Below are 72,089 nucleotides of genomic sequence, written 5' to 3' on the forward strand. Positions count from 1 at the left end.
GGTGCACTGGTCTGGCGTCTGGAGTGATGCTTATCACTACTTTAGTGCTCTTGAACGGTCTGACACCGGGTTGAAACAGTGACCCGAATTTTTGTAGGACCTGTGAGCATGAACTTCACTCCACAGATGAAATGGCATGCACATCCCCCCCATTCCTAATTCATCTTGGCTAGCCAACTCCTCCCCAAGAGCGCGGGGCCATTTACCGGGATGATCCAGAGTGGCAGCCGGTTCTGTGATCCATTATGTGTGACCACCAAGTTTGCACTGCCTAGCATTGGGATGACCTCTTTGGTGTACGTCCGTAGCTGCATGTCAATGCGTTCCAGTTTGGGCCTGCTAGCTCTGTGTGGCATAGTCTCTCAAATTGTTGGGCGCTCATAAGTGACTGGCTAGCTCCCATATCCAGCTCCATGCACACCGGGATGCCATTCAATAAAACTTTCATGGGTGGCGTTTTAGTGTATGAGCTGTGGACGTCAGCCACGTGAACCCGCTGAACTTCAGCATCCATGGCTTTTCCCCAGGCATCATCCTGCATTGCAGACCCCTCGTCTGGTTCCTCTGCCTCGCAGATTAGCCTCACCACAGCCTTTTTGCACATCCTGGCCAAGTATCCACTGATGTTACAAATCCTACAGGTATATTGCTGGAACCTGCAGCTTTTCGCAGTATGTCTACCCCCGCATCTCCAGCATGAGCTGAGATTGTTGTTAACAAAGGGACTGTTACCAGGCATTCCTCTCTGATTGCCCATTTGGTTGTTTCTAAGCACTCTGATGGTGGGTGTTAATGGTCCCATTTTGGGACAAATTGTTCCTCGTGATGGCGTGAATTGCCGATCCCCTTTCCATTGTCCCTGTTGTGGGCCCACCCTAGAGTCTGTTGTTGCCTGGGTGGTTTCGAAATGCCTTTGCCTGCCTGCGGGGTCCCGAGCTGCATTCACCATGTTAACTCCCTGGTCCATCGCCACATTGGGACCATGGCTGCGTGCGTAAATTAGCTTGGTCTCCTCTTCCCCTGCCATGAACGTCTGAGCTATCAACGCTGCCCCTTCTAAAGTCAAGTTCTTGGCCTCTATGAGCTTCCTGAAAATCCCGGCATTATTAACGCCCTTAACATCTCCCCTCTGCAGGTGTCTGTGAACTTACAGAGACTGGCCAAGCGCCGCAGGTCCGCAACGAAGTCTGAGATGCATTGTCCCTTCCGACGCCGGTGTGTGCAGAACCAGTGCCTGGCCATGTGTACGCTACTCGCCGGCTTGAGATGCTCACTGATCAGCTGGCTGAGCTCTTCAAATGACTTGTCCGCTGGCTTTTGGGGTGCGAGCAGGTCTTTCATCAGCGCATACATCTGTGGTCCGCAGCTGGTCAGTAGATGCGCCATCCGCTTGTCAGCCACTGTCGCTCCCAGCCAGTCCTTCGTGACAAAGCTCTGCTGGAGTCTTTCCACGACGTCGTCCCAGTCCTCACCCACACAGTAATGTTCCTCTGCGCTACCGGTGGCCATCCTCATGGTTCGGTGATTCCCGTTTCTCGTCGCCAAATGTGGTGTCCCTGCACCGTACTACAAACTCACATGAGGCATGTGCTGCAGACACAGTCACTATGTGACCTTAACCTTTATTACCAGGACCAAGGAGACTTGACTCTGGGTGGGACCTCCCCTTTTCTACCTGGAAACCTAGGTGGGGAGTGTCCCCCATGAGTTCACCCCCTGTGGTCAGGGTGTGTATTTCTAGGGTGTAAGTACAGTGTACAGGAGTTGCATGAAGGTTACAGTTACATGAAGATTAACATTGCATGATGGCTACATACATGACAATGACATCCAGGTCTCGTTGCAACTCCCCTTTTCCTAATCTGACACCATTCAGATAATATTCTGCCTTCCTGTTTTTGCCACCAAAGTGGATAACCTCACATTTATCTACATTATACTGCATCTGCCATGCATTTGCCCATTCACCTAACCTGTCCAAGTCACCCTGCAGCCTCTTAGCATCCTCCTCACAGCTCACACTGCCACCCAGCTTAGTGTCATCTGCAAACTTGGAGATATTACATTCAATTCCTTCATCTAAATCATTAATGTATATTGTAAATAGCTGGGGTCCCAGCACTGAACCCTCCGGTACCCCACTAGTCACTGCCTGCCATTCGTAAAATGACCCGCTTATTCCTACTCTTTGCTTCCTGTCTGCCAACCAGTTCTCTATTCACGTCAATACATTACCCCCGATTTCATTCGCTTTAATTTTGAACATTAATCTCTTGTGTGGGACCTTGTCAAAAGCCTTTTGAAAGTCCAAATACACCACATCCACTAGTTCTCCCTTGTTCACTCGACAAGTTACATCCTCAAAAAATTCTAGAAGATTTGTCAAGCATGATTTCCCTTTCATAAATCCATGCTGACTTGGACCGATCCTGTCACTGCTTTCCAAATGCGCTGCTATTACATCTTTTACAATTGATTCCAACATTTTCCCCACTACTAATGTCAGGCTAACCGGTGTATCATTCTCTGTTTTCTCTCTCCCTCCTTTTTAAAAAAGTGGTGTTACATTAGCTACCCTCCAATCCATAGGAACTGATCCAGAGTCTATAGAATATAGGAAAATGACCACCAATGCATCCATTATTTCTAGGGCCACTTTCTTAAATACTCTGGATGTATCAGGTCCTGGGGATTTATCTGCCTTCAGTCTCTTCAATTTCCCTAACACCATTTCCTGACTAATAAGGATTTCCCTCAGTTCCTCCTTCCCACTAGACCCTCGGTCCCCTAGTATTTTCGGGAGGTTATTCGTGTCTTCCTTAGTGAAGACAGAACCAAAGTACTTGTTCAATTGGTCTGCCATTTCCTTGTTCCCCATAATGAATTCACTTGATTCTGACTGCAAGGGGTCTACATTAGTCTTCACTAATCTTTTTCTCTTCACATATCTATAGAAGTTTTTGCAGTCAGTTTTTATGTTCCCTGCAAGCTATTTTCCCCCTCCTAATTAAACCCTTAGTCCTCCTCGGCTGGCTTCTAAATTTCTGCTAGTCCTCAGGTTTGCTGCTTTTTCTGGCCAATTTACGTGGGTTGTATTCATAGAACCACAGTATGAATCAAAATACATCATTTTGACACTGTACAGGCCGCTGGTCTGACTGCATTGAGAATACTGTGCCCAGTTTTTGGTTCCCTCACTTGGTGGGCGATATAGTGGCCTTGCGAAAGGTCCAGAGGAGAGCTACAAGAATGAATCTTAGCTTAAAGAATCTCAGCTACTCATTTAGGCTCATAGATCTTGGTATATTTACTTCAGAGCAGCGTAGATTTAGCGGTGACTTGATTGATGTCTATAAAATTATAAAGGGCTGGATAGATTCCCTATTAATAAATTATTCTAGTTTAACCGATTGAAGATGACCAGAGGACAGGAGTTAAACTATGGAAGAGTAGGAATAGACTGGAAATGAGGTGGTTCTTCTTTAGCCCAAGAAATGTGAACCTCTGGAATACATTGCCAGTCAGTGTGGTGAGTGCTGACTCTCTGTACACCTTCAAGAGGAAGATGGACCAGTTCCTGACTGGGGCAGAGATCGCATCATAGAGAAGCAAGTGTCTTATAATACTTCGTCCATGTGATCTCCTGGACTGGTTTTGATCACCTGAGGGGTAATGTTGGTTGAGGGATAAATATTGCTCAGGATTCAGGATTCCAGGGATAACTCCTCTTCGAAATAGTGCCATGGGATCTTTTACATCCACCCGAGAGGGCAGACGGCCTCAGTTTAACAGTTCATCTGAAAGACGGCACCTCCGGCAGTGCAGCACTCCCTCACTACTACACTGGAGTGTCAGCCTAGATTTTTGCACTCAAGTCTCTGGAGTATACCTTGAACCCACAACCTTCTGATTCGGAGGCGAGAGTGTGCCACCTAATTAGCTATGGCTGACATGAGCAGAGGTGATTCAAGCTATTATGAATTTAAATTAAAGAAAGATTAAGAAAATTGGGCTGGTTTAGAAAAAATATAGTTTTCTTTGAGCTGATCTGAAATGTATGTAATGAAGTTAAACAGTAACTGGAAGAGATGATGGAAGGTAAGAGTAAGAAGGGGGCCAGGTGGAGCTTTCACACCTAAAGGGTAGTAAAGTTGTGGAAGAAGTTACCATAAAATGACACAGAGAAAGACAGTGTATGTGGGTAGGCTTCTAGAGAGAATCAAGGGATATAACGAGAAGCCAAGTAGGTGGAACTAAACTCTGAAAAAGTTGTAGGCTTGTTCGAAAACAACTTTCCCCATTTCCAAGAGTTGTTTGCATGATGATCACAGAACAGCTAGTGTTTCCGGTTTCCTCGCAGGTCGGGGTGGCGTGCTGCTTCCAGGGCCGCTGCTCTTTTTATACCCCTGACCCGCGAGGAAACACCAGCCACAGGTCCGGGGTATAAAAAGAGCATGCTACTATAAGATGCAGCACGAGCCGTTCCAGGAGGGCAATGGCTTTGAGAAGAGCGACTGAGTGACGTTACCAAAATACAGGTTGCTGATTGGAGCATGGGCAGGATCGTCGGCAGGATCTCGGTACAGCAGAGGAGCGGAGAGGTCAGGGCGGAGGAGTGGCGAGAAATCGTGGCGGAGGTGCGGCGAATGACCGAGGAAGCGGAGCGTCGTGATTGGAGCCCAGGAAAAGCGAAGGCTCGGGGCCCAGAAGAGGTGAGGGTCCAAGGGCAGCACGGGCCAGCCACACTGCGATCTATGGGCAGTAGGAGTGTGTGTGCGCACTTGGTCTGTGCAGCAGAGCATGCCACTGGATCAAGACCGAGCTCTGTCAAGCCCGTGTGGTGGCTGGTGTGCAACGGCCACCACACGTTACAAGAATCCACACACAGGCATCTTCCACCCTTCAATATGTAGCTCGGGACCTGGAATATCAGGTCCCTCAATGAAACATCTATGAACTCATCCCTTTTTGGTGTGGAAGCGGGTCATCCTCGATACGAGGGACTGCCTAATACTATACTATACACAGCAGCCCAAAACACCATGGGGTCATTACTCCAAGTTTATTGAGGATACAATCTGCTTTAACAGAAATTTTAACTTTGCAGCATATTTAATCAAAGTCTACAAATTATCTCCAATACCTCTCAATTTTAAACTCTACTGAAAGCCACGACAGCTACCTTTGATGAGCCAGAAGTAACCATTTTCAGTGCAGGCCAATGTTAGGTGGCTTATTTCACTAATCGCTACATCAGGTTCAGAGATTAGCAGTTCTATAAGCTTACTTCTCATCTGATCTTTGAACTAAACACAGTCACAGGAAGCCAGTCTATTTTGTTATAGCACGTCATTGGTAAGGTATGAAATCATGAAAGAAAAATAAAAAGGAGTCAGATAGCAGACTGTGAGGCTTTTCAGACCACTGTTGCTGCATCATATTCGGAATAGTGCTGATGCGAAGTTTCTAAGAGAGGTTGTTTCAGTTCACTTGCCGCCTGCTTTCTTCTTCTGCTGCGTAAGGCTAATGAGGCGACCGTGAAAACAATAGCAACCAACACTAGCGCAGCCACAATTCCCACTGTTATCATTTCCAACAATGAAAGTGTCTGATCTGCAAAGGTAAAGTCAAAAATGTTTGATGCAGTCCAAACCAAACAGATATTCAGTAAGATGTACCTGTGGCCATGATTTATGCCTGTACAAATATACAGTGAAGTATGCACAGATGTTTAGTCATGGGAGCTCAGTGGGCCTGAAAGCAGGTTACCCACTCAAATCAACCAACCTCTTCAGTTGTCTCCCCCCAAAACACATATTATTGCTATTGTAATCTACATTTTTAGCATGTCAAATTACACATTTGATAATTTAACAAGTTCTGCCTGGTATTTCACAAACAGAAAAATAATTCTTGGCCTTGAAGCCAGAATGCTTTTTACTGAGAATATAAACTGCTTAATACAAGTCTGTTCAACATTGCTCATCATTCTTGAAGATAGAAATCCTACAAAATTGACACTGATGGGTATAAAGTAAGTGTTTTTCAAACAAGCACAGAGGAATGTTAAGTACTGAGAATCAAGGTTGAACACTGGCGCAATGCGCTGATATACCACGGTGCGTTGGGTTACAACTTAATTCTTGCAATTCTCTACAGAGTGAACTTCTGATGGATGTACTGCATACAACAATGTTAAGACTAGGTTAATCTACTCCTCTACTTCTGCATGGTTAACTGCAGTGTGTCATTAGTCGAGGGGTGGAATAGGTTGTTTGGTCATTTTCTCAGGTGGGAAATGATACGCAGTGCAGCCAATGTGAATCAAGTCTAATGACTAGCATGAAGCAACTAGACAAGGAAAATGGATTAGAAAATGTTCTGGATCAGTGGATAAAATTTCTCTGTGAATGTGGAGTACCATACCTCATTATCTGGTGCATGGCTTAATCTGGTTCGCTATCTCAGAGCATGTGGTACCAATTACTGAATTCCATTAACCTGTATTAATCATATTGGCTCCTGTACATTTTTCATTTTTACAGCAAACCAATAAAAAGGCATTAAAATGATAAATGTTAGAACTACAAATTGAATAGTAGCTTTTTATTAAACAAATAAATCTTTGAAGTGTATTTATCTAGGCATAAAACTGTTAGGCCTGGATGAAAGCTGTATAAATTATTAAAAATGTTATAGCGCTAGATGCTCAAAATTGCTCCTCCTCCCCACAATAGGAAGCAAGTAGATCTTGATAGTTTCATAATGAACTTACTTGGCCATTCAACTTCATAGGTGTAGCCAAGGTTATCAGCTGCTGTCAAAAACATTTCTACGTTGGTAACAGGAGGCCAAAAGGGAACCATATTGTACTCTCGATTATGTCCGATGGGAGCATTTTCAAATGGAAAGATCGATAAATCTAGGGAAAAAACGGGGGAGGAGAATAAAATGGTTTTATCAGCAGGAAGGAATTAACTAGGTAGAGTGGACAGCACCATTTTAGTGTACTGACAAAAAACTACAGAAACAAAAAATGTTGGAAACACCCAATGAACAAGAAGAGAAAAGACAAAGGCCCAGAATTTGCAGTTGTAATGATGGTGAAATGGTCAGTGCTCACTGTCATTACTGTGGAAAATTGACAGCAACTTCTGGTGTCCTCACTTGAGCAGTTAAACGTGAACATTCTGCTGTCAGTGATACCCTGCTCCTCCCCAGGGTGCGCTGTTGCACTCTTTGCACATGCACGCAACACAAAATCAGTGATTTGATGTGAATTTCAACTGCTTATGCACTATACTCATTGCAAAACCATTGAAAGAATTAAGCCTTGTTGAATGAGGTGTAACGGAGTTTTTAAAACAGCATACCAAGTCATAGTTACTGCTGAACAACCTCTCTAGCCCATAAAATTTAATTTTACAAGTGTGGAGCGTCATTCCCTCAGAATAACCCTTAAAAATTCCATGGTTTCTAAAATAATAAAAAAAAAATTTTTTAAAGTTTATATTTCAGCTTCTACTTTAATCTCATGTATATGTCCCTATCTTTATATCGCTTTCTGTAAAATGATTAAAACTGAATCATAATGCATGCTTTTTACTTCCTGGTTTACTGTCTATGCGAATTCTTCAATCTGATTGGCTGATTAGCTTGCTTGATGACTTCACTGTTGCTGGATGTTATAGATCCCCTATAGGTGGTGCCAGATAGAAAGTCACATGGAATAAAGGGAATAATGCCACAGAGCCCGCTAAATCTTTGTGGGCAGATTTTTTTTAATTTGAAGTCAACGGTGAGCACAAAATCTGGCCCAAGATGTTTTGAATATGGACACTTCCTCAGAACTAGAATATACTATACAGGAACAGCATTTAAAAAGCCACAGGACAAGGAGAAAGAAAACACAATACAATCATAGGAAAATAAATAAAATGAAAGGTAGAGTGTTCGAGTGGCTAAATGGCAGAAGTGTTGTGACCTGGTCAGGGAGGAGGTGAAGAGGAACAAAGGAACAAGTATGCTGACCAGCACACAAGCCATCACAAAATGTAATATTGCAACTACATGGATATCAGATTCAAGGATAAAACATATGCTCATTACTATGTCTAAGCTCCACTTGAAGTCTATGCAAATAGATAATTGAACAAATAGAAAAGGTCTAGTAAACCGCAATTAAAATTAGATTGTGTTAGATTACCTGCATTACTCCTCTTCAACCACTCTTCAAATATTGCATCAGTAAATGTATGCAACAATACAAAGATAGGGTCATTCGGAGACAAGTGGGTTTGTCCACCAGTTCCATTGAGAAATAAATGTGCCAGATTATGTAAACTGCGAACTGTTGGATCGTATTTTCCTGAAGGATCATTATAACCTAGAAGACAGACCACAACCAGTTCAAAATAAAGAAAAGGTTTAGAAAGACTGTATATTTCAGATCATTCTAACCGAGCATAGGAGACCTGGTATGGGAGAAGTTTGACATCAAATATAATAATCTAGCTCTAGTCTTTAGTCTATTCACAGATTCATGTTTAAAGGATGGTATATAATAGAATGTTAAACATGGGCTCCAATAGGCAATGAGGAGAATTGGGTTGCGAACATCCCAAAGTAGACTAAAATTCCTAGAGAACAAGTTCTTAACATTGTTTTAAATTGTTGTAGTGATGGTGGGGAGGGGGGTGGGGTGGGGTGGAGGAGCAAGTAGAATAAAACACAATGATCAAACTATAATTTACCCTCACTTCCCTCTCTCATCTTCCAGGTGAAGTGGATATGAGAATATATGGAATAGACTTCTAGCACAACCAGTTAATGATTTTAGAACCAACTCCCTTAAAAAAAAAACAGAACTGGATAAACTTCTTTAGAAACAGGATCTAAAGATATAATAATGGATGCAGATGATCACATGTCCTGTGATTGCTATGGTACAGGACAACAGATGGGTCATCTGTGGAATACAAATGGTTACAGTTGACTGGTGTGCTGTATAAGACCTTCTTTAAGGGTCAAGAGAGAATTTTCAGAGCTTTGGCATGTTGTTAGTCACCTCCTTCAGAATCACAAGTATGTTCAGTAGGTTTGCAGAGCGTGCATATTCTATATAAAAGAAACACATTGGATGGGCCAAATTGCCTTTTTGCTCAAACTATACTTTAAGGTCTTGACAACACTTTCAGTTCCAAGTAATGTTATAAGAATAACAAAAATAACAGGCCAGATTTTGTTGAGATGCATGGGAATTAACAAAAGTTGGCAGAAATACTGCAGGCATTTTGTTGCTCATTGAATGTATTTCTGGGCTAGAATGGATGCTCCCAGTTGCTCTGTAGTTGCTGACTATAAGCATATGCAGAATAAAATAAAACCTTGGAACACTTTTTACTTCGCGTGTGGGTAGAAAACTGGCAATTGATGATTGGCTGCCTATCATGCACAATGAGCCAATTTTTCTTTCCATACCTTGAAAAACCAATGGCCATTTCTTGTGGTAGAATCACTTACAAAACCCTTATTTAAAAGCCTTTTTATTTTTAAATCAATCATTTATTTCAAGCACCACACAATTTAACTTCATTCCATTCTTTCCCCTGAATAAAGGTGTTTAATCTATACAATTGAACAACTTTCCATGACCTTTTTACACCTCTATTCAGTTTGTACAGAACCAGCTGACTGCTGAAAACCAGGGAGTCCCTTCTCAATATATAAAAACAAAACCACATTGAGGACATTTTTGTAGTTTCATGCTTTGAAAAATCCAGTTCAAGCCAGATCACAAACTTTAAAGCTAACAATCCAATATGAAATTAAGCCTGACAAGAATATATCTGGGAAGTCATAGAATCATACAGCGCAGATGGAGGCCATTCGGCCCATCATGTTTTTGCTAGCTCTTCAAAAAAATGTATTCAATTAGTCCCACTCCCGTGCCTTTTTCCCATAGACCTGCAAAATTTTCCCCTTGAAGTATTTATACAATTCTCTTTTCAAAGTTATCATTGGCTGATCGTAGCAGATTCATTCAGGCAATGCAATCCAAATCATAAAAACGCAGTGTGTGAAAATAATTTTCCTTATCACGCCTCTGATTCTTTTACCAATTACCATAAATCTATGTCCTGTGGTTACCGACTCTTCTGCCACTGCAAACAATTTCTTCTCGTTTACTCTGCACGCTCTCTAAGGCTTTGACATCCTTCCTAAAATATAGTGCCCAGAATTGATTTATAACCAATGATTTATAAAGGTTTAGCATAACTTCCTTGCTTTAGTACTCTATGCTTCTATTCATAAAGCCAAAGACCCCAAGTGTTATTAAAAAAAATAGCCTTCTCAACTTGTCCTGCTACCTTTAAAAAGATTTGTGTACATACACCCCCAGGTCTCTCTGTTCCTGCATCTCCTTTAAAATGATACCATTTAATTTAGATTACCTCTCCTCAATCTGCCTTCCAAAATTCATCAATTCACACTACTCTGCATTAAATTTCATCTGGCATCTGTCTGCCCATTTCACCAGTCTGTCAATGTCTTCCTGAAGTCTGTTACTACCTTCCTCACTTGGTACTATATTTCCAAGTTTTGTGACATCTGCAAACTTTGAAATTATGCCCAGTATACCCATATACAGGTCATTAATATACTGACCCCTGGGGACACCACAGTATACTTCTCTCCAGTCTAAAAAAAACAACCACTCACTACTACTCTCTGCTTTCTGTTCCTTAGCAAATTTTGTATCCAAATTGCCACTGTCCCTTTTAATCCCATGGACTTCAATTTTGCTAACAAGCTTATTATGTGGTTCTTTATCAAATGCATTTTGAAAGTCCATGCACACACCATGCATTACTTTTATCAACCCTCTCAATTACTTCAAAGAATTCAGTCAAGTTAATCAAACAAATGATTTGCCTTTAACAAGTCTGTGCTGGCTGTTACTTATTCACCCATATTTTTTGAGAGTGACAATTACATAGAATCACAGAAAATAGGTGCAGAAGCAGGCCATTCAGCCCTTCGAGCCGACACTACCATTCAATATGATCATGGCTGATCATGCAACCTCAGTACCCCACCCCTGCCTTCTCTCCATATCCCCGATCCCTTTAGCTGTAAGGGCCCTTCGGCTGGGGACGGAGACGGCCAGTGCAGAGTCCCTTCGGCCAGGGACAGAAGCGGCCGGTGGAGAGAATTCCCAGCGGGGACACCGGGAGAGCGGGGGCTCCAGGCCGGCTGAGACACCGAGAGAGCAGGGGCTCCAGACTAGCGGAGACACCGGGAGAGCAGGGGCGCTAGCCCAGTGGAGATGCTGGGAGAGCAGGGGCTCCGGCCCGGCTGGGACACCGAGAGAGCAGGGGCTCAGGCCTAGCGGAGACACCGAGATAGGAGGGACTCCAGCCCAGCGGAGTTCCAGGGACACCAGCCAATCCAAGACCACCGACACTGGCACATTCAGGCCAGCTCGCCTTCGACCTTCAGCGGGATAATGACCTGAGGCGTGGCCCAACCTCAGCAGCTGAGCCGGAGACTGACAAGTTTTAAAACTTACGTTTTAGACTCTCAACTGAAATACTTTTAAACATTTATTATTAACCTACATCTTTGACTTTTACAACTTTTAGAAACTTTTTAAACTGGGGAAACTTTTATAATCTATTATTGATTTATATCTTAGATTTTTAACAACTCTGAGAAACTTTTGAAATAAATTGGGAACCTTTATCAACTTTTAATCTTTTAAAATAACTTTGGAAGTCACCTTCCTAATGCTTGTCTCGCAACCAAGCCTCGGGCCATCGACCATCAGTGGCGCCACTCGGTGCCGAGCTTGCGGCCAACACTTTGCCGTAGGCAATTAGGCTTATCGAGCTGTGCCTGGTCTCCAGTTGTCTTGGACCCCCTTACCACTGGACCAAGACCTTGCTCAGCTAAGCCCGTGTGGTTGCCCGTGTGCAGCGGCCACCCCACATTAAAAGAACTCACGCACAGGCATCTTTCACTCTGTCAGTATGAAGCTCGGGACCTGGAACGTCAGGACCTTCATGGACAATCCTAACAGCAACAGGCCGGAACGCCGCACCGCTATAGTTGCCCGGGAACTCCGACATTTTGACATTGACATCGCCGCCCTAAGCGGGACCCGGCGGGCAGGGGAAGGCCAGTTGAAGGAATATGGTGGAGGTTACACCTTCTTCTGGAAAGGGTAACCAGAGGCAGAATGCTGCCTTCATGGAGTCGGCTTTGCCGTCAAGAATGAGCTGGTCAACCGCCTCAAAGACTCCCCCTGTGGGGTCAACGAATGCCTGACTCTCCATATCAACCTATCTCTGAACCAATGTGCCACAGTTATCAGTGCGTATGCCCCCACACTCAATGCAACGGATGAGGCTAAAGAGGGTTTTTATTCCAACCTCGAGACATCCTTGTCCTGTGTCCCCACGGGCGACAAATTGATCCTCATGGGTGATTTTAATGCCAGGGTTGGCAAAGACACAGCCCTCTGGGGAGGCGTGATTGGCAGAGAGGGGATAGGGAAAGCCAATTCCAGCAGTACCTTACTCCTGACAAAATGTCTAGAACATGAACTCCTCATTACCAACACCCTGTTCCACCAGAGAGACAAATACAAGGCATTGTGGCAACACCCTCGCTCCAAACACTGGCACCTGCTCGACTATGTCATCGTCTAAGCCAGGGATTGCAAGGATGTGCGCATCACCCGCGGTATGACAGGAGCGGACGAATGCTGGATGGACCACTGCCTAATCCGATCCATCATCAACATTAACATTGCCCCAAAGCAGAGGGTACAGCAGAAGCAGTTCCACAAAAAAGTTAATGCCGGGGCACTTGGAGATCCAGCTAAGAGAGCCCTATACATCCAGCGCCTCACAGCCAATCTGGCGTGCTTTGATGACCCCGAGATTCTGAATCCCGATAGCGCTTGGTCTGCCCTCCAGACCTGTATAACCAGTGCCTGTGAAGAGACACTTGGTCACTCAACCAGAAAACATCAGGACTGGTTTGATGAAAATGATCAGGAGATCGAAGAATTAATAGATCGTAAGCGCAAAGCATTTCTGAGCCTCAAGCAACAGCCCAACGCGGGAGCTGCAAAACAACATTACAGACGGCTCAAAGCTCATGTCCAATGAAAAACTGGGATCTAAAGAACAGGTGGTGGATGGAGAAAGCACAGGAGATACAACAACTGGCCGACAGCCATGATATACGAGGATTCTTCACTGCAGTCAAGGCCACCTACGGTCCAAACTCACAAGGCCTCACCCCATTCCTGGCCAAGAATGGGGAAACACTCATCAAGGACACTCCTTCACGATGATATGTAAGCCATCATCTTTACCAACGGATCCATTACAGACCCAATCCACGTCCGGACCGGGGTCAAACAGGGCTGCGTTATCGCTCCAACCTTCTTCTCAATCTTCCTCGCCGCCATGCTCCACCTCACAATCAACAAGCTCCCCGCTGGAGTGGAATTAAACTACAGAACCAGTGGGAAGCCGTTTAACCTACGCCGCCTCCAGGCCAGGTCCAAGATCACCCTAACCTCTGTCACTGAGCTGCAGTATGCGGATGATGCCTGCGTCTGTGCACATTCAGAGGCTGAGCTCTAGGATATAGTCAATGTATTCACTGAGGCATATGAAAGCATGGGCCTTACGCTTAACATCCGTAAGACAAAGGTCCTTCACCAGCCTGTCATCACCACACAGCACTGCCCTCCAATCATCAAGATCCACGGCACGGTCCTGGACAACTTGGACCATTTCCCATATCTCGGGAGCCTCTTATCAACAAAGGCAGACATTGATGCGGAGATTCAGCAGCGCCTCCAATGCGCCAGTGCAGCCTTCGGCCGCCTGCGGAAAAGAGTGTTTGAAGACCAGGCCCTCAAATTTACCACCACACTCATGGTCTACAGGGTAATAATACCCGCCCTCCTGTATGGGTCTGAGGCATGGATGATATACAGAAGGCACCTCAAGTAGCTTGAGCTATATCACCAACGATATCTCCGCAAGATCCTGCAAATCCCCTGGGAGGACAGGCGCACCAACATCGGTGTCCTCGACCAGGCTAACATCCCCAGTATTGAAGCACTGGCCACACTCGATCAGCTTCGCTGGGCAGGACACATAGTACGCATGCCAGATATGAGAACCTCTAAGCAAATGCTTTATGCGGAGCTCCTTCATGGTAAATGAGCCAAAGGAGGACAGCTGAAACATTATAAGGACACCCTCAAAGCATCTCTGGTAACGTGCAACATTACCTCTGACACCTGGGAGACCCTGGCCGCAGACCGCCCGAGGTGGAGAAAGTCCATCTGGGAGGGCGTTGAGCTCTTTGAGTCTCGACGCAAGGAGCACGAAGAGGCCAGGTGCAGGCAGCGGAAGGAGCGCACGGCAAACCAGCCCGACCGACCCCTTCCCCCGACAAATGTCTGTCCCACCTGTAACAGGGTCTGTGGCTCTCGTATCGGATTGTTCAGCATCCAAGAAGTCACTTTGGGAGTGCAAGCAAGTCCTCCTCGATTCCGAGGGACTGCCTATGATGATGATGATGATGATGATGATGAATGGCCACATCTAACTCCCTTTTGAATATGTCCAATGAACTGAACTCCACAACTTTCTGTGTGGAGAATTCCACAGATTCACAACTCTCGGTGAAAAAGTTTCTTCTCATCTCGGTCCTATATGTCTTACCCCTTATGCTTAGACTGTGTCCCCTGGTTCTGGACTTCCCCAACATCGGGAACATTCTTCCTGCATCGAACCTGTCCAGTCGCGTCAAAATTTTACACGTTTCTATGAGATCCCCTTTCATCTAAATTCCAGTAAGTATAAGCCTAGCCGATCCAGTCTTTCCTCATATGTCAGTCCTGCCATCTCGGATGCTAAGGGACTTCTTTATCGAGGGCATCGGTCATGCGGGAATTTTCCGCAAATTAATTGAGACCAAGGATTTGACCTTGGAAGCGGCGGCGTTGATAGCTCAAACTTTCATGGCGGGGGAGGAAGAGACGAAAATAATATACGTGCACAATTCTGCCTCTAACGCGGCGATGGATCAGGGAGTCAACATCATCAATGCGACTCAGAGCCCAGCAGGCAGGCAGGGGCAGTCCGACACTCCCCAGGCAGCAATAAACCCCAGAGTAGGACTTCAACAGAGACAATGGCAGGCTGAACGGACATTCACGCCATCACAGTGGACAATGTGGCCTGGGATGGGGTCAGTGACACCCACTAATAGGGTACTTAAGAGCAGTCAAAGGGACAGTCAGCGCGGAATGCGTGGCCATAGTCCCTTTATTTCCAACAATGGAAACTTTAACTCATGCTGGAGGTGTGGGGAAAACACTCAGCTAGATCTTGCAGATTTCAACAATTTGTCTGCAGGAACTGCAATCTCAGTGGCCACTTAGCTCAAATGTGCAGGAAGTCTGCAACCAGACTAATATATGAGGCGGATGGACCAGAAGAGGGTTCTTTGAGGCAGGATGACTTTTGGGGCAAATCGATGGACGCCAAGGTTCAGCGGGTCCATGTGGTGAATATTCACAGTTCATACACCAAAACGCCACCAATGATGATGAGGGTTTTATTAAACGGTATCCCAGTACCCATGTGCTGGACACTGGGGCCAGCCAGTCACTCATGGGCATTCAGCAATTTGAGAAGCTATGGCTACTTAAAGTCAGTAGACCCAAATTAACACGTATTGAGACATAATTACGGACTTACACTAAAGAAATCATTCCGGTGCTAGGCAGTGCAATGTTGGCTGTCACACCCAATGGGTTAGTGAATCGGCTGCCGCTCTGGATTGTCCCGGGCAATGGTCCCGCACTGTTGGGGAGGAGCTGGTTAGCCGAGATGAACTGGAAATGGGGGGGGATGTTAAGGCAATGTCATCTGTGGAGCAAAGTTCGTGCTCACAAGTCCTACAACAATTTGATTCACTATTCCAACCTGGTGTCGGGACTTTCAAAGGCACTAAAGTAGTGATACACATCACCCCGGACGCCAGGCCAATGCACCACAAAGCCAGAGCGGTGCCGTATGTGATGTGGGAAAAGATCGAGAGCGAATTGGACCATCTGTTGAGAGAGGGCATCATCTCGCCTGTTGAATTCAGCGACTGGCCAAGACCCATCGTTCCCGTCCTAAAAGCGGGTGGCTCTGTCAGGATCTGTGGCGACTACAAGGCCACCATCAATCGGGTGTTCCTACAAGAGCAATACCTGCTCCCGAGAGTGGAGGACCTCTTCGCCACGCTGGCAGGCGGCAAGCTGTTCACCAAGTTGAACCTCACTTCAGCCTATATGACCCAGGAACTGGCCGACGAATCTAAACTACTGACCACCATCACCACGCACAAGGGACTGTTCATTTATAACAGGTGCCCGTTTGAAAAATCGTGGCCACTGATCGAATGCCAAAGAAACATGGAAAGCCTGCTTAAATCCATTCCTGGACTGATCGTATTCCAGGACGACATCCTCATCATGGGTCGAGACACCAAGGAACACCTCCACAACCTGGAGGAGGTGCTACGCCGACTGGACCAGGTAGGCCTGCGACTCAAGAAGTCTAAATGTGTGTTCTTAGCTCCTGAGGTTGAGTTTCTGGGCAGGAGGGTTGCTGCAGATGGGATTCGGCCCACCGAATCCAAAACAGATGCGATTCGACAAGCACCCAGGCCCTGCAACACATCGGAGTTGCGTTCATTCCTGGGATTGTTGAACTATTTCGGGAACTTTCTGCCGAACTTGAGCACGGTGTTGGAGCCGCTACACGTGCTTCTATGTAAGGGTTGCGATTGGTTTTGGGGGGACTGTCAGGAATGGGCTTTTGATCGGGCGCGAAACCTACTTTGCTCATCAAGTTGTTGATCCTGTACGAGCTCTGTAAAAAATTGGTTCTGACATGCGATGCATCGTCCTATGGGTTTGGGTGTGTGTTGCAGCAGGGCATGCTGAGGGTCAACTATAACCTGTGGCTTATGCCTCCAGGTCGCTCTCTCAAGCAGAACAGGGATATAGGATAGTCGAGAAGGAAGCGCTTGCATGTGTCTATGATGTAAAAAAAAATGCATCAGTACCTCTTTGGTAGGAAGTTTGAATTAGAGATGGACCACAAGCCATTAACATCCCTGTTGTCAGACAGCAAGGCTATCAATGCCAACGCATTACCTCATATACAGAGATGGGCTCTCATGCTGGCTGCTTATGACTACTCCATTCGGCACCGGCCCGACACTGAAAATTGCGCTGACGCGCTCAGCAGGCTTCCACTGGCCACCACTGAGGGGGCAGCGGCTGTCGATGCCTTTGACAGCACAGGCTCCTCCATCACAGCCCGCCAGATCAAAATCTGGACAAACAGAGCTCCCCTCCTATCCCTGATTAAGAAATGTGTCCTGACTGGGGATTGGGCGCCCGCACACGGAGCATGCCCTGAGGAGGTCAGACCGTTCCACAGATGGATGGATGAGCTCTCCATCCAAGCCGACTGCCTACTATGGGGCAGCTGGGTAGTTATGCCCCAGAAGGGCAGGGAGGCATTCATCAGGGAACTCCACAGCGAGCACCCAGGCATTGTGCTGATGAAGGCCATTGCCTGGTCACACGTTTGGTGGCCTGGAATTGATTGTGTTCGCAGGTGCATGACGTGTGCCCAGCTGGGTAATGCCCCCAGGGAGGCCCCATTCAGCCAGTGGCCCTGTCCCACCAGGCCATGGTCACGCATTCATGTTGACTACGCGGGCCCGTTCATGGGAAAGATGTTCCTTATTGTGGTAGATGTCTACTCGAAATGGATCGAGTGCATCATCCTGAATTCATGCACATCATCCACCACCGTGGAAAGCCTGCGTGCGATCTTTGCAACCCATGGCTTGCCGGACATCCTGGTTAGTGATAATGGCCCATGTTTCACAAGCTATGAATTCTGAGAGTTTATGTCGGGCAATGGCATCAATGGCCAGGCGGAACGTGCGGTCCAAATCATTAAGCAAGGTATGCTCAGGATTCAAGGACCCTCCCTACAATGCCGCCTATCGCTTCTCCTGCTGGCCTATAGATCACAACCATAGTCGCTCATGGGGGTCCCGCCCACAGAGCTACTAATGAAACGGACACTCAAAACGCGGTTGTCCCTCATTCACCCAATCCTGACCGACATAGTTGAGGGCAAGCGCAAATCACAAAACGAGTACCATGACCGTAATTCGAGGGGGAGATGTATAGAAATAAATGATCCTGTATTCATCCTCAATCACACCATGGGGCCCAAATGGCTTGAGGGCACTGTAATTGACAGAGGGGAATAGGGTCATTGTGGTAAAACCCAACAAGGGTCAGATATGCCGTAAGCATCTGGACCAAGTAAAAAAAAAGGTTCAGCATTGACACGGAGGAACCTGAAGAAGACCATGAGATGGAGCTCACAACACCGCCAGTGAATGAGCAACAAGAGCAATCAGAAGAATGTACAGTCCCTACGGTCAGCCCAGAATCACCACAGGTGACAGACACTCACGTCAGTGTCCAACAACCAGAGCCTCAACTGCAGCGCTCCACGAGGGAACGTAGACCACCTGAAAGACTAAACCTATGATCAAAATAAGACTTCCGGGGGGGGAAGGTGATGTCATGTATGTAACCACAATGTAACACCACTGTATTACTGTATACACTCAACCTAGATGTACACCTTTACCACAACGGGTGAACTTGTGGGAGACACTCCTTACCTGATCACACAGGTATAAAAAGGGAGGTCCCACGCCGGGTCATCGTCTTTGGAGTCCTGTGAATAAAGAGTTAAGGTCACAGAGTGACCTTGTCCCCAGAATGTGCCACGTGTGGTTTCATACTGTAGAGTAAGGACTTTACACCCTCAATAGCAAGCACACCCTTCCTCAGGATTAGGAGACCAAAATTGCACACAATACTCAAGGTGTGGTCTCACCAAGGACCTGTACAACTGCAGCAAGACCTCCTTGCTCTTATACTCAAATCCTCTCACTATGGAGGCCAGCATGCCATTTGCTTTCTTTACTGCCTGCTGTACCTGCATTCCTACCTTCAATGACTGATGGACCATGACACCCAGGGTCTCGTTGCACCTTCCCTTTTACTAATCTGTCACCATTCAGATAATAATCTGTTTTCCTGTTTTTGCCACCAAAGTGAATAACCTCACATTTATCCATACGATACTGCATCTGCTGTGCTTTTGCCCATTCACCTAACCTGTCCAAGTCCTCTGCAGCCTCTTAGCATCCTCCTCGCAGCTCGCCCTGCCACCCAGCTTAGTGTCATCTGCAAACTTGGAGATATTACATCCAATTCCTTCGTCTAAATCATTAATGTATATTGTATAGAAGCTGGGGTCCCAGCGCTGAATCCTGCGGCACCCCACTAGTCACTGCCTGCCATTCTGAAAAGGACCCGTTTATTCCCACTCTTTGCTTCCTGTCTGCCAACCATTTCTCTATCCACGTCAATACATTACCCCCAATACCATGTGCCTCAATTTTGCACACCAATCTCTTGTATGGGACCTTGTCAAAAGCCTTTTGAAAATCCAAATGCACCACGTCCACTGGTTCTCCCTTGTCCACTCTACTAGTTACATCCTCAAAAACTTCTAGAAGATTTGTCAAGCATGATTTCCTTTTCATAAATCCATGCTGACTTGGACCAATCCTGTCACTGCTTTCCAAATGCGCTGTGATTACATCTTTAATAATTGATTCCAATGTTTTCCCCACCACTGATGTCAGGCTAACCAGTCTATAATTCCCCGTTTTCTCTCTCCCTCCTTTTTTTAAAAAAGTGAGGTTACATTAGCTACCCTCCAATCCATAGGAACTGATCCAAAGTCCATGGCATGTTGGAAAATGACCACCAATGCATCAACTATTTCTGGGATCACTTCCATAAGTGCTCTGGGATGCAGACTATCACGCCCTGGGGATTTATCGGCCTTCAGTCCCTTCAATTTCCCCAACACCATTTCCTGACTAATATGGATTTCCCTCAGTTCCCCCTTTTTGCTAGACCCTCGGTCCTCTTTTATTTTCGGGAGGTTATTCGTGTCTTCTTTAGTGAAGACAGAACCAAAGTATTTGTTCAATTGGTCTGCCATTCCCTTGTTCTCCATAATAAATTCACCTGATTCTGTCTTCGATTATTGTTTCTAAAAGTTTCCTCACCATCGACATTAGACTGGACTGTAATTGCCAGGTTTATCCTTCTGCCTTTATTTGAACAGGGGTGCAACGTTTGCAATCCTCCAGTTCTCTGGCATTGCTTCCATATCTAAGGAGGACTGGAGGATTGTGGCTAGAGTCTACATTACTTCCATCCTTACTTCCCTCAGTAACCTAGGATGCATCCCACCCAGACAGGAAGACATTTGTACTTTGAACATTGGCAACCTTTTAACAACCTCCTCTTATTCTATTTTTACTCTATCCATTTACTTTACTACTGCTCCTTTATTGTGACATTGGCAGCATCATCTTCAGTGAGGACAGATGCAAATGACTCATTTAGCAGCTCAACCATGCCCTCTACCTCCACTGCAAGGTATCCTTTTTGGTCCCAAAAATTGGCCCCATTCTTCCTTTGACTACGTATGCGTTTATAAAAATACTTTTGGGTTCCCTTTTATGTTACATACTGATCTATTTCCATGCACATTCATTGCCCTTCTCATTTCCTTTTTCAGTTTTCTTCTATACTTTCTGTATTCAGCTTGGTTTGCTACTTTATTATGAGTCTGACATTTATCATAAGCCTCCTTTGTTATTTCATTTTAATCTCCATGGGGCCGAAATTGCCCTGCGCACCATTTGTGGACAGTAACCTTCCGGGCCCAGAAATTTTAACGCCCAGGCTGAGGTCCCGCCCCCTGGCGTGCAATTTGGCTCTACGCCCCTCTAATGAGGTGGAGCACTGTCTCAGGCACGCTCCCTTGTTGGAGGGGCGCTCCAGAGGTTGCAGCGCCGCTCTGAAGAGGTCAGCGTTACACAGAAGCGCTGACATGCTACAATGACTCTCCTCTTTAGTTAAAGGGGAGGGCCGCTGCGCATTCTTCAGGCCCTTTTTGATGGTTGCCACTGGGCCACTAGGGACGCACTCGACTGGGCCAGCAGCCTGGCACCCAAAAGAGTGTGCCGGGTGCATGAAGGTGGCCAGGTCAAAGCGATGACTGCCATTGTCGGGCCAACTGAAGAGTTGGCCGACAAAATAAAATGGTGTCCCAGGACGCACACGGCCTCCCCTTTAAGGGGTGCTCCGGGTGGATGTCAGCGCCCCACGAAGCTGGTCTCGCAATTTCCCCCATGAGCCGTAAAGGAGTCAGTGCGTACGATGATGATGTCACCACCTGTTGCGCGCCGGCCTGGGGCACCAACCATGGGGCGTGGTGCTACCGGCAAATCTACCCCAAAATCTCTGGGCAATTTTGCCTGAGGCGCTACTGCCAACCGCCCCCGGGCGAAAAGGCCATTGTGCCCCATTTAAAAGGGGCAATTTTGGCCCCTATATCTTTACTCATCCAGGGACCTCTCACTTTGTATGCTCCTCATGGCAGCATGTCCATTCTGTACCTGAACTATCTCCTCTTTGAAGGCCTCCCATTTACTGTTTTATCAATCACTTAAATCAACCCTCCTCCAGTTGAGTATTTTCACTTTCAATGTTCCTTGTCCTTTTCCAAAACTACTCTGAACCTAATGATTGTGATCACTGTCTCCCAAATGCTCCCCCACTAAAACATGGCCCACTTGCCCCACTTCTTTCCCCAAGGACTAGATCCAGCACTGCTTCCTTCCTTGTTAGGCTGGCAACATGCCAATCAAGAAAGTTCTCTTGTACACAATTCAGGAATTCTTCCTTCTTTTCTTTTTATATTATTATTTTTAGGATAGTTGATGTTCCCCATTATCACTACTCAACAGTTCTTGCATCTTTCTGAAATTTTCATCTCTATCTCCTTCCGACTATTTGGTGGCCTCTATATACCCAGCAACATAATAGCTCCCCTATTGTTCCTTATTTCTGACCAAATAGATTGTGTCTTTGATCCTTCAAGTGCATCATCCATTTCTAGTGCTGTAACAGTATCTTTAATCAATCCTGCAAATATACTTGCCTTCCACCGTGTTTCGGAAACTATCTGTTGAATTGGAGTAGAAAGGTGGTGTGTCATAAGCAGATACGTCTAAACACTTTGCTACATCCTGAGCATCAGGAAGACGCTGCAGCATTGGTCTAGCAACATTCCCACCTGGATTCCGCCGAATAGGACCACCCTCAGTGCCTGGATGAAATCAACAGTATGGAGAAGTTAGCACAGGTTCCCACTTTATTGCAGCAGGGAAATATCATTTGTACGAAAGGTTAAGATTGTAGGTTTGTCAGCTGGTCAAGGTCGACTGATGCCTTGCAATTTTGCTCGACCCATTTTGATCATATATTGCGAAATATGGAGACGAGAACTGAAATAAACAAATTATAGATAAGAAATGTGCAATACAGTCTTGCTAAAAGCTTTCTGAAATGAAATGTTATTTTGTATTGCTCGATTTGAGAAATGTTACTTTATAATAGGTTCTTCGATTTTAAACAATAGCTTTAAGTTTCAAAAGTTAATTTTAGGTGAAATATCTGCACCATGTTCATACAAATATACTGCAGTGTACACATTTCCCTATATACCTTGAATATGTAAATATCTCCAAGGGTGCATTCACAGAATGTGAAGCAATTTCTCTTCACACCAATAATGCAGTTATAGGAGAAAATGAAGCTTGAATCTAGTTTTAGGATCTGATCTGACACCAGAAAGAAGCGAAGCGAGACTCCCTGGAGCTAATACTGTAGTATCATTCTAATTTGTTTCAGAGGCAGTTCGGGCCTTCACACTCGATTGATACTATATTTAGCATTGGTGGGCAGTTTAGCTTTGCACTTAAAGGAAAATTGAATTACAGCATCTTTGAATTAATATAATAGATATTCAGTACTTCAAGTATAGCAATAAACCAATTTCTTTATTCAAGACTGGTCCTTTCACATTATTGTCTTGAGAAGAAATGGCATGATCCTTACAACAGCAAACGTCCAGTTTATCCAGAATAAGCTAAGGGGGGAAATCTAGAACTAGGGGGCATAGTTTAAGAATAAGGGGTTGCCCATTTAGAACTGAGATGAGGAGGAATTTCATGTCTCAGAGTGTCATAATTCCATGGAAGTCTCTGCCCCAGAGATCTGTGGAGGTTGGGTCATTGAATATATTTAAGGCGGAGATAGACAGATTTTTGAGCAATAAGGGAATAAAGGATTATGGGGAGCGGGCAGGGAAGTGGAGTTGAGTCCATGATCAGATCAGCCATGATCTTATTAAACGGTGGAGCAGGCTCGAGGGGCCAGGTGGCCTACTCCTGCTCCTATTTCTTATGTTCTTATGAAACAGGTGAAGGAGGACACCCACCCAAAGCCACGGGCCGAGCAGCACAGTGAAAATAACCCTTAGATATCTCTGCTGAAACACGCTAGCAGCAGAAGGGTAGTACGCCAGGCTCTCACAGACGGGACTTCCCAGGTCTCTGCTCCTGGTTGCCATCTAATAGCCCCTGCTGGCAGTGCAGGTGAGAGTGTCAGGGGTGGGCACAATCCAGCAAAGGAACCAAAACCTTCAGAAGGAGGAAGTAAAGGGGAGAAAATTGGTGACAGCAAGAAATAAAATGCTGCTGATTGAAGTGGGTTCCCTTAACTAACTGTGATGCGAGCTAGAGAACTTGAATAAAGAATGATGTTTCAGACTAGAGGAATTTTTTCCCTCAAAGTTTTTGTATAGCAGAAAGCCATTTTACTATATCTGAACTGTGCCATTATTTTGCCACATTTTAATGTAGAATGCTTGTGTTAAATGTAAACAATATACTTCAGAACCTGTGACTTCCCTTTAATGTACTTCAATCATTTTCCGGTTACATACCACACGTTGTTTGTGCGCCACAGGTGCCATCTTGGATCAAAATGGCATATGAGCAGCATGGGCACATTTCTGGTGTGGGCCACACCAGATGCCATTTTGGTGAGGGCGTTTGCGTCAGTACTGGGAGTGTGCACTGGAAGGAAGCAGAATAGGCAGATCGTGACGTCAATCAGCTTACAACACTGATTTGATGCCAGTGCTGCATTTTCAACGCCCTGGATCGAACGCCCTCCATTAACCTCCCACAGCTGAACATGCATTCAGCAGCAGGAAGGAACACCCACCTGCACTATTTAAAAGGGATCATCACCTACTCACAAGTTGCTGATTGATTTCTACTGGCTGTTGCTGAGTTTGTCCAAGTATTTGTTTATTTCTAGATTTCTTTAAAGTTGCCTAACGTCTAGCGGCACTTGCTACTGACTTGCAAGGGGTCTGCTCAGACCAGTAGCTCCCAGATATGGTGCAGTAGTTTGTATCCCCCTTGGCCTGCAGCATGACAGGGAGAATGGGCAGAGGCGACACAGAGCAGGACAAGCTGCTGGAAGAGAGGGAAGGGGAAGAAGTGCTCCCAGCAGGAGGCCATATCCACCAGGGACTTCAGGGGACAAATCTCCTACCTCAATAACGAACAGTGTGTGCGATGTCTTTGCTGTACTAAGGTGGTGCTTGCTGAAATCTGCCACCCGCTTTAGGCAGACCTGCAGCCTCAGTCCAGGGCGAAGACGGTATTGCCAGTGGCTGTGAAGGTGACCGTGCATTTGAACCTTTGTGTCAGGTTCCTTCCAGGCTGGAGCAGGTCACATCTCCATGTTCGCCATCCACTCCTGCACAGGGAGGTGAGTGAGGCTCTGTATGCAAAGAGAGCTGAATACATTTCATTCTCTCTTGCCAGAGAGAAGCAGGTAGGGCGAGCACGTTTTGCCACAATAGCAGGCTTCCCCATGGTGCAAGGCGCCATTGACTGCACGCACGTCGCTTTGCAGGCATCCCATTTCAATTCGGAGATGTACTGCAACCGGTAGGGTGTCCACTCCCTCGATGTCCAGCTGGGGTGCGACCATACTTAGTGCATCATGCAGGTCAATGCGGTATCCTGGCAGCAGCCATGTTGCCTTCATTCTGCTGCATTATCTGTACCATCAACATTTGAGTTACCACGACCAACCAGAGTTTGGTTACTGGGCGACAAGGACTATCCGCTGAGTACCTGGCTCATGACTCCGCTGCGCAACCCAAGCGCACATGGGCAAGCATGCATACAATGAAAGCCATGCTGCCAGACGGAATCTGACAGAGCAGACCATTCGTGCTCTTAAGCAATGCTGCTGCTCTGGAGGATCCTTGCAGTACTCACCAGAACATGTCTCAAGATTCATTGTGGTCTGCTGCATGTTCCACAACATCACCATAATGCGGGTACAGCCCTTGCCACTAGCTATTCTGGGGAAGAGGGGCAGCTGAGGAGCAGCAACCCAGGCAGCCCCTCTCTGCCCAAGCTCTCCGTGATCGACTCAATCGATTGCAGGATCAGTAAACGCAATCCCAATTCAACATACACCAACAGTCCCACACCTTATCTTCCCTCTGTTACTGATCACCACAGTGTCCTCCTGGCCACAATAAAAACCTACACAAAACAAACATTTCAAACCAATTTTATGAATCAAATCATTGTAATATTTTCAATCAAAATTCAACTAGTCACCTGTGAGCATTCCTTTAGTGCCGGTCTTCATGTACATTTGCCTGTCCTAGTGCTCCTATGCAGTGCTACCTCAGTGGCTGCAGCAAGGCTGGTGGAAGGCTGATGACTTTCAGTGGGTGAGACTGCAGATGAACTTGCAAGACGACCTCGAGCAGTTGTGGGCTGAGTAGGCATGAGTTACTTGGCCCATCACCTTGGCATGGGCTACAGCAGTCTGGACTGGCTGGCTGGCAGGCAACAGCAAGGGCACTAGCGGAGTAGCTGCGATGGGAGGACGAATGAGGGAGGACAGGAAGTTCGTGCTCCATGGGGCCACTGCCACTCTCCCGGGCAGCGCTTCAGCAATCCTAGCCAGCTGTTGGAGGACAGATTGCTGTGACACCCTGCAAGCCCATTTGAACAATGTAACCCAGAGCCATGATGGTAGCACTCTGAGCTTGTGTGGCAGGAAGCTGAACTTGCATGGTAGAAAGCTGAGCTTGCACGAGAGCAGTCTGAGCTTCCACTGCAGCACTCAGACATTGAGTGGCATCTGCTTGTGATGCAATGGAAGCTGAGACATCAGCCATCAGATGCAGCATGATGGTTTGCTCCACAAGTGTGGATCAGCCCACCATTTCCACACTGGAAGGGATGGGCTTCAAACTTGGCACAAAGCCCTGTACAAGGCTGGAGCAGACTCCTCCATGCTCCTTGATATTGCATTTAGGCACAGACCATTACCACTGACCAATATGTCAGGAATTCTGTGCATTGCAAACGTGGTTCTAAGGCTCTCCACAGTGGTGGAGATGGTGCTCGAGTTTAAAATGGTGCACTCGATCCACTTTGAAAATGCATAGACGACTACGAGGAACATCTTGCCCATGAATGGGCCCGCAGAGTCTACATGCACCCGCGACCACGGTTTGGTGGGCCAGGACCAGGGGCTTCCCTGGGGGCATTAGAGTTGGGCACAAATGGTGCACCGCCGGACGCAGAGCTCCAAGTCCGCGTCAATGCCAGGCCACCAGACGTGGGATCTGGCTATGGCCTTCATAAAGACGAAACCCTGGGTGCTCGCGGTGGAGCTCCCGGACAAACGCCTCTCTGCCTCGCAAGGGCATAACTACTCGGCTGCCCCACATCAGGCAGTCTGCCTGTAGTGATAGTTCATGAATGCGCCTATGGAAAGGTTTGATCTCCTCGGAGCAGGCATCGTGAGCCTCTGCCCAGTCACCAGTTAAAACACATCTTTTGACTAAGGATAACGTGGGGTCGCTGGTTGTCCAGGCTCTGATTTGACGAGCCGTCATGGGCGAACCTGCGGATTCAAAGGCATTGATTGCCATGACCATCTCACAGTCCTGTGCGTCGGACCCTTCCGTAGTCGCCAGGGATAGCCTGCTAAGCGCGTCAGCACAGTTGTCTGTGCCTTATTGTGTAGTCGTAAGTCGCCAGCATGAGTGCCCACTGCTGAATGCGCGCAGAGGCGTTGCCGTTTATTGCCTTGCACTCGGATAGCAGGGACGTGAGGGGTTTGTGGTCGGTTTCTATTGCGAACTTGGCCCCAAAAAGGTATTTTGACACCGTACACACATTCGAGCGCCTCCTTCTCCACCATACCATACCGGCGCTCCACCCGCGAAAGTGACCTGGAGGCATAAGCTATGGGTTGTAATTTACCCGCACCACTGACATGCTGTAAAACGTACCCGACCCCATACGCTGACGCAACACATGTAAGAACTAGCTTTTTACCCGTGTCAAAAAAGGCTAAAACACTGTTGGAACATAGAAGGTTGCGTGCCTTATTGAAGGCGCGTTCTTGGGCGTCGCCTCAAAACCAATCGCATCCCTTTTTGAGTAGCACGTGGAGAGGCTCCAGCAGCGTGCTCAAGTTCCGCATAAAGTTCCCAAAGTAATTGAGTAGCCCGAGAAAGGCGCGCAGTTCCGAGACATTCCAGGGCCTGGGTGCCAGACGAATTGCTTCAGTTTTGGATTCTGTTGAGCGGATTCCATCAGCGGCAATCCTTCTGCCCAAAAATTCAACCTCAGGCGCGAGAAACAGACACTTGGATTTCTTAACTCTTAGGCCTACCCGATTCAATCGACTTAGTACTTCCTCCAAATTGCGGAGATGGGAGTCGGTGTCCCTGCCCGTGATGAGTATGTCATCTTGAAACACAACCATCCCCGGGATGGACTTGAGCAGACTCTCCATGTTGCGCTGGAATATAGCAGCTGCCAACCTGATGCCGCATGGGGCTTGAATGTACATAAAAAGGCCTCGTTGTATGTTGATGGTGGTGAGTAGCTTAGACTCTTCGGTCAGTTCTTGTGTCATAAACGCAGATGTGAGATCTAGTTGCGAGAAAAGTTTTCCTCCAGCCAACGTGGCAAATAGGTCCTCCACTCTGGGCAGCGGGTATTGGTCATGTAGGGAGACCCTGTTTATGGTAGATTTGTAATCCCCACAGATTCGTATGGATCCATCAGGCTTCATGATGGGGACGATGGGACTTGCCCAGTCGCTAAATTCCACGGATGAGATAATGCCTTCCCACAGAATCCGGTCCAGTTCGTGTTCAATCTTTTCCCTCATCACATAAGGCACAGCTCTAGCCTTGTGATGGACCGGTCTGGCATGTATGATGTAGATTTTAACTTTAGCCCCTTTGAAGGTGCCCACACCTGGCTGAAAGAGATGTTCAAAATGACTTAGAACTGTTGAGCAGGAGGTCCGTTCCTCTGACGACATGGCGTGAACATCATCCCATTTCCAATTTAGTTTTGCCAGCCAGCTTCTCCCCAAAAGTGCTGGGAGATCTCCGGGGACAATCCACAGGAGAAGTCGGTTCACCGTCCCTTGTGTGTGACTGAGAGTATGGCGCTGCCAAGGACTGGGCCGATTTTTTTGGTAGAGGTCCTTAGTTTGGTGTCGATCCTTGTGAGTTTTGGTCTGTTGCTTTTGTGCGACCACAGCTGTTCAAATTGTTGGACGCTCATGAGAGATTGACTTGCTCCAGTGTCCAGTTCCATGTTGACGGGTATCCCGTTGAGTAGAATCCTCATCATTATTGGAGGCATCTTGTTGTAAGAACAATAGATATTGATCGTGTTGACCCGCTGTGCCTCGACGTCCCGGGCACGGTCCCCAACGTCTTCTGGTCCGCTTTCCGACCCTTCCAATTCGTATACCAGCTGAGCTGCTGTTTTTCTGCACATGCGAGCCAGATGCCCTGTATAGTTGCAGTTTCTGCAAACAGCATGCTGAAATCAACACCCCCTTGTTGAGTGCCTTCCCCCACATCTCCAACACAGACCGCTTCCATTGTTTCTGAAGGATGAGCTGCGTCTGGCTGATCTTTCTTGAGCTTCTCAGTCTGCAGTTGATTGCTCGCATTGTGGGCTGATGAGGTGTGAACAGCCGTTCATGTGGTCCTTGATGGCTTCTGGCTCCACTGCCTGCTGTTGAAGGCCTGCTCTCCTGTCTTTGTCTGTGTGTGGGGCTAGCGGCTTGTTTCACACTGTGAACCCCTTGTTCCGATGTTTTGTTAGTTGTCGTACCCGCAGTATAGATCAACCTCGTTTCTTCTTCTCCTGCCAAGAATGTCTGTGCGACCAGTGCTGCTGCCTCTAGGGTCATGTTCTTGGTCTCTATAAGCTTTCGGAATATGCCTGCATGGCCTATTCCTTCAATAGAAAAGTCTCTCAGTACTTCTCTCCTTAGTTCATCGGAGAACTCACATAAACTAGCCAGCCTCCGAAGTTCCGCCACAAAGTCGGGCATGCTCTGGCCCACACAGTGTCTGTAGTTGTAGAACCTGTGTCTGGCCATGTGTAGGCTGCTCGCTGGCTTCAGGTGATCTCTCACCAGTGTGCTCAACTCCTCAAATGACTTGCTTGCTGGTTTCTTGGATGCCAGCAGGTCCTTCATTAAGGCGTATGTTTTCGAGCCACAGCTGGTCAAGAGATGGGCTCTTCTCTTGTCTGCCTTATCGTCACCCAACCAGTCTTTGGTTACAATGCTTTGCTGGAGACTTTCTATAAAGTCCTCCCAATTGTCTCCAGCATTGTATTTCTCATCTGAGCCGTTGGTAGCCATTCTGTGGATTCTATGATCCTGTAACTCATCACCACTGTAAAGTCCTGACCCTGCAGTACAGACTTACACGAGGCACATGCTGAAGTCAAGGTCACTCTGGACCTGCACCTTTATTTCACAGCTCTCGAGCGCCACATTTGCCTGAGACCTACCTTTATATACCTGTGTGGGACAGGTATGCAGTGTCTCCTGCAAGTGCACCCCTGGTGGTAAAGTATGCTTGTGGTTACAGGTCATATCTAGTTACAGTCATGTATAGCATGGTAAGATACAGTTATGTACAGTAGTGTGAGATACATGACAAAACCAATTTTATCACCTCTTCCAAGAGAGTTGAGAGAACTAATGTTGTTTGGAGGCGCTGCCGGAGGAACGGCGCATGTGTTGACTGAGCTTTGCCAAGGAAGCATTTTGCCAACACGAAGGATGACCTGATATGGTGGCCTACCTCTCACGGGACCTCTGGAATAAAAATACATAATAGGTAAAATCAGCTCGGGACAGGCTGAAGCAAAAAAGGGCCATTCGGTTCAACTGGTCAATACTGGCAGTTATGCCCAACAAGAGCTTCCTCCCACCCTTCTTCATCTAACCAGATCAGCACCTCCTTCTCCCTCATGTATTTATCTAGCTCCCCCTTAAATGCATCTATACTATTCACCTCAACCATTCCCTGTGGTAGCAAGTTCCACATTATCACCGCTCTCTGGGTAAAGAAATTTATCCTAAATTCCCAATTGGATTTATTACTGACTATCTTATATCTATGGCCACTGGTTCTGGTCTCCCCCACAGGTAGAAACATCTTCTCATTGTCTACTCTATCAAACCCTTTCACAATCTTAAAGATGTCCATCAGGTCCACCTCTTGGACATTTTTTCTAGAGAGAAGAGCTCCAGCCTGTTCCATCTTTCCTGATAAGTATAACCTCTCAGTTCTGGTATCATAACTTTACCACTTCTGTATCTTTGAATGTAGCCATCAATTCTGGGCTTCTATTTGAAGAAGCCTGCAGTTGGCAAGCAACTGCCCCAAGAAATATGGTTCAAAATAAGGACTATAAGAACAACCATGTTGAGGAAGCTCACTCTCTGCCTCACTTCTTCTAAATTACTTCCTGCACAGCTGCTCTGATCCTGAGGAGATCATGTTCTATACCACAACCCATGGGCATCGAGATATTTAGTGGACCGTGGAAATTCTGAGCCAATCATGAATATATGTAACACTTTTGTGTTAGTATATTATATACATTTATTTTCTCATAAAAGGTATCCATTTCAGGAATCATTTTGTTATTGTTGTAAAAGCAATTTTAAATTGTGCATGAACCGAAGATATTGGCCCTGAAATTGCGGCCTTTCCGGGTGCGTACGATGTGCACATTTGCCCAAGAGGCTCCGCAAGTTCCGGGTTTAGGCGTGCAAGGCCTGCTTTTACCAGCATAAAAGTTAGAAAAAAAGAAATATTCTTACTTACTTTTATATTAAAAACCCCGTCTGTGAAGGTAAGTTTATTTATTAACTCCAGTAAAACATTTTTTTTTAAAAACATTTAATTTAATGTATTTTCTATTCATTTTTAAAAAGTGAAGTGTTTTTAAAAGTTTATGTTTGTATTTTGTTTGATTTTAGGGCTATTCTCATTGATAGTAATGGGAGAATACTACACTGTGAATGGTGGTCCAGGCCCACGTGATCCCAGGTGTAAGCATCGATGTAAACATTGACACAGACTTCAGGATTTTGGAGTTTAAGTTTTGGACATTGCTTTTCCATATTTAATTTACTGCAGAAGAGCTGACAGCATGACTGGGACAAGCCCAGGGATGTTCCACAGGAATACACATCAGATGGGCGGGGATAGTCTGGGATGGGGCAATGACTGTAAACAGGAACCTCATCGCAGGTAGATGGTTGATGGAGGACCCTTTTGTCATGTAATGGGAACCCATCAGTGAGAGATCAGGTAAACTGGTCAATGCTCAAGCCATCATCCTGGATAAGATAGCCCTGGAGCGTGGGAACCTCAGGACAAAGGAAGCTATTGGCCACCCAGAATCCTTGGAGCCTTTATCCCCAGGAAGAGCCCGGTAACAAAGGCACAAGCCGGAGATGTGTTTCATTGCTCTTTAGTTGGACTGCCTCAGGCAAAGGACTGGTTTTTGGCGCGAAGATTAAAAGGCATTTTTCAGGTATAAGAGAAGGCAGTTTGCTGCCATTTCTCTCTCTCTCTCTCTCTCTCCTCTTCTATGCTTGCTTGCTTCGTTCAACACACTCAAGGACCGAACACTCCATCTGGGACGGAGAGAAGAAACCATCGGTTACAAGCAAAGAGAGCCTCGCTATTTCGACTGGGAAGCTGACCCCGAGACTGGGACTTGGAAACCACAGATTGATACAGAACCAGAAGATACGCCTCATCGGGAGAAGCAGCGAGTAAGTCAGAGGTGTAACTGGTGAGCTTTATCCCAACCCACACATCCTTAAAGACCACCGCATAGTGTGAAGGGATGTCATGTGTCCCAACCAAGCCTTAGGGGTTTAGTGGGGAGGTTCTGCGTGGGGAGAATAGGCCAACGCACATTCTGTTGGATAGATTCAGTGGTGCACTACTGATTCAAGCAGGGGTGTTTTAGTCGTGGGTACTTTGCGATAGGGGCCTGCTCAGATGGGCCAGTGTTGTGTGTTGTACTGTGTTTGTTTTATGCCACCAGGGTGTATTTTACTGGAAGCAGGTGTGTTCTTTATCTTGAATAAAAGCATTGTGACGGTTGAGACCGAAAGATCTGTCTATAACTGAGTATTCTGTTCACTACTATAATTCCCAGATCTAACGACTGTTGTAAGGGGATGATTCGAAATCACCAAGGGCAAAACCACTTACACAGGATACACATATGCTCCTTGGATACATGGGCCTCTATGCCTTGGACCGTAACCGGAAAATTTCGGGGTACTTCAGTAAAAAAAATTTCGGTCAGAGGCATCCGCTGCGGGAAGGCTCTGACAGCAATTTTGGCCCATTGTTTAATTTTCTGCTGAGTATTCCTGGTATATAATTATGCTTTCCTTTATAAAGCACTGGTTTAATTATGAACAAATGCCCACTAAATAAATATAACATTTCAATCATGCGGCGATAGAGGTATTTCCCCAAATTAAAGGACAACATCACAGTGTGCCTTTTGTCCCTACACCTCATCAGTGGCAAGGGAAGGACAGGAGGCAGATGGATTCTGGGGAACAAAACTGTTATCTTTTCCTTAAATCTTTGTGAAATTTCTGTGGAAAGAAGGGATATGCAAATAATAAAGATTAATTTTTATGGCCTTCTAAAAAGTAGCTTTTCCAATATTGTTAATTTTTAAAGTTGATTTGTTGTGTTTTCAGAAGTTGTAGCTCATTTACCTTCAATCTGAGTTATGGTGTCTTTTCTCTGCTTTTTATAGTGCCAGGTGGTTGGTCTGCTGGGTAAACCATTGGATTGACTGCGCACGAGCTGTAGGTTCCCGATTCCCTACACCTGGTCAGTGGCAATCAAGGCAATGCTGGCCCTCTATTTCTACAGTTCTGATTCCTCCAGTCAGGCAATGGAATGGGGCTGCGAGGTCCTGCATTCAACAGGAGCAGATGCTCTCTTCCACAGGGCATTTACATTCATTAAATATGATGTGGGCCCTACACAGCAAAGAGAGACAGGTGCATTAATTTCCATAGGATTGCGGGCTTCCCCAGGGTGCAGGAGGCCATCAATGGGATCACTCAAGCAACTGGTCACCTTCCTGCATAGGAAAGGTTACCACTTGCTTAAATGTGCTCTTCTTCTTCAAAACCCAATGATTAACCATGTTAACTCAGACCATGCATATTAACTTAGAGCATCAAGGATATGCATTTGTTCCTTCCCTACTTCCTCACCCATAACTTATTCAGCAGGGAAAGACAAGGAGGCAGATGGATCCTGGGGAATAAAATTTTGCAATCTTTTCCTTCAATCTTTCGGCGACATTTCTGTGGAAAAAGGGATATGCAGACACTAAAGATTACTTTTTGCAGCCGTTTAAAAATTTGTTTTTCCAATGTTGTGTTGATTTAATGTGATTTCAGAAGTTGCAGCTCACTTACCTTCCAATGCCACATCTCAATCCGAGTTAAGCTGTCTCTTCTCAGCATTTTATTGCGCCGTGATTGGTCTCTGGGGTAAACTATGCCGTGCAAGAGCATCATATGATCTCTGGTGGCATATACTGTGAATGAATCACACCCACCCAGATATTTACAGGGAGGGGCTTGGAGCCTGAGAAACCCAGGGAATGCGGAGGTCTGTGCTGTTAAATCTAAAATGTAGTTCTAATCTGAGGCATGGAGCCTCATTAACATATTTAAATTACTGACCCTCCACAAGAACAGATTACTTACCAGCCCCCAACTTGCCTGGGTTGTGGTCAGGTTTCAGGTTTAAGAAGTTAACCCTCCGCCACTCCTGGAGAGGTTAAAATTCCCCCCATTGTTTCAGCAAATTCGTACATTTCCAAAAATCATGATTTTAGTTCACAATCTCTGAGCATAGTTCTCAAAACATAAGAATATAAGAATTAGGAGCAGGAATAGGCCATTTGGCCCCTCAAGCCTGCTCTGTCATTCAATTAGATCATGGCTGATCTTCTACCTCAACACTTTCCTGCACTCTCCCCATACTCCTTGATTCCATTAATATTCAAAAAAAATCTATTGTTCTCCGTATTGAATATATTGAAAGACTGAGCCTCCACAGCCTTCTGGAGTAGAGAATTCCAAAGATTCACCACCCTCTAAGTGAAGAAGTTTCTCCTCATCTCAGTCCTAAATGGCCAACTCCTTATTCTGAGACTGCGACCCCTGGTTCTAGGCACCTCAGCCAGGGGAAACATCCTCCCTGCATCTACCCTGTCAAGCCCTGTAAGAATTTTGTATATTTCAATGAGATCATCTTTCATTCTTCTAAACTCTGGAGAATATAGTCCTAGTCTACTCAATTTCTCTTCATAGGACAATCCCCCCATCCCAGGAATCAGTCTGGTGAACCTTTGTTGCACTCTCTCAATGGCAAGTATATCAGTCCTTAGGTAAGGAGACCAAAACTGTACACAATAATCCAGGTGTGGTCTCACCAGGGCCCTATATAATTGCAATAGGACATATTTACTCTTATACTCAAAGAAGTGAAAGCAATGAGGATAATTCTCTGGTCTCCAAAAGCCCAAGGAGTAAAAAGACTTGCATTTCTATAGCACTTTTCATGACCACCGGACGTCTCAAAGTGCTTTACAGCCAGTGAAATACTTTAGAAGTGTAATCACTGTTGTAATGTAGAAAACATGGCAGCCAATTTGCACACCCCAAGCTCCCACAAACAACAGCTCCTACATGTGATAATGACCAGATAATCTGTCTGTGTCATGTTGGTTGAGGGATAAATATTGGCCAGGACATGGGGGTAATTCCTCTGTTCTGCTCTTCGAAATAGGATCTTTATCGTCTACCTGAAAGGGCAGATGGGGTCTCGGTTGAACGTCTCATGCAAAAGTCGGCACCTCCGATAGTGCAGCACTCCCTCAGCACTGCACTGCAGTGTCAGCCTAGATTTATGTGCTGAAGTCTTTGGAGTGGGACTTGAGCCCACAACCTTCTGACTCCAATGCGACAGTGCTACCCTCTGAGCCACTGCGCAGTAAAGTGCACTCTCCCACAAGAAGCAACTTTTATCAATTGGAAAAGCATATGACCATGCAGTCTGCCAGGTGTAATATTTATTTCATAGTTTCCCCTTTAGAGGGCAAAGTCTTCTAGTTTTTAACCTGATAAAAGACAGATATTCATGTTTTATATATCATATAAATTTTCCCTTCATATTATTCGTAAAATGGTTACCATTGCAAATAGTTCCCAGGGTATCATAGTCTTCCAAACTTTCACATAGATTGCGCCATTGGGAAAAGATAGAGTTGGGACTTAGGAGAGTCGGGTCAAAATTGCTTCTGGCTCCCATGAGGTCATCAGTGCAGATGTCACAGGTGTTTCCTCCAGTTGCAAAATTCCAGTATGGGAGTGCAAAGGTGGGGTCCTGCAGCATCACCTGTATTCATGAAAAAAAACAGTAATTTGATATACACGATACAGATGCATTAACTCAAGCTTTGATTATATAATACAAGACTCACGTGAAGTACCGTAACTTACAAGGCTAATGACCAAAAGCTGTAAAGTGAGATTACACTGGATAGTGCTTTTTCAGCCGGCGCGGACACGATGGATCGAATTGCCTCCTTCTGTGCTGTAAATTTCTGTAAGACGTTAAAGTTATCAGCAGACAGTTTTCATACTGATTTTGCAGGGAGTTTGTGTGGTCTTAGTTCAGCAAATCCAAATTCTACTGAGCACCCAGACAATCTTCAATTGTCTATCCGAACAGATCAAGTCAAGTCAGTACAAATTTTAGTCCATTTCCAATTCTGATTCCGCAAACCCCACCCCACCACCCACTCCCCGCCCTCCACCACACAAAACTAGCCATTGTTGTGACTAGCCCTCATCACTGCAACAGCTATTTTATTTTTGCCACTGTTCACCTGGGCACAACTGAATTCATGCCCTCAATGGAGCAACTATATGGCCTAGAAATCCCGGTCGAGGTTTTCTCGCGGGCAAACGAATGAAGAAAGGGAAATAAATGCACACTTACCTGTTCCTGCTGTGCCCACTCGAGATCCCGGTCCTGAGGCCTTTACTCCCTGCGCATCGCAGCGCGTGCACGTTGGGATGTCCGTAAGCTGGAGTTGCAGTCGCATGGCTCTGGGCAGCAAATTATGGTACAGTATTTTCTCATTCATAATAATGGGAACTCCGTAAGTAGGAGTTCTCACTATTATGATTGAGAAACAGCCCCCCAAACACCAAAACACTAACAAAAAATAGAAAATATACACTACATATTTAAGATTAATTTAAATTAAAGTTATTAATGTCTTGCAAAAAAAATATTTATCCGATTTTTTAAAAAAGTTTTTAATATTATGGTTTTAAATAAACTTACCATAGTGGACAGGGTTTTTAAACAATAAAATGTGTTTGTTAACTTTTATTGTGTTATGTTTTTGTATGTTTTAAAATTCTTATGCCTATAAAAGTAGGTTATGCACCTGCTTTTATCAGGTGCAAGAGTTTTCAGGACATCCGCTGGGCAAGATATGGGTAAATACCACAATCTTGCCCTTGTGAATGTCCTGGATGTGGCGATGCAGAGGATCGGTCAAGCTCCAGCTTGACAGATCGGAAAAGCCGGTTTTCAGCACATGCACATTGCGCGCTGAAAACGGGCTTTTCCGATGCCTTCCCGGGTCCATAGAAACTTCATATGGGAAGCCGCGATTTCGGTCCCTTGTATAATTTGCTAAATCAAAGCATTTGGCATTGATTAGTGGCAAAGAGTTCACCTGCCACTAGATTGCTACTGGACCATATGGTTCTTGCTAATATTAATCTCCACGTTTACAATTTAAAAAAAGCTTCAAAGTGCTTGTTATTTTTTGGGTCTTCTCTAAACAGTTTCTCTAGATTAGTTCAACTGTCACAGCTTGCATCACCCTCATGAGTGAGTCCAAACTCCACTCATCATTGAGAATGTATATACTTTCCATTAGATCTATGGAAGTGATAAGCTATGTATCTGTGATACACTTCACAAGCTAAATTCTCCACCTGCATTACACACAGGATACACCATAGTGCCTGGTTCTATGTGCTTTGTACTGGAACACAAGCAAACAGACCATCTTAAATACAATACACAGTCTTCAATAATCTCTTGGGTTCAGTTGCATTGGTCACCTCTGTAAGCAGGCCCCATGTCTTTTACATTCAAATATTTGCTAATACTGCTCATTATATCTACTTATAGAAGAGTGTAGCCTGCGAGTGTTGCAATAACACATCCCTCCTTTTGTTATATCCATAATATTTCAGAAGTATCCACATGTGCACTCCTCCAATATTGCAATAGGCAGATTTAATTACATCTTAACGAGGTGACGCTGAATGCAATTCCACAAACTAGATCATGAACATACACAATATGACATACAGGAAAAGACCTACTGGTCGCTATTGCCTGTGATGCCTAGTACGTCACAATACATGCACTTCCCACCCCATCCAGAATCACAATCTCCTGGGAAAGATGAAAAACCAGATAAGGTTCCACATAAGAGACGGTTAGCTAAAATTGAACACGCATGCACTAAAGGCAAATTATTGACCTGGCTAAGCTGAGTAGGGATAACGGGCATTTACTCGAATTGGAAGGAAGTGACAAATATCTGTGCTGGTGCCTCTATATTTAGTAATGACTTAGATAACACAAGTGAGATCCATATATCCAAGTTTGCCGATGACACAAGATTGGTGGCATAGTAAGTAGTGTAGATGGGTGCATAAAATTACAAAGAGACATTGACAGATTAATTAAGTGGGCAAAACTGTGGCAGATGGATTTCAATGCAGGAAAGTATGATGTCATGCATGTTGGGCCAAGAAGAGATAGATCAGACTATTTTTAAAAAAATGGTAAATAGCTAGGAATAGTGGAGGTTCAAAGGGTGAAAGGTTCGGTGCCTTAGCACCTCCAGTTAGCGCCTGGTGGGGCCAGCGGTAGTAGTGCCATGGTGAGAGGAATCCAGTGGCACACGCCAAATCTGGCCCCCTGTAGCACTGCCACTATGAGTTAGCAGCAAGCAGATTGTGACATCAGTGAACATGCAATGCTCACTAGGTGCCCGATCTGCAAAATTCATCATCGCCCCCTACCTTAGCACCTCGGACCAACAGTGACAGGGATAGGAGGTGTCAAGCAGGCAGATGCTGGCTCCAGGGGCACTACCTAAAGGGATGGTGAGTAATGAGTCGCAGCTGTCAGGTTGGTGCTGTTTCACTGCTTCCTGTCAGTTTGACATTGAATTCAGTCATTTAAAGGTTGTTTAGTCTCTGGAGTTTTGTGGCTACTAAAAATTAGTGACATTTTTATTTTCACAACATATCAAAGTGCTACACTAGAATGAGGTCCTGCAGCATCAATGAACTTTAAGAACTGGAACGAAGCTGTGGCAATTATGACTTGCGATTAGACTACACCTGATATTGCTTAGTGCTTTGAGTCTAATGCCACTGAGCTAAGCCATTAGTGCTTGATTTAGCGCTCCAATCCTTTCTTTAAACAATGAGACTTAATTTTGCATGCAGCGTGATTCATTAGTGCAAGGTGCTGAATCTCAAACTTTTCTAAAGTTAAGGCTATATCCTGGGCTATAATGAATTTCTCCCTCAAAGTGCTTTAGTGGTCCATGCACACAGATCGCTAAAATGTAGAAGTCAGGTCCAAAAAATTTCAAAAAGGCTAATGGAATGTTAGCCTATATGTCTAAAGGGCTAGAATATAAAGTGATGGAAGTATTGCTGCAGTTTTACAAAGCCCTGGTTAGACCATATCGGGAGAACTGTGCACAGTTCTGGGCACTGCACCTTAGAAAGGATATATTGGCCTTGGAAGGAGTGTAACATAAATTCACCAGAATGTTACCAAGGCTCCAAGGGTTAGGTTATGAGAGATTACATAAACTAGGCTTGTATTCCCTGGAATATAACACCACCACCTTGTATTTATATAGCGCCTTTAAATAGTGAAATGACCCAAGGTGCTTCACAGGAGTATTACAAGACAAAAAATTTGACACCAAGCCACATAAGGAGAAATTAAGGCAGGTGACCAATAGCTTGGTCAAAAAGGTAGGTTTTAAGGAGTGCCTTGAAGGAGGAAAGAGAGGTAAAGAGGCGGAGAGGTTTAGGCAGGGAATTTCAGAGCCGAGGGCCTTGGCAGCTGAAGGCATGGTTGGCACGGGTAGAGTCATGGAAGGATTTGAAAACAAGGATGAGAATTTTAAAATCAAGCCGTTGCTCAACCAGGAGCCAATGTAGGTCAGCGAGCACAGGGGTGATGGATGAACGTGACTTGGCGTGAGTTGGAATAAGCTCAAGTTTACAGAGGGTGGAAGATAGGAGGCTGGCTAAGAGTGCATTGGAATAGTCAAGTCTAGAAGTAATAAAGGCATGGATGAGGGTTTCAGTAGCAGACGAGCTGAAGCAGGGGCAACGTTACAGGAGATCTTAGTTATGGAGCAGATATTTGGTCAGAAGCTTTTCTCGGTGTCAAGCACGACACCAAGGTTGCAAATTAAAGACAGTGCAGGGGTCGAGTGACATCGGTGAGGTAAAGTTTGGTGTCGTCAGCATACATGTGGAACCGGACATGTTTTTAAGATGATGTTGCCGAGGGGCGGCATGTAGATGAGAAATAGGAGAACTCAGGGAAAAGAGGAACCTCCCAACATCTAACCTAGTTCAGTCCTTACACAACAATTGGTCGACACAAATACAATCTCATCACTTTATTATCTTATAAAGCTTGATCAAATCATGCCCCCGCGCCCCCCCCCCGAGTCTATGCTTCTCTTAAGTATAGGATCACAGCTCTTTGACCATTTGCCAACCAAGATTCAATAAATTGGGGATTAGTATTGTGGTCCTCCGCTGCACCCTTTTCATAGCTTCAATAATTGCCTACCATGTGAGATTATCAAAAATGAGTATTCTAACTGTGGGCTAACCAAGGTCTTGCACAAAGGTGTGCTTTGTATTATAATCAATAGGCCTCTAATTACAAGCTAGTTTCCTATCTGCAGATCATTTCTCCAACATCTATATCTAAATCATTAATAAAAATAACGAACAAAGGTGCTAATACCAATCTCTGTGGGACACCACTGCTGTGAGCATTCAGCCATTTCTCAATCCACGGCAACAGATTAGCAATAATTCCACAAGATTTTATCTTGTATAGAAGCCTCTTATGCAGCACCTAGAAACATAGAAATCTGCAGCACAGAAGGAGGCCATTTCGGTCCATCATGTCCCCGCCGGCTGGCAAAGAGCCACGGCCCTCAGTCACCAGCCCTGAAGGTTACATATAAACCTATGAACAATGAACAATGGCGGAAAGGTAAAGAGCACCCAGCCCAACCAGTCCGCTTCACACAACTGCGACACTCCTTGCACCGAAACATTCTACACACCACCCCAACCGGAGCCATGTGATATCCTGGAAGGCGAAAAACCAGATAAAAATCCAGACCAACAGGGAAAAAAAAAATCTGGAAAAATTCCTCTGACCCATCCAGGCGATCGAAACTAGTCCAGGAGATCACCCTGGCAGTAATCGATTCCCTGCAGCACTTACGACGTTGGCTGGCGCAGATACGAAGAGGTTATCCAGTCTAATCCCAATTACCAGCTCTTGGTCTGTAACCCTGCAGGTTACGGCACTTTAAGTGCCCATCCAAGCACCTTTTCAATGTGGTGAGAGTTTTTGCATCCACCACCCTTCCATGCAGTGAGTTCTAGACCCCGACAAACCTCTGTGTGAAGAAGCCTCCCCTCAAATCCCCTCTGAACCTTCCACCAACCACCTTAAAACTATGCCCCCTCATAATTGACCCCTCCACCAAGGGAAATAGGCCCTTGCTATCCACTATATCCCGACCCCTCAAAATTTTATACACCTCAATGAGGTCTCCTCTCAACCTCCTCTGTTCCAATGAGAACAAACTCAGCCTATCTAATCTGTCCTCATAGCTAAGATTCTCCATTTTAGGCAGTATCCTCGTAAATCTCCTATGCACCATCTCCAGTGCAATCACGTCCTTCCTATAATACAGTGACCAGAGCAGCATGCAGTAATCTAGCTGTGGCCTAACCAGAGTATTATACAATTTAAGCATAACCTCCGTGCTCTTGCATTCTATGCCTCAGCAATAAAGGCCTTTATTGGCTGAGGCATAGAATACAAGAGCAGGGAGGTTATGCTTAAATTGTAGCAGGCCAGGTGGATCAGGCCACCTGATCAAGGATCTGTGGACAAGCACTCAAAGTTGTTCATTTACACTTTTAAGTAGCCTACCGCTTAATGTGTATACCCTTTCCTTATTATGAGGAACGGGCAGGGAAGTGGACCCGAGTCCATGATCGGATCAGCCATTATCGTATTAAATGGCGGAGCAGGCTCGAGGGGCCATATGGCCCACTTCTGATCCTATTTCTTATGTTCTTATTTGCCCTCCCAAAATGCATTACCTCACACTTCTCTGAATTAAATTACATTTGCCACTGCTCTGCCCACCTGACCAGTAGATTGATATCCTCTTGCAGTCCATGACTTTCCTCTTCATTATCAACCACACAGCCAATTTTAGTGGTCATCTGCAAACTTCTTAATCATACTCCCTATATTCAAATCTAGATCATTGATATGTACCACAAAAAGCAAGGGACCCAGCACTGAGCCCTGCGGAACCCCATTGGAAACATCCTTCCGGTCACAAAACCATCCATCAACCATTACCCTTTGCTTCCTACCTCTAAGCCAATTTTGGATCCAACTAGCCACTTTGCCCTGGATCCCATGGGCCTTAACCTCTACCATGTGGAACCTCAGCAAAAGCTTTGCTAAAGTCCATATACACTACATTGTAGGCACTACCCTCATCGACCCTCTTGGTTACCTCCTCAAAAAATTCAATCAGGTTAGTCAAACACGATCTTCCCTGAACAAATCTGTGCTGACTGTCCCTAATTAATCCTTGCCTTTCCACACGTAGTTTAATCCTGTCTTTCAGGACTTTTTCCAATAATTTTCCCACCACTGAGGTTCGGCTGACAGGCCTGTAATTACTCGGCCTATCCCTTTCTCCCTTCTTAAAAAAAGGGTACCACATTAGCAGTCCTCCGGTCCTCCGGCACCATGTCCAAATCCAAAGAGGACTTGAAAATGATGGTCAAGGCCTCTGGTATTTCCTCTTTTACTTTGCTCAACAGCCTGGGATGCATTTCATCCGGGCCTGGGGATTTATCTACTTTCAAAGCTGCTAAACCCCCTGTACTTCCTCTCTCACTATGTTTATTTCATCCAGAATTTTACACTCCTCGATAGCAGTATCTGCATTGCCCCTTTCCTTTGTGAAAACAGATGCAAAGTATTCATTAAGAACCATACCAACATCTTCCGCCTCCCTCAAAGATTACCCTCATGGTTTCTAATAGGCCCTATCCTTTCTTTAGTTACCACCTTGCTCTTAATATTTGGGTTTTCCTTAATTTTACTAGCCAAGAATTTTTCATGCTCTCTCAACATTCCTAATATCCTTTTTAAATTTTACCTCTTAACTTTCGATATTCCTCCAAAGATTCTATAGTGTTTAGCTGTCGGTATATGACTTAAGCTTCCCTTTTTTTCTTTATCCTCTCCTGTAAGTCTCTAGACATCCAAGGGGCTTTAGAATTGTTATCCCCACCCTTTTTCTTTAAGGGCACATGTTTGGCCTGAGCCTTCCGATCTCCTCCTTCAATGCCTCCCACTGTTCAGATACTGATTTACCCACAAGTAGCTGTTTCCAGTCCACTGTGGCCATATCACTCCTCAACTTAGCAAAACTAGATTTTCCCCAAATTTGGTACTTTTATTCCACGTCTATCCTTGTCCTTATCCATAACTAACTTGAATCTGACCGAATTATGGTCACTGGTACCAAAGAGCTCTCCCACTAATACCCCTTCAACCTGCCCCTCTCATGTTGGGCTTGTTACACACTGACTAAAAGAATTCTCTTGAAAGCATTTTAAGAATTCCGCACCCTCTATACCATTCACACTATATTTGTCCAATCAATATCAGGATAGTTAAAATCCCCTACTATTACTGTCCTATGGTTTTTGGACTTCACAGCAATTTGCCTATATATTTGCTCCTCTAGCTCCCTCCCACTGTTTGGAGCTCTATAATCACATGCCCAGCAGTATGATCACCCCTTTTTTATTTTTCCATTCAACCCATATGGCATCATTCGATGATCCCTCTAACACATCATCCCTCCTCACTGCTGTAATAGTTTCTTTAATCAATACTGGGACCCCCCTCCCTACTTTTACCCCCTCTCTGTCTTATCTAAAAATCCTGTAACCAGGAATATTGATCTGCCAAACCTGCCACTCTTTCAGCCATGTTTCTGTAATTACTTATAATGTCATACTCCCAAGTGTCTACCTGTGCTCTTAGCTCATCCGCTTTATTCGCTATACTCCTTGCATTTAAATATATACCATTTAGCACAGGAAGACCTCCTTGATTACTACTTACTAACCCTTGTTTCCTGTATCTTACAGATTCACATTCTAAATTCTTGCTATCCAATTTCTGCTTTACTTCCTTCCCTATTGAATTTGTTCTCAGGTCCCTATCCCCTGCCATGCTAGTTTAAACTCTCCCCAACAGCACTAGCAAAACTCCCTGCGAGGATATTGGTCCTGGCGCTGTTGAGGTGCAACCCGTCCCGTTTGTACAGGTCCCATCTCGCCCAGAAGTGGTCCCAATGCCTCAAGAATTTAAAGCCCTCCCTCCTACACCAACTCTCCAGCCACGCGTTCATCCTCTCTATCCTTCTAGTCTTGTACTCATTAGTACGTGGCACTGGTAGTAACCTGGAGATTTCTACCTTTGAGGTCCTACCTTTTCATTTTCTTCCTAACTCCCTAAATTTTGCCTGTAGGACCTCATCCCTCTTTCTACCTATGTCGTTGGTTACCACGACTTCTAGCTATTTACCTTCCCCGCCCCCCCAGAATGCCTTGCGTCCACTCTGACATCATTGACCCTGGCACGAGGGAGGCACCATACCATTCTGGAGTCACGTCTGCGGCCGCAGAAACGCCTCTCTGTTCCCCAAACTATAGAATCCCCTATCACTAGAGCTCTTTTATCCTTCATCCCTCTGCCCTGTGCAGTTGAGTCACATGTGGTGCTTTGAAATTGGTTCTGGCTGCACTCTCCAGAGGCACCATCGCCCTCACCAGTGCTCAGAAGTGATATCGATTTGAAAGCGAGAGGGACTCACCCGGGGGGGGGGGGGAAGCGGTGGGAACTCCATCTGGTGGTCACTCATATCCCCTCTGCCTGCATGCTTTTAAGCTGCGGGGTGACCACCTCTTGACACATGCTATCCACGTAGCTCTCAGCCTCGCGGATGCACTGTATTGACTCCAGCCGCCGCTCAAGCTCTGAAACGCGGAGCTCGAGTAGTTGAAGCTGTAGACACCTCCTACACACATGGTTGTCTAGGCCGTGAGAAGCATCCAGGACTTCCCACATGCCGCTGGATGTGCACTCCACAGGACTGAGCTGCCCTCTAATTAAATTTATCTAATTTAAAATCTAATTAATAGAAAAAGAGAAAGAGAGATACTCACCAATTTTACTTACCTCATCAAAAGATTTCTAAAAGTCCAGGTAGAGGATGTCTACCGGATGTCCCCTCATTCACTTTCACAGTGACGAAGACTTCTTCAAAAAAAATCAAATTGGTAAGATACGACCTTTTTTGAACTGCTAGAAATTCCTGAAATGGCCGTCTCTATCTCAGTCATATATTGCATTCCTATACTTTGGAAATGTTAGATGAACAAATGGAACAATAGCCTAGACATTGAAAGACCGACTTACGTTTATATAGCGCCTTTCACATCCTCAGGATGTCCCAAAGCACTTTACAGCCAATGGAGTACTTTTAAAGTGTAATCACTGTCGAAATGTTGCTGGAATGGTGCATCTCGTGGCAAGCGTCGTGAATTGAACCATTCAGAGCGCACTATATTTGCAAGGCAAATTGGTGGAAATGTAATAATTCGTAATGGTCCAGCAATGTCAACATCACATCTGGGACCCCATGATGTTATGCACAATGGTTTATCTCCTTAACCAATTAAATTTAAAGATAGAGAGAGAAACAGAGTGAATAATGGAGAAGGAAATTAGAGTCAAATTAGAGAAATAAAGAAAGGGAAAGAAAGTGGATTGAGAGAAAAAGGAAAAGCAAGAAAAATAAATAAAATCAAGCAGAGGACCTTGCAACCCAGTTTTGTTTGAGAATTGCTGTATTGGTCCTTGGGAAGTTTGAGTGAATGGCAGGGTGGGTGTGGAAAATGTACAAACATTCCTACTTGTATACTGTATCCCAAAATTATTTTCTGAAAGAAATCCATTTTAATTTGCATTTCTGTGTGCTGAAAATGATTCCCTTCCAACACTAATGGGATTGTGGATGGCAAGACTGGCACAAAAATACAGCGAAAATAGAAAAAAAACCTCGAGGAACAATTCACTATGTGCCGGAGTGAGACTCCACAGCTTCATCTTTTTCTCTTTTCTGGGCCTCCTAGGCTGGGTTTCATGTCAGGACCATAAATCAAGTCATTAACAGGGTCCTTACAATATAAATTACCAGCCCTAAATGGCAGCGGCGAGATTAATTTGCATTTATGATGCAAATCCAGCAATTTCATAACTCGCAATGAACTTCAATGGAGAGGCTCCGGCGAGGTTATAATTTTCTCTGTTTTGTCGAGGCGAACACAAGTCATCCAATAATTTGTGGAATCCAAACTCACAGTGTACCTCTTCACCACAAATTGCTGGACTTTTTGTAAACTAATTATGGCGGGTGCCATAAATTTTGCTACAGTACATCTTTGTAACAAATTACGATATACTGATTCTTTAAGCAGGCTAATAAACATATAGGGCTAGACTTTCCTATCATTTTTGGCAGGTTCTTGCCGATTTTCTCACCGTTACAGCTGTTTTCCGCCCAGTGAAAGTTTCCCCTTAGTTTTTCAGTGGTATCACCCAAATCTGAAATTGTCCACCGGGACCAAACTGCCGACATGCAATGATGAGAAAATCACCAGGGATTAAGTTTGGCCTCAATGGAAGCCCGTCCAGATCACCAAGAGAACTGCCCTGAAAAAGCTGCTTAAACAGGGTGGTAGGTGAGTACTCTGCAAAGAAAGGTAAGGTAAAAGTTCTTCATTTTTTTAAAATTTTAAAATGGTAATTAGGTGTAAAAGTGTTTTGCAATGCTTTTTATGGCTTTTTTTATTGACATTTTTTTTTTTAAGTTTTCCGCCCTCCCCAAGCCCAACTGCAGCCTTGGGCTAAATTTTAAATTCTTACTGTCCATTCCGGTAAGAACTTCCCGTTTCACTTAGTTTCCCCTTAACCACCGAGAATGAAGGTGCAATGCCCATTTTCTCGCCAGGCGATTAGTTTTAATTAGTTTTAACATAAAAGTGGAAATTCTCGCCAGCGTTACTTACCAAACATTAGCGGTTTTTCTGAGCAGACAATCAGGCGTTGAGGGGCTCATACTTTTTTTGAATTCTGATCACTATCTAGGCTGGCTTTCTCCTTAATAGGAGACATGCCTCTTCCATGCCTCACTCAGCAGCATTTGCTGGAACTGACCATTAACATGTATTTGCCTTTTCCCATCCGTTTTGTCCTTTTTTGAGAAGTGCTCCCAAACATCACCTCTGAATGGCTTAGCTCCCTAACCGGAGGAAATAGTTTCATAGAAGAAAATAGAAAATAGTTGCAGGAGTAGGCCATTCGGCCCTTCGAGCCTGCACCACCATTCAATAAGATCATGGCTGATCATTCCCTCAGTATCCCTTTCCTGCTTTCTCTCCATACCCCTTGATCCCTTTAGCCGTAAGGGCTATATCTAACTCCCTCTTGAATACATCTAATGAACTGGCATTAACAACTCTCTGCAGCAGGAAATTCCACAGGTTAACAACTCTCTGAGTGAAGAAGTTTCTCCTCATCTCGGTCCTAAATGGTGTACCCCTTATCCGAAGACTGTGTCCCCGGATTCTGGACTTCCCCAACATCGGGAACATTCTTCCCGCATCTAACCTGTTGAGTCCCGTCAGAATCTTATACGTTTCCATGAGATCCCCTCTCATCCTTCTAAACTCCAGTGTTTCAAGGCCCAGTTGATCCAGTCTCTCCTCATATGTCAGTTGAGCCATCCCTGGAATCAGTCTGGTGAACCTTCGCTGCACTCCCTCAATAGCAAGAACATCCTTCCTGATTAGGAGACCAAAACTGAACACAATATTCCAGGTGAGGCCTCACCAAGGCCCTGTACAACTGCAGTAAGACCTCCCTGCTCCTATATTCAAACCCTCTTGCTATGACGGTCAACATGCCATTTGCCTTCTTCACCGTCTGCTGTACCTGCATGCCAAAGTTTCAATGACTGATGAACCATGACACCCAGGTCTCATTGCACCTCCCCTTTTCCTAATCTGCCACCATTCAGATAATATTCTGCCTTCGTGTTTTTGCCCCCAAAGTGGATAACCTCACATTTATCCACATTATACTGCATCTGCCATGCATTTGCCCACTCACCTAACCTGTCCCAATCACCCTGCAGCCTCTTAGCGTCCTCCTCACAGCTCACACCGCCACTCAGTTTAGTGTCATCTGCAAATTTGGAGCTATTACACTCAATTCCTTCATCCAAATCATTAATGTATATTGTAAAAAGCTGGGGTCCCAGCACTGAGCCCTGCGGCACTCTACTAGTCATTGCCTCCCATTCCAAAAAGGACCCATTTATCCCGGCTCTGTGCTTCCTGTCTGCCAACCAGTTCTCTATCCATACCAGTATATTACCCCCAATACCATGTGGTTTGATTTTGCACACCAATCTCTTGTGTGGGACCTTGTCAAAGGCCTTTTGAAAGTCGAAATACACCACATCCACTGGTTCTCACTTGTCCACTCTACTAGTTACATCCTCAAAAAATTCCAGAAGATTTGTCAAGCATGATTTCCCTCCAGAAGATTTGTCAAGCATGATTTCCTTTAATCAACTTAAACACCTCAGCTACATCACCTTTAATCTTCTGTATCCAGCGGAATACAAGCCCAGTCTATGCAACCTGACATCATAATTTAACCCTTTCCTATATCATTCTGGTGAATCTGCACTGCACTCCCTCCAAGGCCAATATATCATTCCTCAGGTGCGGTGCCCAGAACTGAAGACAGTATTCCAGATAGGGTCTAACCAGAGCTTTATATAACTAACGTAACTGCCACCCTTTTGTATTCCAGTCCTCCTTGAGATAAAGGTCAACATTGCATTAGCCTTTTAAATTCTTTTTTGTATCTGCCCACTGCCTTGTAGTGATTCCTTTACTTGGACCCCTAAATCTCTCTGCTCATCCCCAGTTCCGAGCTTCTCACCATTTATAAAATACTCTGATCTATCCTTCTTAGGTCCAAAGTGGATGACCTCACATGTCCTCTGCCATTTTAACAGTTTTCAGTTTCCTGGCCCCAACCGTCTCCTTTTCACTATGAATGTCCAATTCCTCTACACTTCCATCCCCCACCAGGATGTCGCCCTCGCCCTCCTCCTTCTGCTCCTCCTTGAGGCTGAACTTGTTCTCACATTGAACAACTTTTCGTCCAACTCCACTCACTTCCTCCAAATTAAACGTGCTGCTATGGGGACTCGCATGGCTCATATCTATGCCTGCCTATTCGTGGGATATGTGGAACGTTCTTTGTTCCAGTCCTACTCAGGTCCCCTCCCTCACCTCTTTTTCCGGGACATTGATGACTTTAATCAGTGCCGTTTCCTGTTCTCGCCCTGAACTAGAAAATGTCATTCACTTTGCATCCAATCTCCACCCTTCCCTCACCTTCACATGATCCACCTCGGATTCTTCCCTTCCCTTCCTTTCCTCGACTTCTGTCTCCATTTCTGGGGATAGACTATTGATATTCGCTTCAAGCCCACTGAATCCCACAGCTACCTGAAGTACACTTCCTCTCACCCCACTTCCTGTAAGGACTCTGTTCTATTCTCCCAGTTTCTCCATCTCATCTGCTCTGACGATGCCACCTTCCACACTCGTGCCTCTGACATGTCTTCCTTTTTCCTCAACCGAGGATTCCCCTCCACCGTGGTTAACATGGCCCTCAACCGTGTCCGTTCTATTTCCCGCACCTCTACTCTCATCCCTTCCCCTTCCTCTCAGAACCACAACAGGGTTCCCCTTATCATCTTTCACCCCACCAGCCTCCATGTTCAACGAATCATCTTCCACCATTTCCAGTGTGATCCCATTATTAATCACATCTCCGCCTCCCCTTCCAGCATTCCGAAGGGACACTCCCTTCGTGACACCCTGGTCCATTCCGCAATCACCCCCAACAGCCCCTCCCCTTCCTACGGTACTTTCCTGTGCAAGCACAGGAGATGCAATACCTGCCCTTTTACCTCCTCCCTTCCCACTGTCCAGGGCCCCAAACACTTCTTCCAGCTGAAACAGCGATTTGCTTCTTTCAATTTAATATACTGTATTTGCTGCTCACAATGTGTTCTCCTCCACATTGGGCACATCCAATGCAGATTGGGTGACCGCTGCGTGGAGCACCTCCATTCAGTCCTCAAGGCTGATCCTGAGCTACTGGTCGCCTGTCACTTTAATTCTCTGCTCCATTCCCACTCTGACCTCTTTCTCTCTTCAGCCTCCTACACTGTTCCAATGAAGCTCAACGCAAGCTCGAGCAACAGCACCCCATCTTTCGTTTAGGCATAGAGTTCAACAATTTCAGACCATAATCTCTGCCCACATTTTGTTCCCTTTCCGCGCTTTCTTTTTTTTTAAACGAAAACTCCCCCCCCCCTCCCCCCCCCCCCTCAACTTCTTTATTTTTAGTTTGTTTCTCTCTGTTTCTCATGGCAGCTGATAATCATTCTGCCATTCACACCCTATCTAAACTCAGCTTTTGTTTCCTAACCTGTGCTATTAACATCTCAACTTGGTCCATAATCCCCCTTGTCTCTCAAATCTCTCCTACCTTCCCTTTTGTTCTTTCCTCCCCACCCCTTTCAGGGCCCCAGCACTTCCTTAAGAATCTGTTACATTTCGAACTACTGTCAGTTCTGATGAAGGGTCTTCGACCTGAAACTTTAACTCTGTTTCTCTTTCCACAGATGCTGCCTGACCCGCTGAGATTTCCAGCATTTTCTGTTTTTATTTCAGATTCCAGCATCCGCAGTACAGGTATTTTGCTTCCCCTTGCATTAAAACTCCATCTGCCACAGTTTAGCCCACTCACTGAATTTATCAGTGTCCCTTTGCAACTTTCTACTCCTGTCTACATGATTTACTGTGCCACCCAACTTGATGTTGTCAGCAAACTTGGATAGACAGTTCTCTATTCCTTCATCTAAGTCATTATGATAGTCAAGAGCTGAGGCCCCGCTAGTGTGGGACATCACTAGTCACAGTCTGACAATTGGAGTACATACCCATCATCCCTATAATCTGTCCCCTACCCCTAACCAATTCCCTATCCATGGCAATAGATGGCCTTCACTTCCATGTGCTCTAATTTTTGTTAACAGTCTCTTAGGTGGTGGAACCTTACCTAAAGCCTTCTGGACGGTCAAATACATCCCCTTATCTACCATGTTAATTACCTCTTCAAAATATTTAACAAAGTTTGTTAGACTTACCCTTTACAAATCCATACTGTTTCTCTCTGATCAGCTCATATTTGGCGAAGTGCTCTGTCACTCTCTCCCTAATAACAGATTCTAGTAACTTCCCCACAACTGACATAAAAATAACAGGCCTATAAATTTCCACGTTTAATGCTCTCAGCCTTCTTAAAATAATGGAGTGATATCGGCAATTTTCCAATCCAAGAGGACGGTTTCTGAATTGCGAGAGTTTTGGAAGATCATGACGAGAGCATAGAATCACAGAATGATACAGCACAGAAGGAAGTCACCAGGAGGGAGAGTGCACCACGGTTAGTATCACATAGGAGGTCAGTTGTAACTTTGCCAACCTACCGAGTGACTTTGGGAAAGCCAATTCAGTGCTATGACAGGGAAAAATTCCTGATGAGAGAGAGAGAGACGGAGTTGTTGAGATGGCACAAATTTGGGCAGAGGCAACAATCCATTCAAGGATTTTAAGAGTGAAAGGGAGATTAGTGATAAGGCAGTAGTTTGCAAGGATAGAAGGGTTGGGGTTTTTGGGAGGAGATGGGTGAGGATGGTAGATTTGAAAAGTACATGAGGAGAGAATGGTGACAGATTAGGAAAAGGGGAGGTGCAAAGAGACCTGGGTGTCATGGTACATCAGTCATTGAAGGTTGGCATGCAGGTACAGCAGGCGGTTAAGAAAGCAAATGGCATGTTGGCCTTCATAGCAAGGGGATTTGAGTACAGGGGTAGGGAGGTGTTGCTACAGTTGTACAGGGCATTGGTGAGGCCACACCTGGAGTATTGTGTACAGTTTTGGTCTCCCTAACCTGAGGAAGGACATTCTTGCTATTGAGGGAGTGCAGCGAAGGTTCACCAGACTGATTCCCGGGATGGCGGGACTGACCTATCAAGAAAGACTGGATCAACTGGGCTTGTATTCACTGGAGTTCAGAAGAATGAGAGGGGACCTCATAGAAACATTTAAAATTCTGCCGGGGTTAGACAGGTTAGATGCAGGAAGAATGTTCCCAATGTTGGGGAAGTCCAGAACCAGAGGTCACAGTCTAAGGATAAGGGGTAAGCCATTTAGGACCGAGATGCGGAGGAACTTCTTCACCCAGAGAGTGGTGAACCTGTGGAATTCTCTACCACAGAAAGTTGTTGAGGCCAATTCACTAAATATATTCAAAAAGGAGTTAGATGAGGTCCTTACTACTAGGGGGATCAAGGGGTATGGCGAGAAAGTAGGAATGGGGTACTGAAGTTGAATGTTCAGCCATGAACTCATTGAATGGCGGTGCAGGCTAGAAGGGCCGAATGGCCTACTCCTGCACCTATTTTCTATGTTTTCTATGTCTATGTAATTACAACATCAGCTAGCGAGAGTGTCAGGAAGGAAAGGTGACTGGTCAGTTTAATACAAATGGGGTCAAGTGAGCCGGAGGCACGTCTCATGGATGAGCTGAGAAGAGAGCACAAGGAGCAATAAAACTAGGGAGAGAAATGTATTGAGGACTGGGTGAGATGGGGAATCTGGGGAAAAGTTTAACTTGGTGGAAAACGCAGCAGATAATTTGTGCACAGCACGATCCCACAAAGAGCAATGAAATTAATGGTCAGATAATCTGCTTCAGTTATGTTAGTTGATGAATAAATATTGGCCTGGACACAAGGAGAATTTGTGCTTTTCTTCCAATAATGCCATGGGATCTTTTAGGCACACCTGAGAGGATGTAACATGGTTTAACGTCAGATTCAAAAGACAGCACCTCTAACAGTGCAGGACACCCTTGGATTAATGTCTTCACAATCTTCTGACTCAGGTGAGAGTGCCACCACTGTGCCATGGTTGACATCTTAACGCATCTTATTACAATAAACGTTTAATATCACATTAATCAATTGTCCGTCTACAGCTGCAAATCTTCACTAGATCGACAACCTCACCAAACACTAAAGCAAAGCTCACAAATTCAACTAGAAGTTGTCCTTTCTTAAACGATTCCCCGATGATTTACTAGGTAAATCCTCCGATCCCTGGTCTGTGGTGATTCCCACATGGTTTACTGGGTAAATCCCCCATTCCTAGTCTGTGCTGATTCTCCGATGGTTTACTGGGTAAGGGCACTAATCCCAGGTCTCTGCTGATTCCCCAATGGTTTACTGCGTAAGTAAGTCCGATCCCTGGTCTGTGCCACAAATAAAGTGGGGGCCCCTCTAAAAGTCAGTCTACCTTTAATATTAAAAAAATCAAAGCAATGTATTGAGGAGCAGCTATTGCCTTTGAAAAGGTTGCCCCCAAACTAGATAACTGTTTCAAACGCCCTGCCCACCCCCAGGGGTGGAGCGATGCCCTTCCCTGCATGATGCCCTGCCTTTCCCTGCATGATGTCCTGCCCTTCCCTGCATGATGCCCTGCCCTGCTAGATGCCCTTCCCTGCGTGATGCCCTGCCCTCCCCTGCGTGATGCCCTGCCCTGCGTGATGCCCTTTCCTGCGAGATGCCCTGCCCTGCTTGATGCCCTTCCCTGCCCTGCTTGATGCCCTTCCCTGCGTGATGCCCTTCCCTGCCCTGCTTGATGCCCTTACCTGCATGTCCCGCTCCAGCTGCAGCAGGTGGTAACGGTGCCAGGTGAGGAAGGCGGGCCCCTCGTGCGAGAAGTCGATATCCCCGAAGGTGCGGCCGGCCCCCAGGTAGGTCTTGCTCACCGAGTAGTAGTGGGTCCACACGAACAGGTTGTAGATCGAGATGTTGTCAAACTGCGGGCTGCGGCCGTCGGGCCCGTACAGGTCGGGGGAGTGGCGGGTGGCCACCACCAGCTCGGGGTGCGGGCTGCGCTTGGCGAGGTCGAGTGCGCGGACCAGGCGCTGCCGCTGGGCGGCGCTCAGGCGGCGTACGTCCCGCCGGACCAGGCGCAACGGCCGCCCGCACTGCGCCCCGCCCCAGCCGAAGCGGCAGGCGCCGCAGTTGTAGCCCTGGAAGTTGGCGGCGCAGCGGCAGGTGCGGTTGAAGAAGCGCAGCGGCCAGCGCTCGCGGTCGTCCCGCCCGTCGTGCGGGTACTGGGGCCCGTGGCGGGCCGAGTCCGGCGTAAGGTCGGCGCAAGTACCGCGCCCCAGGCTGGAGCCGCAGCGATCACCGGGCTGGTCGCCCAGGGCAGGGCAGCACTCCCCGCTCTGCAGCACCTCCAAGCTCACACATTCCCTGGGGAACTGTGCATGGATAGCCATGGTGCACAGCCCGCTCACCAGCCAGCTCAGCAGCCCCACTGAATGCATCCTTTAAAACAAACCTTCAACTTCTTTTAAACCTTCCCTTTGGCAGGAGGACAGAGCCTGCAAAGCTGTTACATGAAGTCCTCTCCACAACCCCCAAATAAACTGGTAGCGTTTCCAACTAATCCCTTTCCCAGCTCAATGAATCCTCTTAAATACTCACTTCTCCCATGTCAGGGTCTGGTGCTCATCTCGTGATTTGTAAGTCCTGTGTTCAGGAAAAATGCCGAACGATTTTTTTTAAAAGCAATGGAAAAGCATTCCTGCGGCCGTGCCAAGCGGTCAGATGTTCCCGCACTGTGACTGTAGACACGAGTTTCACTTTTATATACAAACTGCTGGCTGTCAGTATCCACGGGGATTTCTCTTACCCAACCCTCGCCAATAGCACTAAGAAAAGCGGCTTGTCTGAACTAAAATCTCAAAGTAACTGTAAAGTGAGGGATTGACAGATCTGCTTGAATGAAACGGCCCACCCAATGCAGTGCCAAATGGTCCTGGACGACTTCTGGCATATAGGTGGACACTGTCCCACCCTCAGATCACCCGGGTGCATACCAACGCTTGACAAACGAGAAGGCAGTCAGAGACATTTTGCTCAGTACCATCTACAAAATGCACTGCAGCAACTCGCCAAGGCTTCTTCGGCAGCTCCTTCCAATCCCGCCAGCTCTATGACCTAGAATGACATATACAGCAGGAGCATGGGAACACCACCACCTGCAAATTCCCCTCCAAGTCACACACCATCATCACAGAGTCAAAATTCTGGAACTCCTGCCCTAACAGCATTGTGGGAGTACATTCACCACACAGATTGAAGGGGTTCAAGACCTTCTCAAGGGCAACTGGGAATAAGCAACACATGCCAGCTTTGCCAGTGATACCTACATCTCAAAAATCCGTTTTCATGTGGCATAATCAGTTATTTTTAGTATTTTATTGTTAGTTGGGATAGATGAGATTAGCAGTTTAAGGATGATAGGTGCTATGTATTTAACCCTTGGCAAACTGTATCACACCAGCACCAGAGGGCCTACCTGTTGGAGTCCCAAGGAATTCCAGCATCCCTTGGGAGCACTGCATATAATCAGGCCACCCACGCGGTACCTGCACTCTGGAGTCTAATTAAAGGAGCTAAGGTCACATTTACTCATTGCCTACAGTATCCAGTTTCATCCTTGATTATGAGCATAACAATTGGCGACGAGATAATGAACAACCACGCGAAAATGCAAAGAACAGCTGGTATCCTGGAAAAGTTCTCAGAAGGGGATGATTGGGAGGCCTTCGTGGAGAGAAGCGACCAATACTTCGTAGCCAACGAGCTGGAAGGGAACGAGAACGCTGCCAAACGAAGGGTGATCCTCCTAACTGTCTGTGGGGCAACAACCTATGGCCTCATGAAGAATCTTCTAGCTCCGGTAAAGCCAACAACCAAATCCTATGAAGAATTGTGTACGCTCGTCCGGGAGCACCTAAATCCTAAGGAAAGCGTTTTGATGGCGAGGTATCGGTTCTATACGTGTCAACGGTCGGAGGGCCAGGAAGTAGCGAGCTACATCACCGAACTAAGGCGCCTTGCTGGACATTGCGAATTTGATGGATTCCTAGAACAAATGCTGAGAGACTTTTTTGTGCTTGGCATTGGCCATGAGGTAATCCTTCACAAAATATTGACTGTTGAAACACCGAATCTGAGCAAAGCCATAACGATAGCCCAGGCATTTATGTCCACGAGCGATAACACCAAACAAATTTCGCAGCATAAAGAGGTTTCGGCCAGTACTGTGCACAAAGTAACGTCGTTTTTGAGCAGGAATATATATGCAGAACGTACACGCCGGTTGCTGCAAGACCTCAAATAACCCAGAGTCTGCCATCAATCATTAATGCGAGGCGGTTAACACCGTGTTGGCATTGTGGAGGTGATCATCAGGCCCATCAATGCCGCTTCAAGCACTATGCGTGCAATGGCTGCAGAACAATGGGACACCTCCAGCGAATATGCAGGCGAGCTGCAAATCCTGCAAACCGCCACGTTGCAGAGGAAGATTGATCCATGGTGGATCAGGCTGAACTAGAGACTCGAACCGAGGAGGCAGAAATGTACGGGGTACACACCTTCACCACGAAATGTCCACCAATAATGTTAACAGTTGAACTGAACGGAATTCCAGTATCCATGGAACTAGACACAGGGGCGAGACAGTCCATAATGAGCAAAAAGGCTTTCGACAGGCTGTGGTACAACGAGGCACACAGGCCCAAGCTCAGCCCCATTCACACCAAGCTAAGGACTTACACCAAAGAACTGATCCCTGTAATTGGCAGTGCTGATCAAAGTCTCATATGATGGAGCAGTGCACGAATTCCCACTATGAATTGTACTAGGGGATGGCCCCACACAGTTCGACAGAAGCTGGCTGGGAAAAATTCGCTGGTACTGGGATGACATCCGAGTGCTTTTGTCCGTCGACGACGCCTCATGTGCCCAGGTTCTGAGCAGATTTCCATCATTGTTCGAGCCAGGAATGGAAATTTCTCGGGGGCGAAAGTGCAGATCCATTTGGTTCCCGGTACACGACCCATCCACCACAAGGCACGGGCAGTGCCATATATGATGCGAGAGAAAGTGGAAATTGAGCTGGACAGGCTGCAGCGAGAAGGTATCATCGCGCCGGTGGAATTCAATGACTGGGCCAGTCCGATTGTCCCTGTACTTAAAGGTGATGGCACGGTCAGAATTTGTGGGGACTATAAAGTAACAATTAACCGTTTTTCGCTACAGGACCAGTACCCGCTACCCAAGGCAGACGACCTATTTGCGACCCTGGCAGGAGGAAAGACGCGCACCAAGTTGGACCTGACCTCGGCCTACATGACGCAGGAGCTGGCAGAATCTTCGAAAGGCCTCACCTGCATCAACATGCACAAAGGTCTGTTGATCTATAACAGATGCCCGTTCGGAATTTGGTCGGCCGTGGTAATTTTCCAATGAAACATGGAGAGCCTGCTAAAGTCGGTTCCTTGCACCATGGTTTCCCAGGATGACATACTGATCACAGGTCGGGACACTATCAAACACTTGAAGAATCTGGAAGAGGTTCTAAGTTGGCTAGATCGCGTGGGACTCAGGTTGAAACACTCAAAGTGTGTTTTCCTGGTGCCAGAGGTCGAGTTCTTGGGAAGAAGAATCGCAGCAGATGGCATCAGACCCCAACGCCAAGACAGAGGCCATCAAGAACGCACTGAGACCACAGAACGTTACGGAGCTGCAGTCGTTCCTGCAACTCCTCAACTATTTCGGTAATTTCTTACCTGGGTTAAGTACCTTGCTAGAACCCCTACATGTGCTACTGCGCAAAGTAGATGACTGGGCATGGGAAAATTCACAAGAGGCTGCCTTTGAGAAAGCCAGAAATCTGTTATGTCAAACAAACAGCTTGTTCTGTATAACCCATGTAAATGTTTGGTGTTAGCTTGCGATGCATCGTCATACGGGGTCAGGTGTGTGTTACAACAGGCTAATGAATCGGGGATTTTGCAACCGGTCGCTTATGATCCAGGAGTTGTCCACCTCCTTAAGTACTCTGGGATGCAGTCCATCAGGCCCTGGTGATTTATCGGCCTTCAATCCCATCAATTTCCCCAACTCAATTTCCCGACTAATAAGGATTTCCCTCAGTTCCTCCTCCTTACCAGACCCTCTGACCCCTTTTATATCCGGAAGGTTGTTTGTGTCCTCCTTAGTGAATACCAAACCAAAGTACTTGTTCAATTGGTCTGCCATTTCTTTGTTCCCCGTTATGACTTCCCCTGATTCTGACTGCAGGGGACCTACGTTTGTCTTTACTAACCTTTTTCTCTTTACATATCTATAGAAGCTTTTGCAGTCTGTCTTAATGTTCCCTGCAAGCTTCCTCTCCCACACTATTTTCCCTGCCCTAATCAAACCCTTTGTCCTCCTCTTCTGAGTTCTAAATTTCTCCCAGTCCCCGGGTTCGCTGCTATTTCTGGCCAATGTGCATGCCACTTCCTTGGCTTTAATACTATCCCTGATTTCCCTTGATAGCCATGGTTGAGCCACCTTCCGTTTTTTATTTTTACGCCAGACAGGGATGTACAATTGTAGTTCATCCATGCGGTCTCTAAATGTCTGTCATTGCCCATCCACAGTCACCATCTTAAGTATCATTCGCCAATCTATCCTAGCCAATTCACGCCTCATACCTTCAAAGTTACCCTTCTTTAAGTTCTGGACCATGGTCTCTGAATTAATTGTTTCATTCTCCATCCAAATGTAGAATTCCACAAATATTATGGTCACTCTTCTCCAAGGGGCCTCACCTGCATTTGTACTGAGACGATCGACAAGGGAGCGAAAAGCCCCAGATCGTCTCACCCTGTAAATAAGTGTACTATTGACTTTCCGAGGGAGTGATGTTATGTATTTAACCCTTGGCAACCTGTATCACATCACCACCAGAGGGCCTACCTGTTGGAGTCCCAAGGGATCCCAGTATCCCTTGGGAGCACTGTATATTAGCAGGCCACCCATGTAATACCTGCACTCTGAAGTCTAATTAAAGGGGCTAAGGTCACATTTACTCATTGCTTACAGTACCCAGATTCATCCTTTATGAGCGTAACAATAGGAACAATAAAGAGACTTGAAGATGTTGGCTTAATAGGGGCGTGTGCCCCTTCCCATCGACTGCCGTCTTGTTCAGGTGGCCATTCTTCATCCTTGAGGCAAGGCAGTGAGTTAGTCAGACTCAGGGTGTATCTGCCAAATCCTGTTCTCAACATGCACTTTTAGCAGGCATCAGTGGATAGTGAGCAGGAGTGGAAACCCTGGCCCCCGTCCTTCTTTGGGCATAAAAAAAGAAAGAAAGATTTGCAGTCTCAAAGCACTTTGCAGCCAATGAAGTACTTTTGTCGTGTAGTCACTGTTGTAATATGGGAAATGCGGCAGCCAATTTACGCACAGCAAGCTCCCACAAACAGCAATGTGATAATGACCAGTTAATCTGTTTTTTTGTTATGTTGTTTGAGGGATAAATATTGGACGCACTTATTTGTATTGCAAAAATGGCCAAAAGGCTTCACTCCTTATTTCTGATTGGGCCCCTTGGAGGATAAGCCCCACTCTGAAGTTTCACAGGAATGTGTCACTGGATCCGCCCATCCCAAGGTCTCACCGACTTTGCAAATTATAACTTGATCCACTTTGACTTCCTGAAGCGACAGAGGACAGAGCTCCCCAGAAGACAGCAAGGGCCAGCCAAAGTCCTGTACCCCAGTCCAAGTACATCCATCTCCTAATCGAAGTGCCTTACCCCAGTCCAAATGTATGTCTCCCCCAGCCGAAGTGCCTTACCCCAGTCCAAGTGTATGCCTCCCCCAGCCAAATTGCCTTACTCCAATCCAAGTGTATGCCTCCCCCAGCCGAAGTGCCTTACCCAACAGCAAGTGCATCCTCCCCCCATCCTTCCCATAGATGGGGCATTGTGTATGGATTGTTAACAGTTTTATTGGGTATGAAGTGAATAGTTACAGTGACTCAGTTCCCTCTCTCCTCATATCTCTCCTCCCCCACGCAGCCTCTCTCTCGCTCTCTCTCCTTATAACCAGGTCCAGCGGAGAGCTCGCGGTTCGGGCCCAGTGAGGAATTCGCGGCTCACCGGAGGCTCGGGGCCCAGTTGGCCAGAGAAGCAGCCTCACAGAGGAGCAGCAGCTCCAGCCCACTATCGGGCCCAAGCCGGCGGGTGCAGGGGTGGGGAAGAGTCAGAGCCTCAGGTCCTGCTTCTGGCACCACACGGAATGATTCGGCCGGGAGAGGGGCAGAGCTTAAAAGGTGCACTGTGAGCAGGGGGCGGGGCTTGTTGCCTGTCTGTCAAAAAAAGTGCAGTACAAATAGTTAGTCCCATAAATATTAGCTAGGACACCAGGGATAACTCCCCTGATCTTCTTCGAAATAGTGCCATGGGATCTTTTACGTTCACTTGAGAGAGCAGACGGGGCCTTGGTTTAACATCTCATCCAAAAGACGGCACCTCCAACAGTGCAGCACTCCCTCAGCACTGCACTGGAGTGTCAGCCTAGATTTTTTGTGCTCTTGCCCCTGGAGTGGGACTTGAACCCAAAATCTTCTGACTCAGAGGTGTGCGTGCTACCCACTTTAAAAAAAAAATATATATATTTATTGAACATTAAAAACATTTACGATATTGTGATCATTCCATTGTATCATACAAATCCATTCCGCCCCTCTGCAGTCATTCCTCCAACACATATTAACATTAAAACCTGAAATTTAATTTATCTCCTGTAACATATAATAATCGATTGTACTTTACAAATTGATTATAAAACACAATCCTTAAATTATTTTCTGAATAAAACATCCACAGAGCTTTATAATGATCTTTTAGTTTACATTTAAAATACTCTTTTAGGTTTATTCTTCTCCCCTTAAAAAATAGAGCATTCTTTCTTTGCATAATCACAAATCTAGTCAAACTGAATATTAAATTAATTGCCGCTCCGCTAGACGTGGGAAGACCCTCTTGCAATCCCTATCTCAAAATTGAGCCCACAGGATTCCCATTCTTGCTCTTTGGTCCTCACCTTACAAGAAAACCTTACACAACTGTCGAACATAGTATTAAAATACTTTAACTGCGGACATAACACCAGCAAATGGACAGAGTCTCATCCCGCGTCCCACACACTGGGCATGTTGCCACTTCTACTCGCCCAATCTTACATAAGACTATCATGGCAAAAATCCAGTTATGAGCCAATTTGAAATCCAATTCAATCCACTCTGGACATTTAAAATTCACCCACACTCCCTTCCAAATCCTATTGAAGCCCAGTTGTTGTGGGTATATATTCTGCCAAAACTCCTGACCAGCAAGTGTCTTAAATCTCCATTCTCTAAGTACCCCATAGAAATCTCAAGTGTTACAGTTGTCAAATTGGACCAACTCCTCCCCTTTCTCCAGCAGAATGCTTGGAAAAGCGGGACACATTACACCTCCTTTGGAGATTTGCGTATTTATTTCTTCCATCCAATCCTGTAGCATTGCCCTCACAATCTTCTCATACATGATCTTAATTGATTTTTCCTCTACCTTCTGATCTTCCTCCCAAACCATATCCCTCACGACTGCTTCCGGCAACCAACCTAGAATTACGTCCACCACCTTAAAGGGCTTTCTTCCAACCACTCCCCCTATTCCTTCTCACAACCAGGCATTGGGACTTAGTATAATTTACTCTGTCTCCTGAAGCTCTACAATACTCCTCCACTACTCCCATCGCTTTTCTCACTGATTCTCCATTTCTCAATGTTAAGGTCGTGTCATCTGCATATTGGTGTATCACCGACACCTGCCCAGAACTGGGAAACATAGAAACATAGAAAATAGGTGCAGGAGTAGGCCATCCGGCTCTTCGAGCCTGCACCACCATTCAATAAGATCACGGCTGATTATTCCTTCAGTACCCCGTTCCTGCTTTCTCTCCATACCCTTGATCCCTTTAGCTGCAAGGGCCATTTCTAACTCCCTCTTGAATATATCCAATGAACTGGCATCAACAACTCTCTGCGGTAGGGAATTCCATAGGTTAACAACTCTCTGAGTGAAGAAGTTCCTCCTCATTTCAGTGCTAAATGGCTTACCCCTTATCCTAAGACTATGTCCCCTGGTTCTGGACTTCCCCAATATCGGGAACATTCTTCCTGCATCTAACCTGTCCAGTCCCGTCAGAATTTTATATGTTTCGATGAAATCCCCTCTCATCCTTCTAAACTCCAGTGAATACAAGCCCAGTCGATCCAGTCTCTCCTCATCTGTCAGTCCTGCCATCCCAGGAATCAGTCTGGTGAACCTTCGCTGCACTCCCTCAATAGCAAGAACATCCCTCCTCAGATTAAGAGACCAAAACTGAACACAATATTCCAGGTGGGGCCTCACCAAGGCCCTGAACCGCAATCCCGACTACGCCTTGTTCCTTTCGCATCATGTAACCTAATGGTTCTGCTACCAATGTGTACAACAATAGGAGCAGGGTACAACCCTGTTTCACTGATCTCTGTATTGGAAAATACTTAGATAAAAAACATTACATTTAACACAGCTAAATGTGTTTGAATAAAAAATCCTTATCCACTCAATGAAATTTTCCCCCAAACCAAATGCTTCCAAAACCATCAATAAAGACTCTATCAAAGGCTTTCTCTTGATCACATCTTTAGCACATAAGCTTCCCTCCCACTATCTTCCATGAGTTCTATTGCATCTTGGATTGAGACCATAGAGTCAGCGGTGTCCCGGTCGATGACTCCATAGGACTGAGAGGACGGAACTATCTGCGGCATCACCTCCTTCATATGATTTGCCATAATCCTCACCAAGATCTTATAAACCATATTTAATAATGTGATGGGCCTCCAATTCTTCAGATCCCTTCTAGCCCCTTTATTTTTATAAGCTCAGCTTATACCTCTCCTCATAGGTGGGGCCTGGCTTCCCTCAGTTTTAATCTCCTTAAACACCTCTAAGACCAATGGACTTAAAATCTCTAAAAATTCTTTATAAAATTCTGCACTTAGTCCATCAGACCCTGGGCTTTCCCCTCTTCATTGCACTTATTGCTACTTTTATTTCCGCTAATCCTACCTCTTTGTCATCCATGCTTCTCTCCTTCCTTTAAGCCCTCTTCAATAAAAGCACTAATCTTCTCCATCGCCAATTTGGAAATGTCTTCTTTTGTATATAACTCTTGATAAAAACTCCATAATCTCCCCACTTTCATTAATGATCTTTTCCCCAACCTTCAACTCTCCAATTAATGATATCCTTTGTTGCAACTTCTCTTGCTCTCGAAAATATCGAGTGCATCTTTCTCCCGCCAATGCATCTTTAGCCTTTGCACGGAGAATTGCCCCCTTGCATTTTTCAGCTTGCAGTAATTCCCATTCTTCCTTTAAAACCTTCCACTTAGTCTCTGCTCCCTTATACCCTCCGTCAACTGCTTTACAGATATCTGTAAACCTTACGTTTTTATTCTCTTTTTGACGCCGGTTAGCTGTTGCTCTTTCTTTCCCAAAACATATCGAAAAATCTTTTACCTCATATTTGAAATTGTCCCACCAAACTCCTTCTTTCTTCCAAGAATAAAGTTTCCTTCTGAGCATTCTTTATTATATTTAAAATCCCTTCTTTAAAAACAATTTCTTTCAGGTACTGATTGTTTAAAATCCACAATCAGTACCTAGACCAATCTTAACTCTGCTGTTCCTAATTTTAAGAACCAAAGCCAAGTGGTCTCTAAAAAATACTTTTTTTATAATAAATCTCCATCACATCAGAACTTACCCCTTCCCGCATTAACACAAAATCTATTCGGCTCTGTTTTAAAACATCACTCACACAACCTCTTCTGGAGAACACCCTTTTTATGGGGTTCCGATCCCTCCATAAGTATCTCTAATTTAAATTTATAATTTTTACAATCATCTCTCTGGAGCTATCATCCTTAAAGGTCATCTGCTCTGAAATGCCCATCTGAGTTAAAAATACATTAAAATCCCCCACGATACAAGGGTTTTCTGCCTCTGCCACTTCTATGAATAACCACCGAAAAAACTCACGATGCTTGCAATAGTCGTTTGGCGCATAGATATTAAAGAGATCCCAATTCAATTCATCAATTTGTACCTTTAGCTGTAAAAATCTCTCCTCAGTGTCCTTGTCCACTGATGCAACGTTCTCTTTGAACCTGGCTTCTGCAACAGTGCCACTCCCTTCAGCCTCACTTCCACCGCTGACCCTTGCTCCCCATTTCTCCTCTCTCTGGGACAGTCGTGCATCGCCACCCATCTTGTTCCGTTTAGGCGTCTTTGTCTCCCCGCACCCATGCTGCTGCCTCTTTAAGGCTTCTGCCTCTTGCTCACTCTCTTGTTCTTGGCCCCTCCTACTCCCCAAGATATACAACTCCCTGTCTCTCTTGGATTTCCTACACTTACCCCGCACCCTGCTCCCGCCTCTGCTCCCCCCACAGACACCTGTGGCTTGACTCTGTCCCTGACCCATAATGTCCTCCGCTGACTTTGTCCTTTTCCACCATACTTGGTGTGTTTTCCACCATCTTCATCCTGTTTTCTGCTCCGCAATTTTTTGCCTCTCTTTGTGCTCTTTCCTCATTCCATTCTGCGGCTGTGTCCTCCGCCTGCTCTGCTCTTCTGGCCTCTCCACTCACACCTCCTGCTCCTTTTCCCATCTCCTCATCACTCAAGGAGCTACCTTCTGCCTCACACTCACAGTGGGTGGGGCCTTTGTGATAAATCGCACAGCTTTCTGCCTTGCAGTTCCGAGCGATGTGTCCAGACTTGCCACAGTTATAACAGTACCGATCTGGACAGCTTCTTACTAGACAGTAATAGCAAATCTTCACTTGGTTATCATGCAGAACCCGGAAGTACTGCACTCCTTCAATTGTCTCGAATTTCATGCTGCATGGTAATGACTTCACCCCCTCTGGGAACCGCACTTTTACATAATGGGTTCCATCGGCTATTCGCGTTCCAGGATAGTATCTCCTCTTTATTACTGAGCAAAGATTAATGTGCCACGACTCCAACTTTTTTATCAGCACATCGTCCTCAACATAAATCGACAGGTTTAACAATGAAACTGCCACCTCTTCGGAATATAGCAAAGATATATCCAAGTACTTCTCGCCAACCTTTAGGCTCAGTAGAAGTCTTTCCACCTCCTCTTGGCCACTGACCGTCACTTCCAATCCAAAATTCGGCTTTGATCGGCAAGCAACGCAACTTCCCTCACTGCAGTCCTCATGTACTGTCTAGATGATATCCCAAGCTCACATCTTTTCCTGGCAGTGAACCACCACTGTGTTTTCTTTTCCAAACCTCTTGGGGTCCCAGCCCAAATCTTTTGGCCTTTTATTCTCCCTTCTCAATACATTCTCTCCCCTGGTTAAATTCATACTGGGCGCATTGTCTTCTGAGGGGCTCGACACTCCAGACCCCTCAGTAGCCATCTGGCTGATGTTTATAGCCCAAAAAGGCACTAAAGTTTGAAAAAAAATCCACCACCAACTTTTTACAAACTCACTCCAACTCCTGCAGTAATCAGCAGCACCTGCTCATTCCTAGTCCCTCCCACTTAGAGAGTGGTACCCACTGAGCCACAGCTGACACTGACATAAAGCATACCAAATAGCAGTAGGATATCGTGCATATTCAATCTGGCTCATTTTTTTGGCATTCCGGGCCTTGAATATGTTAATTAGAGACCAAACGTCTGTTGAAGGACCCCTTTACAAAATTAGTCACCAGTGACTGGAGCTCAAGATTCTTTAGCAGCTGCCAATGAAAGGTAGGTTTTATTTTCAATTTTTGAAAAAAAAAATTATGTGGAGCCAGGAGGAGCAGGAGTGTCCCACCATGCCCAACTCCACAGTCCTAGAGATTGCCACCTCACCCCCAATCCCCCAATCCCCCATTGCCTGCAGCAACCCCTCTCCCAGCACTTGCCCGAAGGCCACTGCCAGCGAGGCAAGAGGCCCAGAATTCAATCCTGCAGATTGGCAGGTTGCCTATGGAGACACGACAGGGTGCTGGCAGCTCAGACCCAATGTTTAGATGAGGCCAGAGGATTAATTTAGAGCTGGATTCAGGCCTCTCTGTTCGGGTTCAGGTAGCACAGAATCTGTGCCCATTTTCTGCCCCATAATGTTAGTAATCTTGGCTGTTGTAATGCTTCAGAGTCAGTAATCAAAGACTTGTGACAGCTCTGGATATACCTCCTGACACCCCCACCCTCTAACCAGTACACATTAATCTAAAATGCACAATCCAATTTAAAATAACAACTTACATTTATGTAGTGCCTTTAACGTACTAAAACATCCCCAGGCGTTTCACAAGAGCGCTATCAGACAAACTTTGACACCGAGCCACATAAGGAGATTGGTCACGGAGGTAGGATTTAAGGAGCATTTGAAGAGGAGAGAGATGTTTAGGGAGGCAATTGCAGATCGTAGGGCCCAAGCAGCTGAAGCCACAGCCTTCTTGGATCTGGTGTACCACAAATTTTAAGCATATATACAGCCTAATCAGGTTAAATCCCTCCGATTTGTCACACTGAGCCATGCATATTATCTGAGCAAATTCTGAACTATACTCTAGTCGTGTAAAACTGTAAACTATTTGGCTCATTGTTAAACCATGGATGATAAGATTTTACCGTGATAGTTTGATAGAAGTAAAATAAACAGTATGGCCCAGAATTTTCTACAATGGGGCATTGTGGCCAATTATCCTGACCAATATTTATCCCTTAATCAACATCACAAAACAGATTATTTGGTCATTATCACATTGCTGTTTGTGGGAGCTTGCTGTGCACAAATTGGCTGCCACATTTCCCACATTACAACAGTAACTACACTCCAAATGTACTTCATTGGCTGTAAAGACATGAAAAGCGGTGTATAAATCCAAATCCAAGTCTTCCTTTTTGTCAGAGCACGGAGTGCAGCAGCATAGAGTGGCATTCGTGAGTTTGTTAAATGGGTGAGTTTTAAGGGTTATTCTCTTTAAACCATTTGGAGGCTGGAGTAAATTGTTGGTGACAATTGCCAGTAGCTTCTAAGTAAGTAGCAGCTTAATTTAAAGGGGAAAAGTTAAATAGTTGGGAATCTTTCAGGTTTAGGCAGAGAAAAACAAGGTAACTCTCCAGTAGGAGGCAATTAGCAGCTAGTTAAAACCAGTTCTGTAAACGACTGACCAGTAGTGAGTCACCGGACCTAGATACAGTTTTAAAAGAGGCAGCTCATGCAGAGCACGGAGTGCAGCAGCATAGAGTGGCATTCGTGAGTTTGGTAAGTGGGTGAGTTTTAAGGGTTATTCTCTTTAAATCATTTGGAGGCTGGAGTAAATTGTTAGTGGCAATTGCCAGTAGCTTCTATGTAAGTAGCAGCTTAATTTAAAGGGGAAAAGTTAAATAGTTGGGAATCTTCCAGGTTTAGGCAGAGAAAAACAAGGCAACTCTCCAGTAGGAGGCAATTAGCAACTAGTTAAAACCAGTTCTGTAAACGACTGCCCAGTAGTGAGTCATTGGACCTAGATACAGTTTAAAAAGAGGCAGCACGTGCAGAGCACGGAGTGCAGCAGCATAGAGTGGCATTCGTGAGTTTGGTAAGGAGTTTTAAGGGTTATACTCTTTAAATGATTTGGAAGCTGGAGTAAATTGTTAGTGGCAATTGGCAGTAGCTTCTATGTAAGTAGCAGCTTAATTTAAAGGGGAAAAGTTAAATAGTTGGGAATCTTTCAAGTTTAAGCAGAGAAAAACAAGGTAACTCTCCAGTCGGAGGCAATTAGCAACTAGTTAAAACCAGTTCTGTAAAATACTGACCAGTAGTGAGTCATTGGACCTAGATACAGTTTTAAAAGAGGGTGCTCGTGCAGAGCACGGAGTGCAGCACCATCGAGTGGCATTCGTGAGTTTGGTAAGTGGGTAAGTTTGGGCAAGTGGAGGTGGCAGGTGCTGTTTTGTCTTGTTTTTTCCTACCAGTGCTGACACTAGAGCAGCTGATAAGGAGTGCGAGAGTAGGAGATGGAGGCCCAGAGACCAGCCCAACCAGCTGAAGACAAAGATAGAGGGTAGCGAAATCGAGAGGTGACGTCACAGCCAAGTTGGTAAGTGGTTGGCTGTTTGACTGGTAAGTAGAACTCTCTTTTAGACTGACTTTTAGTTTGGTTTAATTGGCAGCGAACTACTAAGTAGCTGTTTGGTGTTGAAGTAAATTTTAGTAAGTAAATTAATTTAAGGGTTAAATCATGGCAGGAGAGCTCGGACCCGTGTCATGCTCCTCCTGTGCTATGTGGGAAATCAGTGACACATCCAGTGTCCCTGACTACTATGTGTGCGGGAAGTGTGTCCAGCTGCAGCTCCTGACAGACTGTATGATGGCACTGGAGCTGCGGATGGACTCACTATGGAGCATGCGCTGACCTGCAGTCATCTCCCTCCAAAACAGATATACCATTTTGGATACTGTTGGGGGAGATGACTTACCAGGGGAATGCACCAGCAGCCAGATTCATGGCACCATGGGTGGCTCTGCTGCACAGAAGGGCGGGAAAAAGAGTGGGAGAGCTGTAGTGATAGGGAACTCTATTGTAAGAGGAATAGATAGGAGTTTCTGCAGCCGCAACCGAGACCCCAAGATGGTATGTTGCCTCCCTGGTGTAAGGGTCAAGGATGTCTCACAGTGGCTGCAGAGCATTCTGGAGAGGGAGGGTGAACAGCCAGTTGTCGTGGCACATGTAGGTACCAACGATATAGGTAAGAAGTGGGAAGAGGTCCTACAAGCTGAATTTAGGGAGCTAGGAGTTAAATTAAAAAGTAGGACCTCAAAGGTAGTAATCTCTGGATTGCTACCAGTGCCTCAGAGTAGAGGGAGCAGGATAGTTAGAATAAACACATGGCTTGAGCAGTGGTGCAAGAGGGAGGGATTCAAATTCCTGGGACATTGGAACCAGTTCTGGGAGAAGTGGGATCTGTACAAAAGGGACGGTCTGCACTTGGGAAGGACTGGAATTGATGTCCTGGGGGTAACATTTGCTAATGCAGTTCGGGAGTGTTTAAACTAATATGGCAGGGGGATGGGAACCTATGCAGAGAGACAGGGCGAAGTAATATGGAGTCAGAAACAGATGGTAGAAAGATAAAAGCAATAGTGGAAGGCCGAGTAAACAAAGGCAAGAAACAAAAAGGGCCACACTGCATCATAATTCTAAAAGGACAAAGGGTGTTAAAAAAACAAGCCTGAAGGCTTTGTGTCTTAATGCAAGGAGTATCCGTAATAAGGTGGATGAATTAACTGTGCAAATAGATGTTAACAGATATGATGTGATTGGGATTACAGAGACATGGCTCCAGGATGATCAGGGCTGGGAACTCAACATCCAAGGGTATTCAACATTCAGGAAGGATAGAATAAAAGGAAAAGGAGGTGGAGTAGCATTGCTGGTTAAAGAGGAGATTAATGCAATAGTTAGGAAGGACATTAGCTTGGATGATGTGGAATCTATATGGGAAGAGCTGCAGAACACCAAAGGGCAAAAAACGTTAGTGGGAGTTGTGTACAGACCTCCAAACAGTAGTAGTGATGTTGGGGAGGGCATCAAACAGGAAATTAGGGGTGCATGCAATCAAGGTGCAGCAGTTATCATGGGTGACTTTAATATGCAGATAGATTGGGCTAACCAAACTGGAAGCAATACGGTGGAGGAGGATTTCCTGGAGTGCATAAGGGATGGTTTTCTAGACCAATATATCGAGGAACCAAATAGAGGGGAGACCATCTTAGACTGGGTGTTGTGTAATGAGAGAGGATTCATTAGTAATCTCATTGTGCGAGGCCCCTTGGGGAAGAGTGACCATAATATGGTGGAATTCTGCATTAGGATGGAGAATGAAACAGTTAATTCAGAGACCATGGTCCAGAACTTAAAGAAGGGTAACTTTGAAGGTATGAGGCGTGAATTGGCTAGGATAGATTGGCGAATGATACTTAAGGGGTTGACAGTGGATGGGCAATGGCAGATATTTAGAGCCCGCATGGATGAACTACAATAATTGTACTTCCCTGTCTGGCATAAAAATAAAAAAGGGAAGGTGGCTCAACCGTGGCTATCAAGGGAAATCAGGGATAATATTAAAGCCAAGGAAGTGGCATACAAATTGGCCAGAAATAGCAGCGAACCCAGGGACTGGGAGAAATTTAGAACTCAGCAGAGGAGGACAAAGTGTTTGATTAGGGCAGGTAAAATGGAGTACGAGAGGAAACTTGTAGGGAACATTAAGACGGACTGCAAAAGCTTCTATAGATATGTAAAGAGAAAAAGGTTAGTAAAGACAAACATAGGTCCCCTGCAGTCAGAATCAGGGGAAGTCATAACGGGGAACAAAGAAATGGCAGACCAATTGAACAAGTACTTTGGTTCGGTATTCACTAAGGAGGACCCAAACAACCTTCCGGATATAAAAGTGGTCAGAGGGTCTAGTAAGAAAGAGGAACTGAGGGAAATCCTTATTAGTCGGGAAATTGTGTTGGGGAAATTGATGGGATTGAAGGCCGATAAATCCCCAGGACCTGATGGACTGCATCCCAGAGTACTTAAGGAGGTGGCCTTGGAAATAGCGGATGCATTGACAGTCATTTTCCAACATTCCATAGACTCTGGATCAGTTCCTATGGAGTGGAGGGTAGCCAATGTAACTTCACTTTTTAAAAAAGGAGGGAGAGAGAAAACAGGGAATTATAGACCGGTCAGCCTGACATCGGTAGTGGGTAAAATGATGGAATCAATTACTAAGGATGTCATAGCAGCGCATTTGGAAAGAGGTGACTTGATAGGTCCAAGTCAGCATGGATTTGTGAAAGGGAAATCATGCTTGACAAATCTTCTGGAATTTTTTGAGGATGTTTCCAGTAGAGTGGACAAGGGAGAACCAGGTGTTTTTGGACTTTCAGAAGGCTTTCGACAAGGTCCCACACAAGAGATTAATGTGCAAAATTAAAGCACATGGGATTGGGGGCAGTGTGCTGATGTGGATTGAGAACTGGTTGGCAGACAGGAAGCAAAGAGTAGGAGTAAATGGGTACTTTTCAGAATGGCAGGCAGTGACTAATGGGGTACCGCAAGGTTCTGTGCTGGGGCCCCAGCTGTTTACATTGTACATTAATGATTTAGACGAGGGGATTAAATGTAGTATCTCCAAATTTGCGGATGCCACTAAGTTGGGTGGCAGTGTGAGCTGCGAGGAGGATGCTATGAGGCTGCAGAGTGACTTGGATAGGTTAGGTGAGTGGGCAAATGCATGGCAGATGAAGTATAATGTGGATAAATGTGAGGTTATTCACTTTGGTGGTAAAAACAGAGAGACAGACTATTATCTGAATGGTGACAGATTAGGAAAAGGGGAGATGCAACGAGACCTGGGTGTCATGGTACATCAGTCATTGAAGGTTGGCATGCAGGTACAGCAGGCGGTTAAGAAAGCAAATAGCATGTTGGCCTTCATAGCAAGGGGATTTGAGTACAGGGGCAGGGAGGTGTTACTACAATTGTACAGGGCCTTGGTGATGCCACACCTGGAGTATTGTGTGCAGTTTTGGTCCCCTAACTTGAGGAAGGACATTCTTGCTATTGAGGGAGTGCAGCGAAGGTTCACCAGACTGATTCCCGGGATGGTGAGACTGATATATCATGAAAGACTGGATCAACTGGGCTTATATTCACTGGAGTTCAGAAGAATGAGAGGGGATCTCATAGAAACGTTTAAAATTCTGACGGGTTTAGACAGGTTAGATGCAGGAAGAATGTTCCCAATGTTGGGG

At 45.6% G+C, this 72,089-nt stretch overlaps 1 protein-coding gene across 1 annotated transcript; it reads right to left on the reverse strand.

Moving 5' to 3' along the window:
- Positions 1-5,199: 5,199 nt before the first annotated feature.
- LOC139246444 (5,6-dihydroxyindole-2-carboxylic acid oxidase-like) lies at positions 5,200-54,641 on the reverse strand. The gene is made up of 6 exons (XM_070871417.1): positions 53,955-54,641; positions 35,780-35,984; positions 22,224-22,391; positions 8,207-8,386; positions 6,776-6,922; positions 5,200-5,613 (listed from the first exon to the last, which is right to left on the reverse strand). The coding sequence occupies exons 1-6, from the start codon at positions 54,639-54,641 to the stop codon at positions 5,417-5,419; spliced, it is 1,584 nt and encodes a 527-aa protein (XP_070727518.1). The 3' UTR covers positions 5,200-5,416.
- Between the last annotated feature and the right edge of the window lie 17,448 nt (positions 54,642-72,089).

Source organism: Pristiophorus japonicus, chromosome 1 (assembly GCF_044704955.1).
Source record: "Pristiophorus japonicus isolate sPriJap1 chromosome 1, sPriJap1.hap1, whole genome shotgun sequence".
Taxonomy (NCBI): Eukaryota; Metazoa; Chordata; class Chondrichthyes; family Pristiophoridae; genus Pristiophorus; species Pristiophorus japonicus.

Coding starts and splice junctions, on each gene's coding strand:
- LOC139246444 (XM_070871417.1), bottom strand. CDS start 54,641: ATGCATTCAGTGGGGCTGCTGAGCTGGCTGGTGAGCGGGCTGTGCACC. Junction 35,985..53,954: donor AGCTGGAGCGGGACATGCAG/GTAAGGGCATCA, acceptor TCATGAATACAG/GTGATGCTGCAGGACCCCAC. Junction 22,392..35,779: donor CCTGGGAACTATTTGCAATG/GTAACCATTTTA, acceptor GATTTCATCCAG/GCACTGAGGGTGGTCCTATT.